The 72,089-nt window shown below is 41.4% G+C and overlaps 3 protein-coding genes and 1 pseudogene across 8 annotated transcripts in view; 2 read left to right on the forward strand and 2 right to left on the reverse strand.

Moving 5' to 3' along the window:
* The first annotated feature begins 3,706 nt into the window (after positions 1–3,706).
* On the forward strand, positions 3,707–18,651 carry map3k21 (mitogen-activated protein kinase kinase kinase 21). 6 transcript variants are annotated; one of them, XM_046357278.1, is made up of 12 exons: positions 3,707–4,119; positions 4,413–5,406; positions 11,098–11,278; positions 12,362–12,510; positions 12,850–13,025; positions 14,861–15,101; positions 15,579–15,695; positions 15,897–16,001; positions 16,562–16,712; positions 16,795–16,892; positions 16,997–17,761; positions 17,887–18,651. In XM_046357278.1, the coding sequence occupies exons 2-12, from the start codon at positions 4,632–4,634 to the stop codon at positions 18,264–18,266; spliced, it is 3,138 nt and encodes a 1,045-aa protein (XP_046213234.1). In that variant the 5' UTR covers positions 3,707–4,119; positions 4,413–4,631; the 3' UTR covers positions 18,267–18,651. The 6 variants fall into 6 exon arrangements, with proteins under 6 accessions (XP_046213234.1, XP_046213235.1, XP_046213233.1 ...); XM_046357279.1 differs by having other exon boundaries at positions 4,424–5,406; XM_046357277.1 differs by having other exon boundaries at positions 3,707–5,406.
* A 3,481-nt stretch (positions 18,652–22,132) lies between these two features.
* Positions 22,133–26,277, reverse strand: il22ra2 (interleukin 22 receptor, alpha 2). The gene is made up of 6 exons (XM_046357284.1): positions 25,748–26,277; positions 25,495–25,627; positions 24,852–25,030; positions 24,560–24,729; positions 23,906–24,082; positions 22,133–23,481 (listed from the first exon to the last, which is right to left on the reverse strand). The coding sequence occupies exons 1-5, from the start codon at positions 25,809–25,811 to the stop codon at positions 23,933–23,935; spliced, it is 696 nt and encodes a 231-aa protein (XP_046213240.1). The 5' UTR covers positions 25,812–26,277; the 3' UTR covers positions 22,133–23,481; positions 23,906–23,932.
* An 8,303-nt stretch (positions 26,278–34,580) lies between these two features.
* On the reverse strand, positions 34,581–42,133 carry LOC124039034 (annotated as a pseudogene).
* A 23,244-nt stretch (positions 42,134–65,377) lies between these two features.
* LOC124040270 (interferon gamma receptor 1-like) overlaps positions 65,378–72,089 on the forward strand; it is a 7,457-nt gene continuing 745 nt past the window's right edge. The window contains exons 1-7 of the mRNA XM_046357285.1: positions 65,378–65,726; positions 68,172–68,292; positions 68,569–68,741; positions 70,338–70,498; positions 70,736–70,904; positions 71,121–71,242; positions 71,515–72,089. The exon at positions 71,515–72,089 is cut by the window's right edge and continues 745 nt beyond it. Coding sequence (XP_046213241.1) covers positions 65,657–65,726; positions 68,172–68,292; positions 68,569–68,741; positions 70,338–70,498; positions 70,736–70,904; positions 71,121–71,242; positions 71,515–71,901 — 1,203 coding nt within the window. The 5' untranslated portion in view covers positions 65,378–65,656 and the 3' untranslated portion in view covers positions 71,902–72,089. The remainder of the gene's footprint in view (positions 65,727–68,171; positions 68,293–68,568; positions 68,742–70,337; positions 70,499–70,735; positions 70,905–71,120; positions 71,243–71,514) is intronic.

A 72,089-nucleotide genomic window follows, 5' to 3' on the forward strand; every position in this document is an offset into this window, starting at 1 on the left:
CTTCCGCTAAGGAGACGGCACAAATCATCATCGAGAATGTGTTCAGAATTCATGGCCTCCCGTTAGACGCCGTTTCAGACAGAGGTCCGCAATTCACGTCACAGTTTTGGAGGGAGTTCTGTCGTTTGATTGGTGCGTCCGTCAGTCTCTCTTCCGGGTTTCATCCCCAGTCTAACGGTCAAGCAGAGAGGGCCAATCAGACGATTGGTCGCATACTACGCAGCCTTTCTTTCAGAAACCCTGCGTCTTGGGCAGAACAGCTCCCCTGGGCAGAATATGCTCACAACTCGCTTCCTTCGTCTGCTACCGGGTTATCTCCGTTTCAGAGTAGTCTGGGTTACCAGCCTCCTCTGTTCTCATCCCAGCTTGCCGAGTCCAGCGTTCCCTCCGCTCAAGCGTTTGTCCAACGTTGTGAGCGCACCTGGAGGAGGGTGAGGTCTGCACTTTGCCGTTACAGGGCACAGACTGTGAGAGCCGCCAATAAACGTAGGATTAAGAGTCCAAGGTATTGTTGCGGCCAGAGAGTGTGGCTTTCCACTCGCAACCTTCCTCTTACGACAGCTTCTCGTAAGTTGACTCCGCAGTTCATTGGTCCGTTCCGTGTCTCCCAGGTCGTCAATCCTGTCGCTGTGCGACTGCTTCTTCCGCGACATCTTCGTCGCGTCCATCCTGTCTTCCATGTCTCCTGTGTCAAGCCCTTTCTTCGCACCCCCGTTCGTCTTCCCTCCCCCTCCCGTCCTTGTCGAGAGCGCACCTATTTACAAGGTACGTAGGATCATGGACATGCGTTCTCGGGGACGGGGTCACCAATACTTAGTGGATTGGGAGGGTTACGGTCCTGAGGAGAGGAGTTGGGTTCCGTCTCGGGACGTGCTGGACCGTTCACTGATTGATGATTTCCTCCGTTGCCGCCAGGATTCCTCCTCGAGTGCGCCAGGAGGCGCTCGGTGAGTGGGGGGTACTGTCATGTTTTGTCTTATATTGTCTTGTCATTTTGCTTTTCCTTCTGTTCGTTTTCCCCTGCTGGTCTTTTTAGGTTCGTTCCCCTTTTTCTCTCTCCCTTCTCTCTCTCTTCTCTCTATCGTTCCGTTCCTGCTCCCAGCTGTTCCTATTCCCCTAATCAATCATTTAGTCTTCCCACACCTGTTCCCTATCTTTTCCCCTGATTAGAGTCCCTATTTCTCCCCTTGTTTTCCGTTCCTGTCCTGTCGGATCCTTGTATATTGTTCACCGTGCTGTGTCTTTGTATCGCCCTGTCGTGTCGTGTTTCCCTCAGATGCTGCGTGGTGAGCAGGTGTCTGAGTCTGCTACGGTCAAGTGCCTTCCCGAGGCAACCTGCAGTTTGTTATCGAGTCTCCAGTCAGTTCTCGTGATTACGAGTGAAATTGTTTTTATGCTTTATTTACCGCTCCGATTTGTCTAGGAGTATTGCTATTTCCTTAAACTGGATTAAAGACTCTGTTTTCGCCAAGTCGCTTTTGGGTCCTCATTCACCTGCACAACATTTGCTTTCTAATAATCATAATCTTTTCCTCAAAGAAGTTCATGAATTTATCACTGCTAAAGTGAAAGTCATCCTCTCTTGGGGAATGCTGCTTTTTATTTAGCTTTGCGACAGTATCAAAAAGGAATTTCGGATTGTTCTTATTTTCCTCAATTAAGTTAGAAAAATAGGATGATCGAGCAGCAGTAAGGGCTCTTCGGTACTACACGGTACTGTCTTTCCAAGCTAGTCGGAAGACTTCCAGTTTGGTGTGGCGCCATTTCCGTTCCAATTTTCTGGAAGCTTGCTTCAGAGCTCGGGTATTTTCTGTGTACCAGGGAGCTAGTTTCTTATGAGAAATGTTTTTAGTTTTCAGGGGTGCAACTGCATCTAGGGTATTGCGCAAGGTTAAATTGAGTTCCTCAGTTTGGTGGTTAACTGATTTTTGTCCTCTGGCGTCCTTGGGTAGACAGAGGGAATCTGGAAGGACATCAAGGAATCTTTGTGTTGTCTGTGAATTTATAGCACAACTTTTGATGTTCCTTGGTTGGGGTCTGAGCAGATTATTTGTTGCAATTGCAAACGTAATAAAATAGTGGTCCGATAGTCCAGGATTATGAGGAAAAACATTAAGATCCACAACATTTATTCCATGGGACAAAACTAGGTCCAGCGTATGACTGTGACAGTGAGTGGGTCCAGAGACATGTTGGACAAAACCCACTGAGTCAATGATGGCTCCGAAAGCCTTTTGGAGTGGGTCTGTGGACTTTTCCATGTGAATATTAAAGTCACCAAAGATTAGAATATTATCTGCTATGACTACAAGGTCCGATAGGAATTCAGGGAACTCAGTGATGAACGCTGTATATGGCCCAGGAGGCCTGTAAACAGTAGCTATAAAAAGTGATTGAGTAGGCTGCATAGATTTCATGACTAGAAGCTCAAAAGACGAAAACGTCATTATTTTTTTTGTAAATTGAAATTTGCTATCGTAAATGTTAGCAACACCTCCGCCTTTGCGGGATGCACAGGGGATATGGTCACTAGTGTAGCCAGGAGGTGAGGCCAAATTTAACACAGTAAATTCATCAGGCTTAAGCCATGTTTCAGTCAGGCCAATCACATCAAGATTATGATCAGTGATTAGTTCATTGACTATAATTGCCTTTGAAGTAAGGGATCTAACATTAAGTAGCCCTATTTTGAGATGTGAGGTATCATGATCTCTTTCAATAATGACAGGAATGGAGGTGGTCTTTATCCTAGTGAGATTGCTAAGGCGAACACCGCCATGTTTAGTTTTGTCCAACCTAGGTCGAGGCACAGACACGGTCTCAATGGTGATAGCTGAGCTGACTACACTGACTGTGCTCGTATCAGACTCCACTATGCTGGCAGGCTGGCTAACAGCCTGCTGCCTGGCCTGCACCCTATTTCATTGTGGAGCTAGAGGAGTTAGAGCCCTGTCTATGTTGGTAGATAAGATGAGAGCACCCTTCACAAGTAATAGTTCAAAAAGATTGTCTTAAAAGGTTAATAAATAGGCCTTATGGAAAACTCGAGCCAAAGATTAGGCAGAGACAAATTTAAAATGATAATAGTGAATCTTTAATACATATGAGCAGCTGGAAGGTAGATCCCCCTCTGATCGCAGTCAGGGAAAGAGCTTGAAGAATAAATGGTTACATGTCCCTGAAATAGTGGAAGGTGATAATACTATCATATTGTTTACACAACAGTCCTTTTATACAAGCAACAGTTCAAGAACACAGTATTAGTGTTGGGGTGTAGGACTCTATGAAATGCATAACATCACAGTCCAACACAAAACAATAAGATAACCCTTGAGAAGTTACAACAGCTCCCCCCAATTCTGCCATAACATCCTAGACAGTATTTACAGTTAATTATATGCCTAGCTTATAGACAAACATGAATGTAGGCTAGTTTATGTATAATTAATCAACAGTTATATCTGTTTGGTTGAAGTTGTGATTGTCCTGTTGGTGGTCATGAGATAATGGTTTTACACATGGCAGCAATGTAATTCATTATTACTGCTGTCATCAATAATATGGCATAATATGCCATCACTGCGCGCACTCTTCTGCACACGGAGGCTCCTCCTCTTGTTTTCCTGTAGAGACACCCATGTCACGTGAGGGGAAATCCACCAATCTGCGTGTTCAAGAGCTAAACTGGAGCGAGCGAGAAAACTTTCCAACAGGACCAGCCCGCTGCTCAGGCAGCCCAGTGTGTGTGTAGTAAGAGCGATATCGGGGGCCGTGCAGATTGTTCTGAGGAAAGTTGATGGAACGTTTCGGATCCTAGCGAATCATTAAAACGCAACAAAACTTCGTATTGTTGGCTACACGAGGATTCATACTGACAAGACATTAGCTGCATTTATATTCAAACTTTTTAAAGTGTCAATGGGCTGACGACCTAAGCTAGCTAGCGTAACGAATGGGCTAGCTAACTAAAGGTTTGGAGAGCGATTAAACTAACGTTAGCTAAACTTGCCAGCTAAAAGTTAGATGAAAACGTAACTCGGCTACCAACAATGATATAGCTACTACTGTTGGCGTATGTTTCTGGTGTTAAACCCAAGTTTATTTCGACTGAATGTGCAGGTAACGTTACTATTTTGCCACTTAAACTTCATAGCCTGCTAGATAATTCAGGAGCTAACGTTAGCACAGCTACTGTAGGTATGTTTTTTTTTTAGTTACTAAACTAGCTAGCAGTAATTGGGGGTTATTTTTCACTGTCCGTAGTGGAACTGGGTCAACGTCCACGTACACCCTGATAAGTAGGTAGCTACATAAATGTGCCTTTTTCTTTAAAACTAGCGTAACTTTATAGGTGACTAGCTAGCTAGTCTTAACACTAACTAGGTAATGTTACTAGCTAACTTAATGAATAGTTACGTTTCAGAAGTTGATCCACAACTAAACTTGACCAGAGTGGCGACGTGGAGGAAAGTGGCAAACGTGTCTTACCAGGACATTGGAATACCATGTTGGGACCGTCTTGACCATTTGTGAAATCGTTCTGAACGATTCACGAGCATTCCAATGAGTGTAGAGGTCGTTTGATTTTGCAGCTGCTTTGCACCCTATGGTTCTGCTACAGACACCGAGAAATGGATGTTTCCAAGGCTGGTTTCCCAAACGATGAGGGGCGACCGAAAGACACTGGAGAGCATGACTGGACAGATTCCCCCAACGCAAGAGCTTGGGCTCATTCTGCTCCTCTTTCCCGGTCGCTGTGGACGGCTGTGTTTGACTATGGAAGTACTGGAGAAGACGAACTTAGTCTGCGGCGGGGGGACGTGGTTGAGGTCCTCTCGAAGGATGCTGCGATCTCGGGAGATGAAGGATGGTGGACGGGTAAAATTCACCACCGAGTTGGGATTTTCCCTGCGAATTATGTTACTTATCAACCTGCAATTTACAGACTTCCTGACGGTAGCACTGTAGGGGTGCGGGAGCGTCCGAGTACTCCCGTGCAAATAGATTTTAGTGAACTCGTTTTAGAGGAAATAATTGGTGTCGGGGGATTCGGTAAAGTTTACCGAGGGGCATGGAAGGACCAAGAGGTTGCTGTAAAGGCAGCCCGACAGGATCCTGACGAAGACATTACTGCAACTTCGGATGGTGTTAAACAAGAGGCCAAGCTCTTCTCCATGCTACAACATCCCAATATAATAAAACTTGAAGGTGTCTGTCTTGAGGAGCCAAACCTTTGCTTGGTGATGGAATATGCTCGTGGAGGGACTCTTAACCGGGCTTTGACAGGCCGGAGGATACCCCCACACATTCTTGTCAACTGGGCTGTTCAAATCGCCAGGGGCATGCACTACTTACACGAGGAGGCTGTTGTGCCCATTATTCACCGTGACCTGAAATCCTGTAACAGTAAGCAACATATCAATATTACCATCTGCTCAAAATAACCACCCATCACTTTTCAGAACAGATGAGAATCTGAGCATGGCCATAGGAATGGTCAACAATCTCCTCTACCAATTAAAACATTACCCTAAAGCTCTTGAATACACTTTTACTATCATTGTAAAACTGACAAACATATTTCCTAGCATCAAGAAATGTTGGGTTTTGCACATTGTCTGATTAGGAAAGCTGCCTGGAATGCTATTGTAATGTTAGCTCAGCTGCTGTACTTAAACTTCAGGTGACACTGCATGCAAGTTGTAGATAGGCCTGCAACTGAGAGTTGAGGGTTGGCATTTGAAGGAATGATTTGTGGAACCCAGAGCAAGGTCTTCTCCGCCATGACTTTCCCTGTTCAAACTATCACACAAATTCTCTGAAACCCTCTTATGCTAATCCCACATTAATGATATGCTAGAACATGATGAGGATGATGGTCATATTAATTCACTAATCAATCAAACACCTGGCCACAGTGGCATGTTGAAAGATAACTATTGTCATACTTGTTGACACACAGTGAGCTCAAAGTATTGGGGCAGTGAAACATGTTTTGCCTCTACTCCAGCACTTTAGATTTGAAATTATACAATTAGAATGATGTTGAAGTGCAGACAATCAGCTTCAATTTGAGGGTATTTTCATCCATATTGGGTGAACCGTTTATAAATTATAGCACTCCCCCTCCCCCCATTTTAGAGGACTAAAAGTATTGGGTCAAATTTACTTAAGTGTATTAAAGTAGTCAAAAGTTTAGTATTTGATACCACATTAATAGCAGGCAGTTATTGCATCAAGCTTGTGACTTGACAAACTGTTTGTGGTTGTTTCCGATTATTTTGTGCCCAATAGCAATGGATGGTAAGTAATGTATTGTAATTTTAGAGTCACTTTTATTGTAAATAAGAAAATAGTATATTTTTAAACACTACATTCATGTGTATGCTACCATGATTATGGATAGTCCTGAATGAATCGTGAATAATGAGCTTGAAATTTACACGTACAAATATCATACCCCCCCAAAAAAAATGCCTCCCCTGATATTTTAATGGTGAGACATTAGCATATTTTGAGTATGTATTATTATTCACGATTGATTCAGGACTATCCGTAATCATGGTAGATTCCATATGAATGTAGAGGTGTTCACCCAATATGGTTGTAAATACCCTAAAATTAAAGCTGACAATCTGCATGTTAACCTCCATTTCAAATCCCAAGAACAGAGTACGGAGCTGAAACAAAATGAGAGCCCCAAAAGTATTGATACAGTATCTGTCCCATATTGCGTGATATAATTGAACGGAAACTCTGACAATACATTAAGTTAAAGGTGCAAAATGCAGAAATCGCTCTGCCATTTCCGGGTTGCTAAAATTATAATAGTTTGCCTAATTTCAGTTTGTTACAAAACAAGCAAGTGTAGAGAATCATCTTACCTTCTAAACCGCTGTGCAATATCTTTTCACTAAACAAAACGATTGTATTTTCAGCTGGGAAGCTGGTGTACAAAACCAAAATTAAGACACAAATATGAAACTTAACTGGAAGCATAGAAATAGTGCACATAGAACAGATTTACCCCTTCTTAGACTTGCTTTCATTGCGAATGACAGATCTATAACACATGTCTATGCTAATTTGGTCAGGTTGCCCAAAAAGTTACATATTACAGATTTAATTTAAGTTGGCCAAAGCAGTAATGTTTTACATTCTGACCCAAATACGTCTGCCTTTGGGAAGTGCAGAATCATTGCTGCTATGAAATTGCACCATCTCCGCATTCCATTAATTTCCACAGGCAACTTTCCCTCTCCCAACTGTCCTTTTCGGTCACCCCTATGAACTTCAGAGGCCTGTACAAGCAGCTGAGAGCTCTCCATCTGCTTGTCGTTCTGTTCGGCATGTGGCTGATCCTCAGAAACCCAGATCCTCTTCAGTGCATGTGAGAACCAGGCAGGGCCCTAAAGAAGGATCTTTGTATGCAGGGGGGGACCCTTGAGAGGATGTGAAGTAAGATCAATGTTTGCTCAGCTGGGGTCCCTAACCCCAACACCCCAGAAATATTGTCTCAAATTAAGCCCCTGATTTACTAAACACTCAACTTCAAACCATGTCATCAGTGTATGTGCTCCTAAATTACATGAGTGCTGTTACAATGTTGGAGCTCACAACTAATGATAATATGGTCATTTTCCTAAGCCTCTCATATTAGGCTTATATGGCCCGTGTGAAAATCAAACCCACAATCCCAGTGTTGCAAGAACCAACCCAAACTGAGCCACTAGAAAACATGAACATTCTAGAACTGACCCTTGCTACAGTTGGGTTTTAGGCATGTTTTTCAGTTGGTGAGAATATTTAGACTCAAACCTTGGTGGGGCTTTTGAGGCCTCTTGAGTCGTCCCTCTAAATAATGCATTCACATTTTTGAGTTTACTATGACTGTGTCTATGTACTTCAGAGTGAGACATCACCACTGTGTTGTGTGAAATATGATTCTGGCACAGTGTCCGCTCTGCGGTATACCGATAGTGGCTTGTCTTATCAGGTTCAGATTTCTCAGAAGGTGAACCTTGTTCGTCAATTCATTTAGCTGTATTTTTGTTTTCACCGGGGAATCCTACACGTGTCTATATAGTACTGTCAGATGTGGGGGTGTGGGCAAACCCAACCTCTTCCATTGAACAGCTATTCGGGTAGCACATGTTAAATGGACAATAGACACTGGCTCACACCCCACCCCCAAGCAGCACTGCACTGCTAACACAAGTTAGTATGTGTATCTTTCCACATTATTGTGACAGACAGCACTGGTAGCTTGCTGAATTTAATTGGGGGGAAATGTGTTTGTTTAAGGGGCTCACTAAATTTACCCACTGGGAACTATATACTTTCTGTTTAAACCAGTTACTTAGGACACCGGCCACAAATAAGGGAGCCCAGAGGGCAATTCATCTGTGGGATATTGTTGTGAATGTTTGTCTTGAGCATGTGTTGTAAGATGAGGCAAAATGCAGTGCACAAACTTTCACGACCCAACTACCTTCACCTTCAGAACTGATCAACCCACAATTTACTTGGTGTAGTACTACACACTGATTTGATCAATGATTATTTTAAGGGATTATCAAAAAGTCAGTGAAATTGTGTGTCTTTGTGTGTCTTAATCTTTTAATACCTCGGTCGAAGGAGGAATGCCGCTAATGAGGGGCAAAAGCTTAACATAAGTTTGCACAATGGAGTGGTCAAGCACTAGTTGCTAGGTGACAGCAGCCACAAGAATGCCCAGACTCCTGGGTCTGAAAGGCTTAATTTCATTATATTTAATCTCCACAACAGCTGCAACTTTTAAATTCTTCAAAGAATTTTTTTTTACGAGAGGTTATTCCTTCTTGCTGATTGGAGCTGGAGAGCAGAGAGGTACTGTAGATGGACGCAATGTTCATTGGCAGGCAGTGCAGAGCACACTGAAACTTGGCCTCTTGCCAGCCCTCATAACACTTTAATTTTGTAGTTTCGGGCACAGAGATGCAAAGGTTAAAGAATGTCAAGAATCTCGCTCCAGAATGGAGGTAACAATAGTGCCCTGTTGGAGTGCACACAGTGTTATTTTGTGTATCCAAGTCATGGCTATTTTTGCATCTAGCGCTCAAGTTTACACCCTAACCTATACAATTGTTACTGTAAATGCCCTTACAGAGGAGGGTTTAAGTAAGCTAAGCATTACTATAGATTGCAAGGAAACTTTTTGTTTTACTTCCCTGCAATTAACCACAATAATGAGTAGTTCGCTTACTGTAGTTTTTTTTCTGAAAGTAGAACTGGAAAAGCTTTGAGTATTTTTTTTATTATTGCCACCAAAGAACTGCCTATTATCCGGCATCTTGAATAGCCCAACAGCTGGAGAAAACCTGACTGACTCAACCCAGTGATCTGTCTACAAATTATCACCTTCAGCTGGTACCTTTTTAAGGCTAACTCTTTTGTTTATATAGTGTGGTAGAAACACAAGGGAAATGGTCTGAAAAAGAACAGGGGGAAAGACATTTTTCTCAGTGCCACCCAGGCCTATGCCCAAATAGACCAACTATAGGTCTAGTCTATGTTAGAAATACTCAACAAATTGTTTTTTAAAGATGGTCTAGTCCTTTAGGCTGTGGTTTGCTCCCCTCCCTGCTACTGAATCATGTTAATTACTATGGCAGAGCTCAGGTTCCGACATCCACATCTGAGGAAACTCCTTTAAAGGCCTGAAATGTGCCATGGGCGTCTCACTGAAATACAGCCTATGTCAACCCGACTTGTATTCAGAGGTTTGGACCAGCATTCAGGGTAAGGTTAGCATTAGTATATCATGTCATCAGGGAGGCTGTTATCAATGAACATACCACTTTTCTGTATCCTGTTCGGGAAAAATATAGAGTTATGTCGGGTAACTAGCCTAATCAGAATTTATAGAATCATGAACAATGAGATGAAACCGCTTAATTTTATTGGCTCTCATTAAGCCAGAAAAACCTGTTTTGAAATGGAATGCCAAATGTCACATTTAGGAATAGGCCTAGTTTCTTCCTATAAGCCTACTTGAATATTGTACCACTCTAAGGAACATATTTAAATCTAAAATGAAGGCTGTTGCTATGTCAGTTACAGTATATTTATCTTCTACAAATAACACACAAATAAGGACAAAAATAATCTTACACTGCCATAGCTCTCCACAATATTGTTGCTATCCTTGTCCACTGTGATTTTGTTACATTACCCTCCAGATGTAGCCTATGTTGTGTGCTTTGTCACCCTCTCATTTGGCAAGTCAGTGACTGTGAGCTGGCAGTAGAGTCAAGGTCTCTTCTGGCTGTCCTTATCTACTTTATGCTCTATTCTGGAGTAGATTATTATTAACATTCCGGGCATGGGAAAGTTAAAAGTGTTCCCTTGTAAAATTAAATATGTGTTGTAGTTTTTAGATAATGGTGTTTTGTTAGCTTGGCCAAGTTTGATATGGAGGAGTCAAGGACAGAATGAGCTGATATCTGACTTTCAGGCAACCACCCCCAGTCTTAGAGACTGTTACACATTCTAATAATATAAATAATTCTCTTTAATCAACAGGTGTCCGAACCTGGGGTGAATGCCAATGTTAATAGGTTCTTAATAAGTAGAAGGTGGCACACCTGCCAAAGTAAACAATGGCCTCCCTTCTTCAGCTAGGCCTATAGTCTTGGTACAGTATGTAATATCCATATTGTCTATATGTCCATGAGGAAGAATGTCTTCTAAAATAGAGGAGTATTAATCGGGTTTCACTGCATATTTATATTGTTTGAATCGCACAAAGTGCTTTATATTCTTCTTTAAATAAAGCAAAAATTGCAGTCCTCTGAGAACACTTCATACTGTTTCTAGCCTATTCATTCAGTTAAAGGGTGTTGTGTTCGGTTTTGCCTTACAGACAGGTTCTGTATGTATCAGTATAAAGAATGTTTAAGACCTGGGGACAGATCTATTATAATGCTGTCATCTTGAAAAAGCCGAACACACGCCCATGAAAAAGCAGATTTTTAAAAATGTGTTTTTACACCTAGAAGATATCCCATTGTGTGTCGCCAAACCAACCCTCTCCTCTGTCCTCTACTTTTTACCTAGTTTTGTTGCTTGAAAAAATTGAGAACGATGACATTGGAAGGAAGACTTTGAAGATCACAGACTTTGGCCTAGCCAGAGAGTGGCACAACACCACCAAGATGAGTGCTGCTGGCACGTACTCATGGATGGCCCCCGAAGTCATCAAGTCCTCCCTCTTCTCCAAAGGCAGCGATGTCTGGAGGTAAAAAAAATAACAGCACGCTCCTTCTACTCTCTGTTCCAAACACAGTCAGACTGGAATCAATAGGGTTTTGAGGAAATTATGATTTGGAAAGGTGGCACCATGATACTCCTTTAATTTTAAGACATTTAGAAACATTTGTAACCGGCCTATTTCTGATAAGTGTTTTCCCGTGTTTCTACACCTGCATTGCTTTCTGTTTGGGGTTTTAGGCTGGGTTTCTGTACAGCACTTTGAGATATCAGCTGATGTAATATATATATATATATACACACATTTGTATATATATATATATATACACATTAATTTATATATAAATATATATACATTTGTATATATATATATCTATATACAAATATATATATATATATATATATACATTTGTATATATATATACATTTGTATGTATATATATATACATTTGTATATATATATAATGTATATATATATATATATATACATTTGTATATATATACATTTGTATATATATATATATATACATTTGTATATATATATAATTATATATATATATATATACATTTGTATGTATGTATGTATGTATGTATGTATGTATGTATGTATGTATGTATGTATGTATGTATGTATGTATGTATGTATGTATGTATGTATGTATGTATGTATGTATGTATGTATGTATGTATATACATACATATATATACATATATATACATTTGATTTGTTATTTTGTTTAAACCAAAACTGTTTTATCAGGTAACTTTCTGTACTACTACTATGTGCAGTATAGCCTACAGTGGCCCTGAACACCCTCCATTGGTAGCTACAATCTGATGCATCAGGAGCTAACATTAATTTCATGAAAGATGATTACTGTAGGCTTGGTGCTTAATCTCAACAGGATCATTTGTGTTTGCACTGTACAGGTAAAAAAAACATTTTACTGCCATTATTTAGTATTCAACATGTCCATTATTCAAGAACAAGTTCCTCTAAACAGCAGGTTTAAGCACAACAAGAAAGGTTTAGGCAATGTGAATTTGAGTGTTAAAATAGTGTTATAATATTAGGACATTGTGCTCACTGTATCTGTGTTCTCTCTACTAGTTATGGGGTCCTGTTATGGGAGTTGCTGACAGGAGAGGTACCTTACCGTGGGATTGATGGGCTGGCTGTGGCCTATGGTGTGGCTGTCAACAAGTTAACCCTCCCTATTCCATCCACCTGCCCAGAACCCTTCGCCAAGCTCATGGAAGGTGCTCTCACCAAGTCCGACCATCCATCTGTTCCCATTTTTTAAGAACTCATGTTGCCTGAAGTACATTCGTAGGATAATACATTCTCATTCCAGGACATTTGTGTGTGTATTTGGTCGCTGGTTAGGGCACTTAACCCTAATTTGCTCCAGGGTGCCGTACTACTATGTCTGACCCTGTAAAACAACCCATTTCACTGCACCTATATGGTGTATGTGACAATAAATCATATATACTTCAAAATAATTATAATAATTACATCACACAACTAGATATTGGTATTGATTTAGTTCCAGAACATTGATCCCAATCTTGGTTCCACATTGTTGTTTATCTCAGAGTGCTGGGAGCAGGACCCCCACATCCGGCCGTCGTTTGCCTCCATCCTGGAGCAGCTGACAGCCATAGAGGAGGCGGTGATGGCCACTATGCCCCAAGACTCCTTCCACTCCATGCAGGAGGACTGGAGGGTGGAGATCCAGGAGATGTTTGACGAGCTCAGGACAAAGGAGAAGGTACAGGTTTAGGAGCTTAATTTGATCACTCTTTTGTTACTGTGACAATGTAGGTCAAATTAAGACCATACATCTGTAATAACAGCAAGTGTCACATCCCTCCCCATATGCCTTCGTTCATTTGATCAGTGTAGGGTCATGTAATCTCAAACATAATGCCGTGATGTGAATCGTGAGAGGCACTATGTCAGCACTCGGGAAACAGTGCGAGATGTTGTGCAATGTATTTAGAATTTTCACTAAGTACATTTGTCCTGTTTTATAATTTACTCATCCTTTGTTGCTTCATTAAGTAGGTAAGGTGTATAGCTCAAGTATAAACTGAGAAGTATAAGGTTAGAAGCGGTTGGAAGGCAGCTGTGCAATAAACCTGTAGTTAAGGAAATGCTATAATTTGAATGGTTAATTTCTGGGAGCGAGCTAATCTTGTCTAACAAAATAAGGTATTAGTGTTAATGGTTTAAAGTATTTCCCCTTGTTATTATGACAAGCTGCTTCCTTTAGTCCCTCCTCTTATATCAAATGGGATTTGTAATTGCTGTATCAAATGCGCTTTCATGTAAATTCAGCTGAATTGTTAAGCAGCAAACTTGGAAAATTACGAAATATGTCAAACCTCTCCCAGGGATTGTCTAGCATGTCAATTCTTCATGTTATTTCCCCATACGACACCGGTTCATTTCATTACCTCCTAAAAGGTAACAGAAGCACATTGGAGAACAAGTTATTGTACTGAAACTTGACCACAAGAAATGTACAGAGGTACAATTGTGTGTGTGTTTGTGTGTTATTGTTCCTCCAGTGTGAGTTTCTACATTCCATTGTTAAAGGTTGCATATGATCTAAAACACTTATCCATCTATATTTCTGAGGGACCATAAGTCTAAACCTACTGTAGGTATAATGAGGTTCAGCTTTCTTCTAAAACTTCAGTGACGTTTTTTGCCGGACGTATATAGGGCTATTGTTTCAGTTATTGTTTCAGTTATTTTTAACACAAATTATTATGTAGTTTTTCAACATTACAAGTTGCAATGTTGTTACACAACATAAATCTAATTTTCACTTCAGTGAGTTTGTAAAGCTGCTTTGCAGAAGTAATTCATTAAGGATTATTCCGTTTTATGAGAGGAACCTAAACAAAATCAAGAACATGAAATGCAAATGCTGCCCTGTAGAGGAGATCAACTGATTTTGTTAACCCTAATCATTTGCAACCTAGTTGACAATCAAGCATTGGCAGCCTCTTAGCCAGGCAGTCCAATGCCTCTCTACCACTCTGTAGCTGTGCCTCAGCAACTGAGGGGCCCCCTTTAGCTTGTGGTCTTTGGCTATGTCATCGCTTCCCCACACACCACAAGGTCTCTGCAAAGCTCCATGAAGCCAGTTGGGATTTACAACCTGTGAGTGCTGGCCAGCCTCTCTTAAAAGAGCTCTCCTTCACTCAGGGCTCTGCTCCAGGGCACTGATCACTGCTATGCTGCAGATTTACCTTTGTTATTTGCAAAGGTAAATTTGTAAACAAGGAAGGTATTTGTGAATTATTTTTAGCAAAAATGATAGAAGGGATAAGGAAATAATGTCCTGTCTAGAACCTGTCGATGTGGAAAATTTTCCAGGGTTTCCCCTATCATTGTATTGCAGAGGTGGGCACGCCTGCCTATCGCTGTCCCTTCCTCCCTCCTCCTCCTTGGCTTCGTTTGGTCTCAATTTATAATTTTGTTACTTTGGGCGAGTCGTGCACCCCACCGAATGAAACATGTAGGGGGAAAAACTATATTATACAGAGTTGTCTGTCATGTGACCCTCCTACATGTGCTCCTTCCTTCCATTAGGAGCTGCGTTCGCGTGAGGAGGAGCTGACGCGTGCGGCGCTGCAGCAGAAGTCCCACGAGGAGCTGCTGAAGAGGAGGGAGCAGCAGCTGGCGGAGCGGGAGATCAACGTGCTGGAGAGGGAACTCAACATCCTCATCTTCCAGCTCAACAAGGACAAGCCCAACGTCAAGAAGAGGAAGGGCAAGTTCAAACGCAGCCGCCTCAAACTCAAGGACGGCAACCGCATCAGCCTGCCGTCAGGTGGGTCTTTCTGACTTGTCGAGATTGTCTGTCTTTAAGTCAATGTTATCTTCAAGTTGAGAAAAAAAGTTCAACAAATTTTACATCAATGGTAATCTCGGACACCCAGAACAAAAATGTTGCGTTATTTGTTCAAATGCTCAATTAGGTTCTGTCTTTCTCATAGATGTATGAGGTAAGATATTAACCAGACTAAAAAAGTCTCCACCCCCCTAAATGGAAACTCTCAGCCAAAAAAGTGTTCCACTTAAAATCAAAGCTGCAAATCCCGCCCCACCTCACCCAAATCATCTCAAAATTACCAGTGATGGAAAACCAAAGCACCGGAACTAGTGTTGTTCGTTAGTCATCGCATCCCAGTCTTTTGACAGACATTACGATACCATTTATGTTGCGTAGTCTGTCCACTAGAGATTACACGAATGGTAAAAGCTAAACAAGTGACCAACCACCCTTGCCTGTGTCTCTGTTTTCTAGATTTCCAGCACAAGATCACGGTTCAGGCGTCACCCTCCATGGACAAGAGGAGGAGTCTGAACAGCTCCAGCCCCCCCAGCAGCCCCACACTCATACCCCGCCTCCGGGCCATCCAGTGTAAGTGCACCTTAGACAATCAATCCACATACTGCATTAACACAGGAACACGACAGACCTGGGTTAAATGCATAACAAAACAATGTAACTATCAAATAAAGTATTTTTTTGTGTGCTTCATTGTGGCATAGCTGTTATGACTGGGTAAGCTTCCCTCTCCAAATGCTGATGTGGTTCTGCGTGAATGTTTTCTCCCTCTAGTGTGTGCCCGCATTGACAGTATTCGAAGGGGCAGTATGTATGTGTATCACCAGGATGTGGATATCACCAGTGAGTGCCAGCCCTCTACTGGGTTTAGGAAGAAAGGCAAGCAACTGTGGCATTGTTGGGATGTGGCCGCTGTCTGTGCACCGGCTAACGTGTTTCTCAACTGCTAAAGTTCTAACAACGGGCTACCAGCTGCTGCCTGTGTGCTTCTGGCTACTAAGACAACTTGATGGACTATCATCATCGCTGATTTTTCCTCTGAAAATCCCAGGGTGTTTCAGGGTTTTTACTACTACTACTAATAATATGGGTTTGCTTCGAAATGAAGAACACGTTGGGATGCGTCAGAGGCTGTTTGTAACCTGTAATGTTTATCACAGAAGGTGTTTTTTTTTGTTTGCAACCCAACCTGTTCTTGAAATATCGACATCAAAATACTGGGTCTTTTTGATTTCCTAACCAGTGTTCAGCTGCAGGGATTATATTTCTTATTGCGGTGGAGGTTGTCTTCTCAAATAATCCAGTCCTCTAATTGCTTAGCTACTCAGGTGTTTGAAGACTAATATATCTGCTGTTGGCCTGGACTCTCACAGAGATTTGTCACTGGGGCATTGGAGTACTCTGCCAGTTGTTGACTGATGTTCGCTCCTTCATCACAGTGACTCTGGACGAGAGCAACAGGACATGGGGACGAAGCCCCATCTACAAGCCGGAGGAGTTTGATGACGTCAAGAAGGGGATTAAGAAGAAGGGGCGAACGTGGGGACCGAGCTCCGTTCAGACCAAGGAGCGGGGAAACTGTGCTGAAAGGTACAGGACATTAGTGTTTCTTTCCATCTCCGTTCAGTATTTCTGGTGTGGGTTGTTTGATGAAACTGACTTGTCCTGGCAGAGTGAGGCCACTGTCTGATGGAAACAACCCCTGGTCCACCAGTCTGGTGAAGTCCCAGAAGTCCGTTCCATTGGCTGCATTGTTTGCAGAGCAGCAAGGTGAGAGAAATCTGTTTTCTAATATAATCAAATACAACAATACCATTTCTTAGTCCCTGTCAAAAGCTTATCAATGACTATTTGTCTCTGTCCTTCATGTTTAGGGACCAATAAAGATGAGATATGCTCACCAGATAGCTCGGACAACAGCAAACCAAAGCAACTGAAGTTCCCCAATCAGTTCTACATCGATCTACCTCTGTGGAAGGATGAGCAGCAGCAGGGGGGTGAGGGGACGGCAGGAGGCTGCCCTGGGGAAGGCCTGGAGGACCCCAGCACCACCTCAGCCAGCTCCACCAGCACCACCCCCCAGCACACCCCCACCAACAGTCTGAAGAGGGCCTCAGCTCGCCGCCGGACAGATACCGTGCTTTACGTCTGTGCCTCAATGCTGGCCTCGGTGGGGCTGGGCTTCGACCTGCGTGACACGCTCAAGGCCCCACCGGGAGACGACCCTGAGCCCCAGCCCAGCGTGGAGAAGAAGAAGAAAGAGGGTCTGTTTCAGCGCGCCACACGCTTCCGCCGCAGCACCAGCCCCCCTTGTGGCCGTTCCTCTCGCAAGGAGGAAGCAGCCTTATCCTTGTCGGCGGGCTCCCAAGGCCCTGTCAACCTCATCTCCATGTCCTCCATCTCAGAGTGCAACTCCACCAAGTGCCTCCTGCAGTCGGACGTGGAGGGGCCTGAGCCCATCCCTGTGAAGGAGGTAGACCCCAGAGCACAGCCCAACAGCGGCTCCCAGCCACAGGGTCCGGGCAGCAGGACTCAAGCTGAGGTCGAGCACCTCCCCCAGCCTGCAGCCCCAGAGCAGACTCCGCCTCAAAGCATGGGCTCCATCCTCCGAAGGAAGAACTCGTCTGTCGTTCAGGACAGTGAGTGAAAGTGACAGACAGGACTGTATAATGCAGTAATGTTGTTTAATGCTGTGAGGTGACACCACTGTACAACTGCGCCCAGAACTGTTGCAATGAAACTGACTGTTAATTTATTTCCACAGCTAATGGTACATCTGGCTGTCACACGACCTCGTCAGGACAATGTTCCACCACGACCTCTCGGGAGGAGACCCCTGAGAGAGCAGCCAGTGGGGAGACTGTTGCTTCCAGACCCCGGCCTTTGTCCCTCCGTGGCAAACCCCACTCCTGGGGTCTCTTGAGGGGCCAAAACAAGAGCTACTCCCTGGGCCACTACTCTGGTGAGAAGAGCGCCAGGAGCCTCAACATCGTCCTCTCTTCCGCTGAGGTCAAGATGGACTGCTCTCTGCTTGACATGGACACGGAGGGGCAGAAACGTGACTGCACCGTGCCCCTCTGCCGAATTCAGAGCAGCCCCAGCCGCCCCTCCGTCTTCGAACTAGAGAAAAAGTTCTTGTCATAGCAGATATAAGCTGCCTTATTACCAGGGTACCAGAGCAGAATCTTTAACGTTTGAGTTGGATCAACAACTCTTATTTGACATTCCAGGGCATTCCACTGCCCTCATGTTTTTTAACCTGAATGTGGGCCACTGCTGCTTGATGATACCTGTGCTTTTTGATTTATATCTGTAATATTTTGATAGGTAATTTAATATTGGGGGAAAAAACATATTTCAATAGCATCAGGTTGATTGAACACATTCCATTTTTTGTTGCAAAAATGGTGCCATTTCTGCACACACACTGGTTTGGAACGTGGCATCAAGTTAGAAAATGATGCGTACTTTAAAATGTCAAACAATGTTCATTTGCTTTTGTCTATAAATATATTTTTCTCCAATTTGATTTAATGCTGGTTATTATTTTGTTTTCTATTGATTTTGTTCATCGATTCTATTTTATAGATGCCACAGTGTTTATTTTAGGACAAGTTCTGTCCAATGTCAGAGGTAATATTGAATGTCTTTGGCTCATCTTTGACTTCTGTCTGGAAGTCAACATGTGGCTCAACTGACAGATGTAGAGTAACAGTGCAACCAACAACACTGGAGATCCTAGTCTCAACACTGAAACACTAAGCAAGGCCTGGTCAGCCACTACCTTACCACTATACGACTACACAAGCGTTACAAACAACTGAACCAGTACCACTACTGTACAGACTATTCAGCATTATTCGCTGCTATGTTTTTTGTGGAATATGACCATTTGGCTCGAAACCAATTCACATGGGGGCTTAGTCTACCTAGCTTCCTGTGCAAACACTATTTTGAATAACAAAGAAATTGTGATTGGATGGGGGGAAAGTATGAAGGTGTTTTATTTGGCTCATCATAAATGTATATTCTGTATGAATGGTTATTACAGTATTGATTATTTCACAACTTTGTTCCTAAAGATGGAATGACATTTTGAAAAAACATATTCCAATACTTGTTTGAGTATCAGATGCAGTATTCCTTAGCTTTTTGTTAATATGAAAATGATTGTTGACAGGAACCGCCTTTTTGATGCACCTAGACTATTCAAGTTGTTATCGTCTAAATATTTAGTCCCATGCAAGTCATCAGTACCGAGCAACATGTAAAACTGTCCTGTAAATATCCAACGTACAGTGTTTTTGTTTTTCCCATTTATACAGTTTATCTCCTTTTGTAGTACTGTTTTAAATCTTGAGTACTTCTCTTTATTTAAATCAACATTCCTAACAGTACATCCCAGTCAGCTGTTGAAGTCAGTACAACTGGAAGAATATCTTATTTTTTTTAAATGAAACACTGCCTTTGAGATCACATTGTCATAGCTAGATAATTTATGGGGTCCTTGCTATATCCTGACATGTTATGCCTGCCATTAATACAACAACTTTGATAAGGATTTCTTTTTCATACTTTTTATTAGCATCGTGTGTGCTGTGCTTGGGAGAAGAACAGTGCAAGAGAGAGACAGACATTTACAGATCTTTAGTTATTTATTTTTTTGAAACTTGTTTTATCACATTTTGTTCACACCGCAGAATCCCAGCGCTGTTTTATCCCCATATTAACAATCACAGGCTTTAAGTAATACATCAGTTGACCTCAACCTTCTTTTATACTTGAACCACTTCAAGAATGGCCGATTAGCATGATAGGTCTTTCAACCAGCATGAATCCTCAGAAACCCCCCACGTTCTTTCTGGAAATGTAAATCAACTCAAGACGACCATACTAAACCAATCTGAACGAATACCTTCAGAAAGTATTTACACCCCTTGACTTTTTCAAAAATGTTTAGTCAATTTAAAATGGGTTCAATTGAAATTGTGTCACTGGCCTTACACCCAATACCATGTTTTTTTAGAAATGTTTACAAATTAATTAAATATGAAAAGCTGAAATATCTTGATTCAACAACCCCTTTTATGGCAAGCCTAAATAAGTTGCATGTGTGCAATAGTATTTAACAAGATTTTTGAATGACTACCTCATCTCTGTACCCCATACATACAGATAATTGTAAGGTCCCTCAGTCGAGCAGTGAATTTCAAACACAGATTCAACCACAAAGACCAGAGGTTTTCCAATGCCTCGCAAAGGGCACTTCATGGTAGACGGGTAAAAACATTTATTCTTAAAAGCAGACATTGAATATCTGTTTGCACATTGGTGAAGTTATTAATTACACACAATCACTACAAAGATACAGGCGTCCTTCCTAACTCAAGTTGCTGGTGAGGAGAAAACTGAGGATGGATCAACATTGTAGTTAATCCACATTAGTAACCTACATGACAAAGTGAAAAGAAAGCCTGTACAGAAAAGAAAAGTAAAAACCAAAATATGCATCCTGTTTGCAATAAGGCACTAAAGTCAAACTGAAAAAAATGTGGCAATGGAATTAAACTTTGTCCTGAATACAAAGCATTATTTGGGGGGGAAAATCCAACAATCGCCGAGTACCACTCTTCATATTTTCAAACGGTGGTGGCTGCATCATGTTATGAGTATGCTTGGCAAAACTTGAACATGACCATCAAGCAATGATCAACAATCAACTTGACAAGAGCTTGAAGAATTGTTTTAATAATAATGTGCAAATATTGTACAATCCAGGTGTGAAAATCACTTATGGAGACTTACCCAGAAAGACTCACAGATGTAATCTCTGCCAAAGGTGATTCTAACATGCATTAAGTCAGGGGTGTGAATACTTATGTAAATCAGATATTTCTGTATAGGGTATTGTGTGTAGATGTGTGACTGTTATCAAAACGTCATGCCAGGGTAAGCCTACACAGCCCTTATTTGAAGTGTTTCTAAAATCCCCTATGGGAAAAATGAATGGTGGAAAAACGATTGAAACCATTTTCCTGTTTAACCGCTAGGTTCTATGGGTATCGATGACTCATACTGTGGTACTCTATAGCAGGGTTTCCCAAACTTGGTCCTGAGGATCAGCTGTGTAGTGCTGGGGGGGGGAACCCTGAGATAGACGTGAATGAGCTCTGCTGTTGATCTGCAGACTCTCTGTGTTGACGAGGGAGAAAACAACCCGTCTCCTATGTTCCCAACACTTTCACCAAAGCTCAAATTCACTCACATTCCATGAGACAGATTTTTGATACTGTATTTTTAATCAGCTGTTTGGTTTGTGAAATTATGTAAAAGTAAAATTGACAAATATATTTTATTAAAAAAGAAAGTTGATTTGTTATGTAGTATCCATGTACATACTTTTATTTGTGACCTAGTGTATGTATTCTAGTTATTTCCTGAATGAATCATCTGTATTGTGTTTATCCCAAGAAATTGAATACATTGTAATAGATTTTTTTCCTTCATAGATGAGGTTAAACCTGTAAAACATGAAAATGTATGATTTGTAAAAACAAAAAATCATATTATACATGTATTAAACACACATTTGATGGTTATATGGTTATCAAAAACCATAGTCTGAAAACATATTGCTATTCTGTTACAATTCAAAACAATCTAAGTCAGAGCATAATAGTGAGAGTAATTTTATTCAGGGTTAAAATTATTGCTGCATGCGTAAGACTGAATAATGAAATATATGATTCTGTCCCGTGTCATGCTCCATACAAGTTGGTGGAAACAGAACAAATCTATAGTGATATGATGTTAAAGATACAGTATGAGGTAGGATGCATTCATAAAGAGCGATCAAATGGACTGTCGATCTTACACAAAAGGATTTGTTGTACGATTTTAATTGTTGTCTGAGATGACTGTAGTATAAGATAACAAATATGAACAATAATTGTTTTTGAATTATTAGTGTCCCTTCTGTAAATCAACCTCAATAAAGATATCCGCAATGATATGTTTGTCAAAGCAAAATGAGTAGGTTTTATTTGCATTTGAATACAGACAGTGTAATGAGTAATTTAGCAGACACTTATCCAGAGCAACTTGAGAGTCAGTGCATTCAATTAAGGTAGGTAAGACAACCACATATCATTCATTGCAAATTTTAAAAAGCAGCTTTCTGCAAAACTGATTCATTATTTGAATTATTGATTCATTCATTGATTACATGTCAATGTAATCAGGACCCAGGAGACTAATTTACTGGGATTCTATGGCTGTGTTTAGAAAGGCAGCCAAATTCTGATCTTTGTTCCCCATTATTAGTCTTTTGACCAATCACATCAAGTATTTTTCGGAGCTGATCTGATTGGTCAAAAGACCAATTAGTGAAAAAAATATCAGAATTGGGCTGCCTGTGTAAAAGCAACCTTAGCAATTATATAGGAGACGGTAGGTTGTTTTGTCCCTCGTCAACATAGACTGCAGAGAACAGCAGAGCTCCTTCACATCTATCTTACAGTGCAACCCCACCCCAACTACACAAGCACCAACTACACAAGGATAGGAATGATTGTGCTTTATCAATATCTACCTATTAGCATAGTGAGGCGGCAAGTAGCCTCGCGGTTAAGAGCGTTGGGCCAGATTGCTGATTCAAATCCCAGTGCCAGCAAGGTGGACAAATCTGCCATTCTGCCCTTGAGCAAGGCAATTAACCCCCAACAACAACTGCTCCCGTGGAAATTGATTAAGGCAGCCCCCGCACCTCTCTGATTCAGAGGGGTTGGGTTAAATGCGTAAGACACATTTTTGGCAGAATGCATTCAGTTGTGCAACTGACTAGGTATCCCCCTTTCTATTTAATTTGCAACAGGCAGTCCAGTCCGCAAGTGGGATATTTTGTCCTCCCAAAATTTTACGTTTTTGGTTAAAAAAATAATACTTTCAAATCACCAAGAATTCATCTAAAAATGATTTTGATTTAGAAAATCTCATTTTTGGCTTAGTTGTGGTCAATCTGCAGTGCACAAATTATTATAATTGTGTTCCAACCCCCCCAACCAACCACACATCAGCACGTGGCTGAATCTAGTTACCTACCCCTGCTATGTGTGCTGTAATTTAATTATTGATGACATATCACAATGTTTAATTGTTTGGTGTCTACTCATTGTTTTACGTACAACATTAGTCAACAAAGTTATCGATGAAAGAAATGTGAAGGATCCTAAAAGTGCATCCCTGTGCAGTACCTGAGGTAATAGTGGACAAATCAGTGTATACTTCAAGTGAGGTTTGATTGTCACAGTATCATGTTGAGTTTCCGGTTTGGCAGAGAAATCCAGGGCTACATTTTCCCCTGCAGGGGGAAATAAAAAGAGGATAGAAACTTAAGTGTCTCAAAGCTAAAACCAAAAACAAATCTGGATGACTTTGCACATGTCAATAATCTAAAAATACAGAACAAGGAAGTGTTTTACTCAAAGGGAAGATTTGACAAAGCAAATGTAATCCCAAGGCACTACTCGCCCCATATGAATATCTCTCTAGGGAGATATTTCTCTCTCCCAGAAGACGGTAATACTTGTCCCCTCAATTTGTAATATTTTGTCCTGGCCGACAGCCTGTTTTGAACAGCCTTTCTCCCCTGACTCCCTGAAAGTGTACAACCGGTCTACACTTTAGTCTACCAACAAAGGCCAGACTCTGATGCTAGCCTCAGCTGGCTGTCTTAGGTGTTGCCTGCTCCCGAGGCGCAAAGTGCTGGGTAACGTAAGGCATACCTGGGGGAAGATATTAGATCCTGGCCCTCACAGTGTGGTGATGCAGGCCCTAGGGCTCCGGGTGCTTCTACGGCCCAGCAGGTGCAAGCGACTCTCGGCCGTCAGGCAGTAGGTGGTCCCGGGGCTCAGATCTGAGATCAGGAGCTGTTTGGCACAGCCCTCCATTTCAAATGTTTCCTTCACAAGGATTAGTCAGAGAATAGGCTTAGACAGAAGTGCTAGAGATATTTTGAGTTGTTAATCATAACTCTGAAGACTTCTGAATCACTTGGCAGCACTCATCAAGTAAAAAGCTTGAAGGATTCTGTGAACCTCAACTATTTCAGTAGTTTATAACTATTCTGTGACCATTTTGTCTCAAGTCTTAAGCTCCCTTTATACCTGATGTTAACATGCAACCTTTGTCTGTGTATGTAATTTGCATGCACAGAGTGACAAGGACATCTGGTTACAATGCAGACACAGTGGACAGATAAGACACCTTTTAATTACCAAGTGTAGATGCAACAAACCTTGATAAGAAGTGATTGGATCATCACAATCAGATCCCCAAAAACACGTTAGCGCAATGTATAAACGGGGCATTTGAGTTCAAGTTGGAAAATTCCATTGTTGAGGACAATTGACTAATTATAAAAAATAGAAGCTAGTTACCTCCTCAACATCACTCTGCATGAGGTGTATAGTAAATGACATTCTTTGCAGCCTCCTCACACTGATCCAGCTGCCATTAGGTCTCCTGTGGGGAGAGCGTGGAGGCTTGAGCCGGACCACAATGCCTTTCTCCGTCACATGAAGTTTCATAGTCGGTGGACTGACAGAGGCTGCAAGATACAGAGGCCAAACCACGCCGTCTAGTAACGACAGCTCTGAAATTGTAAATCTGTGTTTACATAAAACACTTCTGATTACCCATTTACCATGGATAGTAATGAGAAGCACTTACTCTCCCACTTAGGGTTGAATCTGGCGGATATGACCCATGGTGATTGGGTCCCTGAGTGGGCTGCATGGACCCTGGCGTAGTACCATTCTCTGGAGTCGGATGTCTCCTTGCTCAGGTCACAGAGCAGCCGGCTGATGCCATGACACTCCTTTGCATTGGTCCACTGCTTCTCCCCATATCTGAGGTGGGGAGAAATTTAAGGAATAATCTGAGCCTGTATTCATAAAGCGTCTCAGAGTAGCAACCCCCCGGTCTATATAATCTTATTCGTCATGATCCATAAAACAAAACGTATCCTAGATCAGCACCCCTACTCTGACACGCTTTACGAATACAGGCCCAGAAATATAAATTGAAACGAAGTAGGAGAGGTGCATGTCACGTCTTGATACATGTACATTTTTTCACCTGTGTTTCACTTGTTGTAAAATGTACAGTTTTTATAAGAAAACATACTGAAAAGCATTTCTCATTTGTTTGAACAGAAAATTAAACAACAACTCCTGAATTGCAATCAGCACATGCCTAGCTCATTGTCCTACATGATTTTGAGCTATAGGACGATATAGTAAACATATGTGTGTTCATATAGTAGCCTATGAAAGATTCACAAAGCTTTGACTCAAACAGTTTTGATACTCACACTTTCCACTGGACAAAGTATTGTTGGTTGTTGGTAGAGTTGGCATGTTGCTTCCAATGCAAGACATTTCTGTAGTCTAGGGAGTGGAATTTCACCTCCTGTGGGGCGAAGACATCTAGAGGATATTCTTTGCCTGAAATGGAGACCAGTGTCATAAAGCAAGACATTTTCCCCTAAACTGGAAGAGAGATACACATTGCAGGCATTCGATATTATAACCATGCACCATGTTGAATATTAAGACGGGACTTACTCTCTGAGCAGCGACTGAGCGAGCTGTAGCACAGCAGTAGAGTGGGGATCAGGAGGGATGCCATGTTAGCTGTAGCGCGGTATTATGACATACAGACCTGGTTCAGCTCTGTGCCCTTTTAAACCAACCATAGTTCCCTTTTTTAACTTCCATGAGAGGCATAGTTATCTTGTTTGTGACGTTTTCTCTGTAATATAGATGATATGAAGATATTATGACAGATTTAGCTCAACTCAGTGCCACTTAACTATGGAAGTCAAAAGAGGGAACAAAAGGTTTGTGACGACACGGCACATATGGTAATATAGATAAACAAGCAGAAAATTGTAAAGGCAACAAACGTACATTTACTTTGTAGATAATATTTTGGTTTAACCCTTGTGAAGATGGATAGAGAAAAAACTTAGTGCCAATATGTGCGATATTAACATCTGTACCGGCTACTGCACTATATATACAGTGGGGCAAATCAAGTATTTAGTCAACCACCAATTGTGCAAGTTCTCCCACTTAAAAAGATGAGAGAGGCCTGTAATTTTCATCATATGTACACTTCAACTATGACAGACAAAATGAGAAAAAAAATCCAGAAAAATCACATTGTAGGATTTTTTATGAATTTATTTGCAAATTATTGTGGAAAATAAATATTTGGTCACCTACAAACAAGCAAGATTTCTGGCTCTCACAGACCTGTAACTTCTTCTTTAAGAGGCTCCTCTGTCCTCCACTCATTACCTGTATTAATGGCACCTGTTTGAACTTGTTATCAGTATAAAAGACACCTGTCCACAACCCCAAACAGTCACACTCCGAACTCCACTATGGCCTGCACTATGGCTGAGACCAAAGAGCTGTTAAATGACACCAGAAACAACATTGTAGACCTGCACCAGGCTGGGAAGACTGAATCTGCAATAGGTAAGCAGTTTGGTTTGAAGAAATCAACTGTGGGAGCAATTATTAGGAAATGGAAGACATACAAGACCACTGATAATCTCCCTCGATCTGGGGCTCCATGCAAGATCTCACCCCATGGGGTCAAAATGATCACAAGAACGGTAAGCAAAAATCCCAGAACCACATGGGGGACGTAGTGAATGACCTGCAGAGAGCTGGGACCAAAGTAACAAAGCCTACCATCAGTAACACACTACGCCGCGAGGGACTCAAATCCTGTAGTGCCAGAACTCCATGTAAGCCAGTACATGTCTAGGCCCGTCTGAAGTTTGCTAGAGAGCATTTGGATGATCCAGAAGAAGATTGGGAGAATGCTGAGTTGCATCCAAAGAACGCCATACCTACTGTGAAGCATGGGGGTGGAAACATCATGCTTTGGGGCTTTTTTCTGCAAAGGGACCAGGACGACTGATCCATGTAAAGGAAAGAATGAATGGGGCCATGTATCGTGAGATTTTGAGTGAAAACCTCCTTCCATCAGCAAGGGCATTGAAGATGAAACGTGGCTGGGTCTTTCAGCATGACAATGATCCCAAACACACCGCCCAGGCAACGAAGGAGTGGCTTTCTAAGAAGCATTTCAAGGTCCTGGAGTGGCCTAGCCAGTCTCCAGATCTCAACCCCATAGAAAATCTTTGGAGGGAGTTGAAGCCCACCAACAGTCCGTGTAGCCCACCAACAGCCCAAAACATCACTGCTCTAGAGGAGATCTGAATGGAGGAATGGGCCAAAATACCAGCAACAGTGTGTGAAAACCTTGTGAAGACTTACAGAAAACAAAGCCTACCAGACCTCTGTCATTGCCAACAAAGGGTATATAACAAAGTATTGAGAAACTTTTGTTATTGACCAAATACTTATTTTCCACCATAATTTGCAAATAAATTCCTAAAAAAATCCTACAATGTGATTTTTTTCTTCTCATTTTGTCTGTCATAATTGAAGTGTACCTATAATGAAAATTACAGGCCTCTCATCTTTTTAAGTTGGAGAACTTGCACAATTGGTGGCTGACTAAATACTTTTTTGCCCCACTGTATGTATACATATATATATTATATATATTATATATATATATTATATATATATATTATATATATTATATATATATATATATATATATACATATATATATACATACATATAATAATATATAATAATATATATTTAGCAGACGCTTTTATCCAAATACTTACAATCATGTGTGCATACATTCTATATGGGTGGTCCCGGGAATCGAACCCACTACCCTGGCGTTACAAGCGCCATGCTCTACCAACTGAGCTACAGAGGACCATATATATATACATATTATATATACATACATATATTATATATATATACATATATTATATATATATATAATATGTATATATATAATATATACATATATATATTATATATATATTATATATATATTATATATATACATATTATATATACATACATATATTATATATATACATACATATATTATATACATACATACATATATTATATACATATATTATATATATATTATATATATACACACACACACACAGTCTGATAAATTAATTGAATTATGCAACTGGTGCCATAAAGTTGTGTGAAGTTTGTTAGAATATTTTTTAGGATCAATGTGTGTGGGCAAATCACACCTTCACACGAAAACAAGATAATATTATGCTGGCATGAATACTAACGTGCTAGTGTAGAGGCGTAATGCAGTGTCATGGGTTCAGATGTGTGGGTGGATGTTGGCTTGATGTGTGTGTGGGTGTTGTATGAATAGGCATCTGGAACACAGGGGCTGGAACAGATAAAAAGCTGACCTTTACCATACTTCCTCAATTCAAACTTACTTCAACTTTGTAGTAATTGCCATTTATGGCAATTTGTCCATACCTGTGACAAAGCATAAATGAATAAACCCCAATGACCTCGAGTCAAATTAGGCTTTGCAGTTGATCAAAACGTACTACCTATTGCATTTAGAAAGTGCATTATCGTAAGAAAAACAAATGATCCTATGATTCACTTTATATAAATAAAAGTATATTCTGTGTCATTTTATTCTATACTAAACAAAAATCAGACAGTTTGTGTAAAAATTATTTGGCTGTGCAAACCCAGCTTCATCAGCTGTCCTGGAGGTTGGTCTCAGACAATCCCGCAGGTGAAGAAGTCGGATGTGGATGTCCTGGGCTGGCGTAGTTACATATGGTCTGCAGTTGTCAGGCCGGTTGGACATAGTGCCAAATTCTCTAAAATGACAGCGGCTTATGGTAGAGAAATGGAGATTCAATATTCTAGCAAGAGCTTGGTGGACATTCCTGCAGTCAGCATGCCAATTGCATGCCCCCTCAAACTTGAGACATCAGTGGCATTGTATTGTGTGACAAAACTACACATTTTAGAGTGACCTTTTATTGTCTCCAGTACAAGGTGCACCTGTGTAATGACCATGCAATTTAATCAGCTTCTTGATAAGCCACACAGATGGATGGATTATGTTGGCAAAGGAGAAATGCTCACTAACAGGGATGTAAACAGATTTGTGCACAACATATGGAACATTTCTGGGATATTTTATTTAAGCTCATGAAACCAACACTTTACATTTATATTTTATGAATATCCTTGTGTGACAACAACGGTAATTTAGAAGTTTTCTCAAGAAGAAGCAAATCATGTGCAGGCATACAAAGAGTTAAGAAGAGTGTTTTTGTGAAAGTATCCTGACAACCTTTGACGTGGTTGCCTTGGAGCCATTTTGGGGCATCCCCAGCTGTTCTATCCCATCACTGTTTCACTGCGGCCCTCCTTTCTCCTCCTGTTGATTTACACCTGCTCCCCGTGAGAGCCAGGCTTTTGTAATGGCCCTGAGTCTCCCACATACATTCTCAGAACTAGAACAATGGGAATATCTGATTTACTTTTCACTGGTAGTAATTAAAGGCAGAGGAATTGTCTCCTCTTACTGGAAACTAGTCTAGGGGCCTCTTCCTGATGCACAGTCTGACCATGCCATTTAGAGGAACGAGCAGGTAGTGATTACTTAAAATGTCAAATGAAAGCAAACAGACATCCGGCGTTTCTTCCTTATTTAGTAGTAGTAGTAGTAGTACCTTTGTGAGGTAGAATTTCAATAAAAGCAGTTGAGGTCTTTCCTGTTAAGATCTGCTCCACTCTTCATTCAATACTATTTGTTTGGCTTTGCTGAAATACCTACTTCCCTTCCTCTATGATAGAATTTCATTGACATGAAAATGTCCTTCAGACATCCCTGAAAGCATAACGATTTTGTTTGCCCTTTCAAATCTGTATTTAATATCATAGTAATTACAATAATCAATTTAATTTGCTTATATTAGATACACATAGTATACAGTGCATTCAGAAACTATTCAGACCCCTTCAATTTTCTCCACATTTTGTTACGGTACAGCCTTTTTCTGAAATGGATTCAATTATTTTCTCCCCTCATCAATCTACACACAATACCCTATAATGATTGTGTTGAGGCACAGATCTGGGGAAGGGTACAAAAAAAAATTCTGTAGCATTGAAGATCCAAGAACACAATGGCTTCCATCATTCTTAAATGGAAGAAGTTTGGAACCACCAAAGACTCTTCCTAGAGCTGGCCGCCTGGCCAAACTGAGTAACTGGGGAAGAAGGGCCTTGGTCAGGGAGGTGACCAAGAACCCAATGGTCACTCTGACAGAGCTTCAGAGTTCCTCTGTGGAGACAAGAGAACCTTCCAGAAGGACAACCATCTCTGAAGCACTCCCCCAATCAGGCCTTTATGGTAGAGTGGCCAGACAGAAGCTTCTCCTCAGTAAAAGGCACATGACAGCCCGCTTGGATTTTGCCAAAAGGCACCTAAAGTAATATCAGACCATGAGAAACAACTCTGCTCTGATGAAACCCAGATTGAACTCTTTGGCCTGAATGCCAAGCGTCACATCTGGAGGAAACCTGGCACCATCCCTACGGTGAAGCATGGTGGTGGCAGCATCATACCGTGGGGATGTTTTTCAGCAGCAGGGACTGGGAAACTAGTCAGGATCAAAGGGAAGATGAACGGAGCAAAGTACATGGAGATCCTTGAGGAAAACCTGCTCCAGAGCACTCAGGACCTCAGACTGGGGAGAAGGTTTACCTTCCAACAGGACAACGACCATAAGCACAGTCAACACAGGAATGGATTAGGGACAAGTCTTTGAATGCCAGAGCCCAAACTTGAACCCCAGCAAACATCACCATTGAGACCTGAAAATAGCGGCAGCAACGCTCCCCATACAACCTGACAGAGCTTGGGAGGATCTGCAAAGAAAAAAGGGAGAAACTCCCCAAATACAGGTGTTCCAAGCTTGTAGCGTCATACCCAAGAAGACTCAAGGCTGTAATTGCTGCCAAAGGTGCTTCAACAAAGTACCGAGTACTTATGCAAATGTGTTACTTCATTATTTTATTTTGAATAAAAGTGCAAAAATGTCTAAAACTTGTTTTTCCTTGGTCATTATGGGGTATTGTGTGTAGATTGATGAGGGGGGGGGGACTATTTAATCCATTTTAGAGTAAGGCTGTAACGTAACAAAATAATGTGGGGAAAAAAATAAAGTGTGGTCCTTCTGTAGCTCAGTTGGTAGAGCATGGCGCTTGTAACGCCAGGGTAGTGGGTTCGATCCCCGGGACCACCCATACGTAGAATGTATGCACACATGACTGTAAGTAGCTTTGGATAAAAGCGTCTGCTAAATAGCATATATTATTATTATTTATTATTATTATATTAAGTGGTCTGAATACTTTCCGAATGCACTGTATATTTATTGTTAACTCAGCAAAAAAAAAGAAACATCCTCTCACTGTCAACTGCGTTTATTTTCAGCAAATATGCTTAACTATTTGTATGAACATAACAAGAGTCAACAACTGAGACAAAAACTGAACAAGTTCCACAGACATGTGACTAACAGATATGGAATAATGTGTCCCTGAACAAAGGTCAAAGGGAGGGGGGGGGGGGGGTCAAAATCAAAAGTAACAGTATCTGGGGTGGCCGCCAGCTGCATTAAGTACTGCAGTGCATCTCCTCCTCATGGAATACACCAGATTTGCCAGTTCCAGCTATGAGATGTTACCCCACTCTTCCACTAAGGCACCTGGACATTTGGGGTGGAATGGTCCTAGCCCTCACCCTCCGATCCAACAGGTCCCAGACCTGAGATCCAGGCTCTTCGCTGGCCATGGCAGAACACTGACATTCCTGTCTTGCGGGAAATCACACATAGAACAAGCAGTATGGCTGGTGGTAAATCCAAATCGATCCCCAGAGTACAGGCCTCAGTGTAATGCTCATTCCTTCAATGATAAATGTGAAACCGACCATCACCCCTGGTGAGACAAAACCGCAGCTCGTCAGTGAAGAGCACTTTTTGCCAGTCCTGTCTGGTCCAGTGATGGTAGGTTTGTGCCCATTGGCAACGTTGTTGCCGGTGATGTCTGGCGAGTACCTGCCTTACAAAAAGCACTCAGTCTAGCCTCACTCAGCTTATTGCAGACAGTCTGAGCACTTATGGAGGGATTGTGCGTTCCTGGTGTAGCTCGGGCAGTTGTTGTTGCCATCCTGTACCTGTCCCACAGGTGTGATGTTCATATGTACTGATCCTGAGCAGTTGTTACACGCGGTCTGCCACTGCGAGGACGATCAGCTGTCCATCCCGGCCCCCGGTAGCGCAGTCTTAGGCATGTCACAGTACGAACTAGAGGTCGACCGATAATGATTAAAAAAGCCGATACAGATTAATCAGACAATTATTTTTTACATTTATTTATTTGTAATAATGACAATTACAACAATACTGAATGAACACTTATTTTAACTTAATACATTAAAATCTATTTAGCCTCAAATAATTAATGAAACCTGTTCAATTTGGTTTAAATAAGGCAAAAACAAAGTGTTGGAGAAGAAAGTAAAAGTGCAATATGTGCCATGTAAAAAAGCTTGCGTTTAAGTTCCTTGCTCAGAACATGAGAACATATGAAAGCTGGTGGTTCCTTTTAACATGAGTCCTAAAACTACTTACCTGGGAATATTGAAGTTGTAGTTATTATTGGACTATTTCTCTCTATACCATTTGTATTTCATATACCTTTGACTATTGGATGTTCTTATAGGCACTATAGTATTGCCATTGTAACAGTATAGATCGCGGGAGTTGATAGGCTTGAAGTCATAAACAGCTCAATGCTTGAAGCACAGTGAAGAGCTGCTGGTAAATGCACGAAAGTGATGTTTGAATGAATGCTTACGAGCATGCTGCTGCCTACCACCGCTCAGTCAGACTGCTCTATTAAATCATAGACTTAATTATAACATAACACACAGAAATACAAGCCTTATGTCATTAATATGGTTAAATACGGAAACGATCATTTCAAAAACAAAAAGTTGATTCTTTCAGTGAAATACAGAACTGCTCCGTATTTTATCTAACGTGTGGCATCCCTAAGTCTAAATATTGCTGTTACATTGCACAACCTTCAATGTTATGTCATAATTATGTACAATTCTGGCAAATTAATTACGGCCTTTTTTTAGAAAGAAATTGTCTTCACACAGTTCGCAACAAGCCAGGCGGCCCAAACCGCTGCATATACCCCGACTGCTTGCACGGAACGCAAGAGAAGTGACACAATTTCCCTAGTTAAAATAAATTAATGTTAGCAGGTGTCATGCCCTGGTCGAAGTATAGTATGTTTGTCTTCATTTATTTGGTCAGGCCAGGGTGTGACATGGGTTTTTGTGGTGCGTTTTTGTCTTGGGGTTTTGTGGGGTGTCTAGCATAGTCTATGGCTGCCTGAGGTGGTTCTCAATCAGAGTCAGGTGATTATCGTTGTCTCTGATTGGGAACCATATTTAGGCAGCCATATTCTTTGAGTATTTTGTGGGTGATTGTTCCTGTCTCTGTGTTAGTCGTCACCAGATAGGCTGTATAGGTTCACATTCCGTTTGTTGTTTTTGTATTGTTCTTCTTGTTTTTTTCTTCATTAAAGATGTATCGAACTAACCACGCTGCATTTTGGTCCGACTCTCCTTCGACAGAAGAAAACCGTAACAGCAGGCAATATTAACTAAATATGCAGGTTTAAAAATATATACTTGTGTATCAATTTTACAGAAAGGCATTGATGTTTATGGTTAGGTTCACATTAGTGCAATGACAGTGCTTTTTTCGCGAATGTGCTTGTTAAATCAGCCGTTTGGCGAAGCAGGCTGTGATCTGATGATAAATTAACAGGCACCCCATCGATTATATACAACGCAGGACAAGCTAGATAAACTAGTAATATCATCAACCATGTGTAGTTAACTAGTGATTACGTTAAGATTGATAGTTCTTTTATAAGATAAGCTTAATGCTAGCTAGCAACTTACCGTGGCTTCTTGCTGCACTCACGTAACAGGTAGTAAGCCTGCCATGCAGTCTCCTCGTGGGGTGCAATGTAATCAGCCACAATCGGTGTCCAAAAACAACGTTTACCGATTGTTATGAAAACTTGAAAATCGGCCCGAATTAAAATCAGCCATAATTAAAATCAGCCATTCTGATTAAAATCGGTCGACCTCTAGTACAGACATTGCAATTTATTGCCCTGGTCACATCTGCAGTGCTCATGCCTCCTTGCAGCATGCCTAAGGCACGTTCACGCAAATGAGCAGGGACCCTGGGCATCTTTCTTTTGTTGTTTTTCAGAGTCAGTAGAAAGGCCACTTTAGTGTCGGAAGTTTTCATAACTGTGACCTTAATTGCCTTCAGTCTAAGTTGTTATTGTCTTAACGACCGTTCCACAGGTGCATGTTCATCAATTGTTTATGGTTCATTGAACAAGCATGGGAAACCGTGTTTAAACCCTCTACAATTAAGATCTGTGAAGTTTTTGGGATTTTTACAAAATATCTTTGAAAGACAGGGTCCTGAAAAAGGGACGTTTATTTTTTTGCCGAGTTGATTTATTGTATATTGGGAAATGATAGGGGAAAATAATATTTTAAAAACAGCCTTATTTATAAAAAAAAGATAATTGCAGCTAAAAATACAATATACAGATGTGCACAATAAAAACCAAAATGATTAGGTATGAGGTAACCTAAAGACCGCAGATGGCGATATTGAGTTAATCTTACCGTCCAAATGCAGCTGGCAATATACTTGTATCCCCCGTGGACAGGTTCGTACCTAAAACATTCTCCATTCAGGCTGCAAAGGCTTCAATTTCCTCTTTAATTTATTGGCGAGAAGGCAGATAAAAACAGGAAAACTATGCATGTTTTCCTCATGAAACAATTTTCCACCACCATGATAGTGGCTAAATGTTAGTCCCGGATGTTGCGTATCACGTTCAGCCAATCAGGTTGCAGCAGTCTGTTGTTTACCCTAGGCTGAACGCGGGGTGCAACATCAGGAAGTAGCATTCCTAGGCATTTGCCACTCGATCATGGAGGTGGAAAATGGTGTTTCATGAAGAAAGTATGCATATTGTCCACGTTTTCTTCAGCTTTCTCGTCGTTAAATGGGATACAAATGTAGAGGGGAGGGGATACCTAGTCAATAGTACAACTGAATGCATTCATCTGAAATGTGTCTAAAGCATTTAACCCAAACCCTCTGAATCAGGGAGGTGCAGAGGACTGCCATAATCGACATCCATGTCTTCGGCACCCGGGGAAAGGTGGGTTAACTGCCTTACTCGGGCAGAACGACAGATTTTTCATCTTGTCAGCTCGGATATTCGATCCAGTAACCTTTCGATTACCAGCCCAACACTCTAACCATGGCTGCATACAATGCATTTGGTTAGTAAGATGAATTCAATATCGTAATCTAAGCAAGGCATCAGAAATTACAGCAACAACAGAAATCATCACCACCATAGCAATCCCCTTGCATTGGTATAACGTGTTCATCGGAATATAGTAGGACATGTTCCTAATAATATTTTAGAACATTGTACATGCATGAGAGCCATGTAAAAGTGCAAATAGAACAAATATACACAGCACAAGACAAAAAAAGACAAATAACCTAATGAATATTAATTCTACTCTCCCAACCCTTATATTCCCTTGCTACCTTAGAAAACATTAATGGCACAGTAAAATAATATCTGGATAAAAGGAACTTGCTTTTTTGTACAAAGATGCTATAGGAACTGTCTTAAATTTGGCCTAATGAAATTCAACATGACAATAGGGCATGCAGGTCAGGAATGAGGACATAAAAAAAAAAAAACTTGTTCTGAGCATGCAATACCACTATATACCACTTGGGTTTCACATGGTCTATCCCTGGCTCCCGATTAGGCAACATTCCCAAGTGATGAAATGGAAAAACCATAATGAAGGCCATCCCTTTGATTACCCTCTTTATCGCCACCATAGACTACCTAAATAGTGAGAGGAACAGGGAAATGATTGGTAGCTGAGCATGTGCAAAGAAAAATGTGTTTGTTTTTCATGATTGTGTTTTGTATGTTACTGCCCTTGTAAAATGGCACAATGGTCTCAAATGGGATTTCCCTGTTTAAATACATTTATAAAATATTATCATACTTTTTCTTGAGAAACTCAGATTTTGTATCCTGTAACATTGTCCCCAGGACTCATCTCCTCTATCACAGGAATAATCACAGGTCTATGGGGGCAGTCATAGTCCGACAGCTCAGATAAGTCACTCTTCACCTCCAGTCCCAACTCTCTCATTACCTGCAGTGAAGAGCCTGACCCCTCGTTAGGCAACATGACCTCCCCACCGCTCCACTCCTGGTCCTTCAGTCCAATGGGGAGGCGGAGGACATCTTCCTGGGGGGTACTGATGACTATGAGGGTCTCATCTGGCAAAGATTCCATGGGGGTCTGCAGCAGGGGGAAGCCACCTGTTTGTACCTCACTCAGGATGGCTCCTCTCAGGGAGCATAAGTGACCTAACTGAACCCATATGTGACAGTATGGAAGCCTACCAGAGGAGAATAGACATTATTCAGTCAAACATTCTGTGGGTGAAATATGTTTTTAATGTGCTATTGTTGAGACAGTGTTTGCAGGAAGTAGCATATCAATAGTTTGATAACTCCAACAGGAACATGACACACAGTTTCAGGAGAGCACATGTTGGTACCTTGTAGAAATTCTCTGTATTACTATAGTCTACAGTCATGGCCAAAAGTTGATTAATACATATTAATACATTTTCACAGTCTGCTGCCTTTAGTTTGTATGATGGCAATTTGCATATACTCCAGAATGTTATGAAGAGTGATCAGATAAAATGCAATTAATTGCAAAGTCCCTCTGCCATGCAAATGAACTGAATCCGCAAAACTTTGACTGCATTTCCGCCCTGCCACAAAAGGACCAGCTGACATCATATCAGTGATTCTCTCGTTAACACAGGTGTGAGTGTTGACGAGGACAATGCTGGGAATCACTCTGTCATGCCGATTGAGTTCGAATAACAGACTGGAAGCTTCAAAAGGAGAGTGGTGCTCAGAATCATTGTTCATCCTCTGTCAAACATGGTTACTTGCAAGGAAACAAGTGCCATTATTGCTTTGCACAATAAGGGCTTCACAGGCAAGGATATTGCTGCCATTAAGATTGCACCTAAATCAACCATTTATCGGATCATCAAGAACTTCAAGGAGAGTGGTTCAATTGTTGTGAAGAAGGCTTCAGGGCACCCAAGAAAGTCTAGCAAGCGCCAGGACCGTCTCCTAAATTTGATTCAGCTGTGGGATCGGGGCACCACCAGTACAGAGCTTGATCAGGAATGGCAGCAGGCAGGTGTGAGTCCATCTGTACGCACAGTGAGGCGAAGACTTGAGGATGGTCTGGTGTCAAGAAGGGCAGCAAAGAAGCCATTTCTCTCCAGGAAAAACATCAGGGACAGACTGATATTCTGCAAAGGTACAGGGATTGGATCGCTGAGGACTGGGGTAAAGTTATTTTCTCGGATGAATCCCCTTTCCAATTGTTTGGGGCATCTGGAAAAAAGCTTGTCCGGAGAAGACAAGGTGAGCGCTACCATCAGTCCTGAGTCATGCCAACAGTAAAGCATCCTGAGACCATCCTGTGTAGGTTGCTTCTCAGCCAAGGGAGTGGGCTCACTCACAATTTTGCCTAAGAACACAGCCATGAATAAAGAATGGTACCAACACATCCTCCTAGAGCAACTTCTCCCAACCATCCAGGAACAGTTTGGTGACAAACAATGCCTTTTCCAGCATGATGGAGCACCTTGACATAAGGCAAGTAATAACTATGTGGCTCGGGGAACAAAACATTGATATTTTGGGTTCATGGACAGGAAAATACCCAGACCTTAATCCCATTGAGAACTTGTGGTCAATCCTCAAGAGGCGGTGGACAAACAAAAACCCACAAATTCTGAAACTCCAAGCATTGATTATGCAAGAATGGGCTGCCATCAGTCAGGATGTGGCCCAGAAGTTAATTGACAGCATGCCAGGGCGGATTGCAGAGGTTTTGAAAAAGAAGGGTCAACACTGCAACTATTGACTCTTTGCATCAACTTCATGTAATAGTCAATAAAAGCCTTTGACACTTATGAAATGCTTGTAATTATACTTCAGTATTCCATAGTAACATCAGACAAAAATATCTACAGACACTGAAGCAGCAAACTTTGGAAATTAATATTTGTGTCATTCTCAAATTTTGGCCAGGACTGAATATGTAGTAGCTTTATGACTAAATACACTGCAGTGCAGGCCAAACAGTTGAAAGGCTGAACACACAAAAATCTTTGGTTGAGGGAATGAGCCGCTTGTCAGTTTACTTTCTATCAGCCACACGAACGCAATCACCACTATGGCAACGATGGGGATGACAATGTAGAGGGCTGTGTAGCTAGGACCTACAGGGAGTTAGCAGTCAAACTGTCAAACTGATTTCACATTCAAAACTGTACAGTGTTCTAATTGAGCATTTGCTGATAAAAATCAGCCATAATATGACAATACAGACAAATACAACTTTCAAAGGACGTATCAGATATTAGCAGATGTGGTTTAGAGCTAATATGACTTTGACGTATCCATCATGTGAGAAATGAAGAGTCTTACCGGAATCCCCATGCTTCCCCTCAATGCATATGTTCTGGTGAGCTGAGACATGAACATTGTTCATTTTTCCTTTCATCTTGATGCAGTGCCTATCCATCTTTCCATCGACTGGTATTTCAGCCTCACACACATGGTGTTGCTTGTAAGAGCAGGCAAAGCTGTGTTTCTGGGAAAAATAAAAAAGGAATATATTTAGGCTATACTACAACAATGTTAATTAAAATAAATATGCAAACGTTTATATTTGAAGGATATAAATATGTTTCCTTTAGAAAAATAAGGCTGCTTTGCTTGCAAGTGAAAACAATTCGCAGCAGGTAGATACAGTTGAAGTTTATGTCATGACTTGGCCTGGGGCTAAGTTTATGACAGTCATAAATACCTCTTCCCCCCTTTTTCCTCTCTCTACCCTACTGATGTTACATTTGCAAAACTCTTGGTTAACGTAGAGATTCTGGGAACATCAGAAGGTGGGGGGAAATGAACTATATTCTGGTAATCCGAACAATTGAACATATGCGGTGGTACTTAATGAATATGATGTCAGTTCGGGTGTCATCTGAGACGTTCTCATCAAAGATAAGATGACATACCTCTGTGTAGACTTTCCACTGTAGAGTTTATCAGATTCACATGGAATTGTTGTTCAATTTAAATGTTTGAAAATGAAATGATTTGTGATGGGATGAAATGTGATTTTAGCTTCTAAAATGTGAGATTTGGGTTTTCATAAGATAGGGCTCTGCTCAATCAGAGGCCCGCCCCTGTGAAAGGACATGGGCTATAAAACTTTTCAAACACGCCCTCCTCTCCCTTCCTATAGAAGCCCTTGACGACAATATAACCTCCTGTTCTGAGGACGACGGTCCGATGTCAGAATGGTTCAGATAATAACTACAGAACGAAGCCAACATCAGTGTGAGGTTTGGTTGCGAATTGGATGAACTTTGAACTCTTATTCACTACAGAAGTGATACCTCCTAGCCGTTGAGTTAGCAACAGCTGCTGCAAACGAGCATTAGGAAGGAACAGACAGAGTATCCCGTCTACCACACAATGACGTTACTACAACGTATTCAATATACCAGCAGAGACATTCTTCAAAGGACTCGATTGGGCAACACGGCCTTCCATCTACCACCAACCTACCGAAGCGCAGCTCAGAGTCAATAATTATTGCATTTTCCAAATGGGCGGTAATTAAGAATGCATAAGATACTGTATTTACGATAGCACAGCTTCGCCCTTTGTTCCTCAGTCTTCCCGCTCTTTCACTCAAACCCAGACCCTTTTCTTTTGTGTAACAAGCTGTCATATCTGTTCCGCCAGCTAGGGACGTTTTCCTTTATGACATAATTTGTAATCAAGTTATGATTTAATTATGTGTATGTGTAATTAGTTAGGTATTTAGTAAATAAATAATTAAACCCAATTTTGTATTGCTGGTTCAACTTGTTAGCCAGGGTTCGTGCAGTTAACTAAGAATTTACAACTTTCAGATGAGACTGAATTAAGATGACGATTAATTTTGACTGCTATTGATGTAAAATATTACTAGGTCTTTAAGAGTTTATTCAGGAGATAACAGCTCTATAAATATTATTTTGTTGTGCCCGACTCTAGTTAATTACATTGACATGATTAACTCAATCAGGTAATATTAATTATGGAGAAATTATTTTATAGAATAGCATGTCATATCACTTAATCCGGCATAGCCAAAGACACGACATTTACATACACCTTAACCAAATACATTTAAACTCAGTTTCACAATTCCTGACATTTAATCCTAGTAAAAATTCCCTGTCATAGGGCAGGTAGGATCACCACCTATTTTAAGAATGTGAAATATCAGAATTATAGAGAATTATTTATTTCAGCTTTCATCACATTCCTAGTGGGTCAGAAGTTTATATACACTCAATTAGTATTTGGTAGCATTGCCTTTAAATTGTTTAACTTGGGTCAAACGTTTTGGGTAGCCTTCCACAATAAGTTGGGTGAATTTTGGCCCATTCCTACCGACAGAGCTGGTGTAACCGAGTCAGGTTTTTTTGAACTCCTTGCTCGCACACGCTTTTTCAGTTCTGCCCACACATTTTCTATAGGATTGAGGTCAGGGCGTTGTGATGGCCACTCCAATACCTTGACTTTGTTGTCCTTCAGCCATTTTTTCCACAACTTTGGAAGTATGCTTGGGATCATTGTCCATTTGGAAGACCCATTTGTGACCAAGCTTTAACTTCCTGACTGATGTCTTGAGCGGTTGCTTCAATATATCCACAATTTTCCTCCCTCATGATGCCATCTATTTTGTGAAGTGCACCAGTCCCTCCTGCAGCAAAGCACCCCCACAACATTATGCTGCCACCCCCCCATGCTTCATGGTTGGGATGGTGTTCTTCGGCTTGCAAGACTCCCCCTTTTTCCTCCAAACATAACGATGGTCACAATTGAAGCCAGTCCTCCATGAAAGCAATTTAGTTTGTCATGTTGCTAGGCTTTTTTGTGTGTCCAGGAAACAGCCTTGTGTGTGCTTTAATCTCTCCGAAAAGGTATGGATTAGTTAGACCATTTCTGGTGAACAAGCAAACCATTTGGCTACAGCAGATCCAAATGGTTCAATGTTATGGTCACTAAAGTTCTTCTATAGTAAAAGTCCCAAACACACACTATAGTGTTTTGCAATGGTAATAATGGTATTGGGTTTTATGGTAAATGTCACTAATCACAAAAATAAATGTTCTAATATTTGTATTAAAAAACACATGACTGCCATGCAGTGGTTTACAATTGTATTATTTTATTAGGGTTTTCACAACATTTTAGTCACTCGTCCATTTCTCCATCATAGTGTTGGGCAAAATCTTCATATGAGAATTGCACCATACAGCCCTCAGAGAGCTGCCATTTGTTGGGCTATTCAAAGTCAGTTGGGTTGAAGCATTAGGTCGCAAAGAGAAGGACGAACTGAATTCCTTTCATGAAGGACTGGCTTGAACACACAATTCACTTTCATCATGAGCAAAAGCTACTGGTTTTCTACCCAAAATTGCAAAGAAAATGTTGTGATTAATTGAATAAACCAGCTAAATGGATAAAAGCATGTGGTGGCAGAAAGGAACAGAAACATCTAGTAGGCAAAACCTGGTACTTTCACACAAATTTATTTCCAAAGTACTTAGATGGCTAATTTCACTAAAATGGGGGGGGGGGACAATCAACAGATTCACGGGGAATACATTGCAAATGGTGAAGAAGCAATACTCCAAGCTGCAGCTCCATACTACTTGTCAAACATAGAGAACTGATACTGTATACTGGTTGTTGGGTTGGGATTGGATTGAGGTGTGGAGGGTCCGTGAATGGGTTTTGACAATTTTGTTTGATTCCTTATGTCTTAGTCAATTGCAAGAATAAGTTTGGTCCAGATCGGATGTTGGGTACTATAAGTTGTTCAATATTATGTGAATCCTATCATTTAAAGTTGACAATTTGTATGCAATCAATTAGCTTAATTTCTCAGTGACCAAATTAAATTTCAACAAAACAATGTTTCTGGGATGCTAATCTTAGTGGTTTCTAACAGCAGAAACAATTTCAGAATCATTTGAAACGGGAAGTGTCATGGCTTGCTGAAATGACCCAGATGCCATGTTTTCTGGTGTTTTCCTGATTGTTTTGTCCTGAAGCAATGTATTTTGAGAGTTTGGCCCATAGAATTAGGCATTGAAATACAAGAATGGATATGAACCTTCTTATGATGGGATAAAGGTCAGCCATTTTGGGCAGGGAGTCAAACATGGTTTGCCAGTGCTGTGATAAGATAGTGTAAAATAAAGAATTTGAATCATTTATCTGCACTATGCTTGTTAGCTAGCCAGTTTTAGTTTTATTCCATTAATAATTTAGATGAACTGACAATTTGCCAACATTCCATTCAAACAATGTAATCAAGCCACACACTGGCTGAAATCAGTTGAAGATTAGACAAGTTGTAAATGCAACAAGTACTGATACTGTATCATATAATAGCATACATTTTTCCAAGGAAACAAAAACTACATTTATGGTCTGTTTACATTGCCTCAAATCTATTTGTACAGAAAATGTGTTTAAAACATGTATAAACTGTATTTATAATTATGACAACATTTATTTTCCTGCATAAGTCAAATCAGGATTAAGCCTCTACTGCCAGTCATTCAAATTTACCAAGCCCCACCCCAGAATATTGGGCAACCAATCGTAGTACTCCGTTGCTTAGCAACCATCTCTAACCAAGCTTGTGTCTGACGTCCTTGGATTTACATATTGGGATATTATGTTTGATAATATATCATATTGACAATATCATTTTGTGCTAGTTGGCTGTACCTGCACCAAAACGGCAGTATTTTCCCTTTAAAATGTTGTTCTCCATCTTTTTAAAAATGGGGAGCCAATTTGTTTTCAGAACTTTCATTTCCATGACTAATAAAAACTTGTTTTCAAATAGCTCTCGTTCCTCTGCAGCAGACATATTGTGTTGCACCCCACCTTTTGTCTTCAGAACAGCCTTATTTCATCAGGGCATGGACTCTACGAGGTTCCTCAGGGATGCTAGCCCATGTTGACTCCAATGCTTCTCACAGTTGAGATAAGTTGGCTGGATGTCCTTTGGGTGGTGGACCATACTTGATACACACAGGAAACTTGAGAGTAATAAACTCAGCAGCAGTGCAGCTGGTTTGTGTCAATACACCATTCAAAGGCACTTAAATATTTTGACTTGCCCATTCACCCTCTGAATGGCACAATTGTTTCAAGGCTTAAAAATCCTTCTTTAACCTGTCTCCTACCCTTCATCTACATTGATTGAAGTGGATTTAACAAGTGACATCAATAAGGGATCATAGATTTCATCTGGATTCACCTGGTCATTCTGTCTGTTTTGTATATTTAGTTTATACCTCCACAGTTTACTGGGCCTGTATATTGTATGTAAGGCTATAATCATGGTTGTTCTTAACTGACTTGCCTAGTTAAATAAAGGTTCAATTAAATATAAATAAAAACATCTCACTTGTAGTAAAAGCCTGGCACTATAAGCTAAAGAAGGGGAAAATATCAGCCCGTGAAGTCAGAAAGGAAATGACCTTAATGTCAAGGGAAATAATTGGAATTGGACATAAAGCCTGGATAATTTTTTTTAAAAGATTACAGAATAATTACTCATGTTCCAGTGGGCCATTGTGTATGGTATGTAGTGGACATACAGAGGTGTTATTACAAACGATTGGACATTTCTAGTGGTGGAAAAAGTACCCAATTGTCATACTTGAGTACAAGTAAAGATAACTTAATAGGAAATGACTCAAGGAAATGACTCAAGTAAAAGTCACCCAGTAAAACACTAATTCAGTAAAAGTATAAACTATTTGGTTTTAAATATACTAAAGTATCAAAAGTAAATAATATTATTTTAAGCAAACCAGATGGTACGATTGTTCATTTTTTTTTTTTTTACAGATAGCCAGAGGTACACTCCAACACTTAGAAACAAAGCATGTGTTTAGTGAGTCCGCCAGATCAGAGGCAGTAGAGATGACCAGGGATGTGCATGAATTGAACCATTTCTGTCCTGCTAAGTATTCAAAGTACTTTTGGGTGTCAGGGAAAATGTATGGCGTAAAAAGTACATCATTTTCTTTAGAAACGTAGTGAAGTAAAAGTAAAAGTTGTCAATAATAGAAATAGTAAAATACTTTGAAGTATTTTTACTTAAGTACTTTACACCACTAAACATTTCATCACACAGCATCTGCGCCGTTTTGGGGAAATACACTTCCGGATTTAGTTCCACAACATTAATGTTACTTTAGAGTGGGGGAAAGGCAATGTCCTCTGTTCTGTGGAGCACAAACACACTAGAATAGAGGTTGACCGATTAATTTGCATGGCCTATTAATTAGGGCAGATTTCAAGTTTTCATAATCAGTAATCTGCCTTTTTGGACGCAGATTACGTTGCAATCCACGAGGAGACTGTGTGGCAGGCTGACCACCAGTTACGCGAGTGCAGCATCAAAAAGGGACCTTGTGGCTGCAAGGAGCCACGGTAAAGTTGCTAGCTAGCATGAACTTTTTATGGCTGCAGGGGCAGTATTGAGTAGCTTGGATGAAAAGGTGCCCATTGTAAACAGCCAGCTCCTCAGTCTCAGTTGCTAATATATGCATATTATTATTAGTATTGGATAGAAAACACTAAAGTTTCCAAAACTGTCAAAATATTGTCTGTGAGTATAACAGAACTGATATTGCAGGCAAAACCCAGAGGAAAATCAAAACAGGAAGTGGCTTCTATTTTGAAAACTTCATGTTCCATAGCCTCCCTTCGCTGGGTTTAAAGGGATATGAACCAGATTTTTCTATCGCTTCCTCAAGGTGTCAGTCTTCAGACATAGTTTCAGGCTTTTATTTTTTTTAAGTGAGCCAGAACGATAACATTGCGTCAAGTGGTCACATAAGTTTTGCTCGCACAACTAAATTTGGATAGGTATTTTCCCTCTCCCACTGTGAAAGACGTTTGCGGTTTATATATTATTGATTATATATTTTAAAAACAACCTGAGGATTGATTATAAATAATTTGACATGTTTCTGTGGACATTATGGAAACTATTTGGAATTCTCGTCTGTGTTGTCGTGACCGCTCTTTCCTGTGGATTTCTGAACATAACGCGACAAACGGAGGTATTTTGGATATAAAAATCATATTTATGAAACATTTGTTGTGTAACTGGGAGTCTCGTGAGTGAAAACATCCAAAGATCAAAGGTAAATGATTAATTTCATAGCTTTTCTGATTTTCGTGACCAGGCTTCCTGATGCTAATGTACTTAATGTTTTGTAGTGGGATGGATAAATTTACACAAACGCTTGGATTGCTTTCGCTGAAAAGCATATTTTCAAAATCTGACACGACAGGTGGATTAACAAAAGGCTAAGCTGTGTTTTCCTATATTGCACTTGTGATTTCATGAATATAAATATTTGTATTAATATTTATTGAACGTAGTGCTATGCTATTCAGCGGTTGTTGATGACACTTATCCCGATATATCGGGATTGCAGCAATAACAAGTTAAACGTATCTTAAAAAAAAAAAAAAAAGTTTAAACCTTCCCATAATCACTAGTTAACCTCTCTAGGATAGGGGACGCTAGCGTCCCACTTGGCCCAAGGCCAGGGAAAATGCAGCGTGGCAAATTAAAATAAAATGATATAAAAATCAAACTCATTAAATCACATATGTAAGATACTAAATTAAAGCTACACTCATTGGCTGTATTCACAATGTCAGATTTTTAAAAGGCTTTTCGGCGAAAGTATAAGAAGCTATTATCTGATAATAGCACAACAGTAAACAAAGAGAGTAACATATTTCAACCATGCAGGCGCTACACAAAACGCAGAAATAAAATATAAATCATGCCTTGCCTTTGACGAGCTTCTTTTGTTGGCACTCCAATATGTCCCATAAACATCACAATTGGTCCTTTTGTTCGATTAATTCTGCCCATATATATCCAAAATGCCAATTTATTTGGCGCGTTTGATCCAGAAAAAAAAACAGCTTACAATTTGTGCAATGTCACTACAAAATATCTCAAAAGTTACCTGTAAACTTTGACAAAGCATTTCAAACTACTTTTGTAATACAACTTTAGGTGTTTTTAAATGTTATTAATCGATAAAATTGAAGACGGGTCTATCTGTTTTCAATACAGGAAGACAACAACCCAACGCTACTTTTCAAGTCTTGCGCAACTCTCAAAACTGTTACCCAGTTCCAAGATGGCCTTGCACAAAGGAATAACCACAACCAAATTCCAAAGACTGGTGACATCAAATGGAAGCGGTAGGAACTGCAAACAAGTGCCTAAGAAATATCGTTTCCCAATGAGAACTCACCGAACAGACAGACCTCGAAAACAAAACAAATCTGAATGGCTAGTCCTCTGGGGTTTTGCCTGCTACATATGTTCTGTTATACTCACAGACATGATTCAAACAGTTTTAGAAACTTCAGTGTTTTCTATCCAAATCAACTAATAATATGCATATCTTATATTCTTGGCATGAGTAGCAGGAAGTTGAAATTGGGCAAGCTATTTATCCAAAAGTAAAAATGCTGCCCCCTATACCTTAACTACACATGGACGATGATATTACTAGGTTAACTAGCTTGTTCTGCGTTGCCTGTTAATTTATCATCGAATCAGAGCCTACTTCAACTTCGCCAAATGATGATTTTTTTAAAGCGCATTTGCAAAAAACACAATCGTTGCAATAATGTACCTAACCATAAACATCAATGCCTTTCTTAAAATCAATACACAAGTATATCTTTTTTAAACTTGCATATGTAGTTAAAATAAATTCATGTTAGCAGGCAATACTATCTAGGGAAATTGTGTCACTTCTCGTGTTCCGTGCAAGCAGAGTCAGAGTATATGCAACAGTTTGGACCGCCTGGCTCGTTGCGAACTGTTGAAAGGCTATTTATTCCTAACAAAGACCGTAATTAATTTGACAGAATTAAACAATATTATGACATCATATTGAAAGATGTGCAATGTAACAGTAATATTTAGACTTAAGGTTGCAACCCGTTCTATAAAATAAAGAACGGTTCAGTATTTCACTGAAAGAATAAATGTTTTGTTTTCGAAATGATTGTTTCCAGATTTGACCATAGGCTCATATTTCTGTGTGTTTATTATAATTAAGTATATAGCTTGATATTTGATAGAGCAGCAGCTCTCAGCAATACTTTAAGCACAGCGCTGTTTATGACTTCAAGCCTATCAACTCCCAAGATTAGGCTGGCAATACTAAAGTGCCTATAAGAACATCCAATAGTCAAAGGTATATTCCTATAATAGCTACAACCTAAAACTTCTTAACTGGGAATATTGAAGGCTCGTGTTAAAAGGAACCACCAGCTTTCATATGCACTCATGTTCTGAGCAAGGAACTTAAACCTGAGCTTTTTTACATGGCACTTATACATTCAAATCTGTGTATATATATTATATATATATATACACACACAAATCTATAGCGAAATCAGGAGTTAGTCCTGACTCAAACCCGGGTCCAGCAACTGTCAACCAAACATCTCAGCCGTTACGCCAAGAGATCCAAACCTCTTCTTGAGGTCACTAGGTGTTGGATTATGGTTGCTACACTACCCCCATACTCCGGGAGAGCATGTCCCTTCTCTACACCAAGCCACATACATGTACAGCCAGTACTTAATCTGTAAATTGGGAGATGCAGAAACAAAAAGTGAGTGCAAGAGGGGGTGATAATCAAGCATTGCATGCATATCATCGCATTAGAGTGGCATAGAGCAGTAGAGTAGAGGCACATACAGAAGTTGCAAACAATAATAATATAATAATAATATATGCCATTTAGCAGACAAGGGGAGCATTTTTAGTAGCCAAGGGCCCTGGAAAATGTTGGCTTTATATAAACGCATGTCATGCAATTCTGTCATTTTACATGACTGCGGTATTCTTTTTTTTTATACCGCACAAATGAGCGAAATGGCAGGCTACTTTCACATTGACAAACTCAGAGATATCAATAAAAAGGACCTTGTCTTGAATCCATCAATATCCTAGCCCTAATGCTCACTGACAGGGATGTAAACACATTTTCCACATGCACAAAAAGCTTATTTCTCTCAAATTCTGTGCACAAATTTGTTTACATCCCTGTTAACGAGCATTTCTCCTTTGCCAAGATAATCAAGCCACCTGACAGGTGTGGCATATCAAGAAGCTGATTAAACAGAATAATCATCCACGTTGTTTTAGAGAATTTGGCAGTATGTCCAACCGGCCTCACAACCGGCAACCACATGTAACCACGCTAGCCCAGGACCCCCACATCCAGCGTATTCACCTGCTGATGAAACTGAGGAGTATTTCTGTCTGCATTAAAACCCTTTTGTGGGGAAAAACTCCTGATTGGCTGGGCCTGGCTCCTCGGTGGGTGGGCCTGGCTCACAAGTGGGTGGGCCTATGCCCTCCCAGGTTCACCCTGCCCAGTCATGTGAAATCCATAGATTAGGGCCTAATTAAATTATTGCAATTGACTGATTCCTTATATATGAACTGTATATCAGTAAAATTGTTGAAATTGTTGCAGTACATTTCAATTTATCAGGGGTGCTGCAGTTAATTTAGAATCCCTCACATGGCTATGATTTTATAGGAAATGAAAATGAAACACTGGAAAGATGAGAGTTGCAAGCTCATGTCTATCAGAGCAGATGTTGGTTCTCAAACATAGGTTACAATGTTGCGTAAACCATAAACCTGGGCAGGCCCAACCTAAATCAACTCTTATAATATTAGGTACAGTCTGAAAAACTACTTTTTCACATTAAGTTTTTTTGTGGGGGCAGGAAAATTAACAAAGAGGCAACACGAATGAACTTTGACCGCTTTTATATTGCAAAAACTGGAAGAAAAAAAATGTAACGCCAGGATCTCTGAACAAATAGGTTCGGGAAAGAAAACTTTCCAAAACTGAGAGGTTTCGGTGTTGTGCCCAATAATCTCCCCCCTGCTAGAATTCTCCCCCTTCGCGTTCTTCATTGCTACGACTTGCTTGCTAGTTCAAATTTCTGCTATTCACTCAGTTGTCAGTTTAGCCTACATTTCACTGATCTTAGTAGCAGAAAACATTTTTGTCTGCAATTTTCGGTTTGGCTATTTGTTTCAAGTGTATGTAACGGTTCTAGTTTATATGGCGCCCTGGGCGACGCCCCTTCAGCGCCCGCCCGCCAACCCCGGGGGCTGCCAAGATGCCGTCCGTACCTAAATCCCCTACTGATTTTTATTAGTCTATAAATACATCTTTGCCAAAATTCGTCATCTCTCCCAGGTCTTATTCGACTATTATTTTTTAGAGTGTAAGGATAATAATTCAGCCATAGTTGTTCTGAAATGTTTCTTGCTTGCCAAAATTGTACTCCCTCTGTTTAATATAACACACATACATGCATTATTAATTGAAGTCTGTTCTATAGAAAGTATTTGAATCAAAATTAAGGAAATTAGAAGAGGTGGGGGGAATTTTGGCTGGGGGAAGATTTTCGGCACACCTGTTTTTGTTAGGCAAGTCAGTTAAGAACAAATTCGTATTTACAATGACAGCCTACCAGAAGGCAAAATGCCTCCTGCGGGTACGGGGGCTAGGATAAAAAAGAAATACAATAAAAATATAGGACAAAACACACATCACGACAACAGACACCACAACACTACATAAAGAGAGACCGAAGACAACAACATATGGCAGTGACACATGAAAACACAGCATGGCAGCAACACAACATGACAACAACATTATGGCAGCAGCACAACATGGTAACGTTAAACATTATTGGCCACAGACAACAGCACAAAGGGCAAGAAGGTAGAGACAACAATACATCACGCGAAGCAGCCACAACTGTTAGGCCAAGAAATCTACAATATATTTATATATCGAGTATACTTTTGGAATAGCTATATCATTTCCAATAGCATTAGCATTTTGTACAGTGGCCTATAGCCTGCATTATGTTGTTGAAAGAATTAAGCAGGAATATTGTACTAAATACTTACAGTAACATCAGCTCCAATTGATTAATCAATGCGTCATTTAAAGCAAACTATTTTAGGGCAAAAATGACTTACCGTAAGAGATCTGTTGGCTTAAAACCAAGATCAGGGAAATGCGGACTATCCTTATCCAGGCCATTTTCAAATGTTGTTGTGTCTATGTAAAACTATATGACGTGTATCTGAATGTCCATATTAATAGGCTATACCTATTTGAGAGCCTTTTGTCTGTCTAACTAAAAAATACAGACAAAATGCATTTCCAGCACAGCCAAACCCCAGGATATTGATCAAAACGACAGGCTACACAGTTAACAAATTCCAATGAACTGTTCCTGTCGCAACTACCAGAACCCGCCTACTACACATTTTTACAGGAATAGGAAAAGTCACGTGCGGCGAAATGATGCTGCAGTGCGTCGTGATTAAGTTTCAAATAGCTACGCATCGAGGATCAAAGGTGAAATGTCAATCTTTGTGTAAGTACACATTTCGAATACAATCTTGGTACCAATAATTACTTATATTACACCAGATGTATGTCTCTGAACCGATTATTTTAAAATTGCACACAGTCAGGGATGGCCCAGCCTTTTGGGGGCCCTAAACATTTTAAAGCACGTTTTCTACAATTTTACATATTTTACCATGGGGAAGAAAGAACATTTTGCCATTTTACAGCACATTTTCTGCAAATCTATCCAATTTGCCATGGGGTGGCGAGAAAATGTTTGCAGTTTTTAAACAAATTTCCTGCAATTGTTAGCTGACATGGCTAATTGAGTGACTATCAGTGACTGAAATAACAGGAGGAAAACTGCTTATGCACAACCAAATTTCGAAATTGAACTTTGTGTATTCTACTATTCTAACAGTTGAAACCCCTACGGAGTCGTTGTCCCCCACTCCCCCATGAAAAAAGTGAGTTTTTGTCACTTATGCCCAGGGCCGGTCCTGGAAGGATAACTTTGTAGCTAATGACTGCCTGCAGTTACTTGTTCGGCCTTCAACTTGAGATGTTTAATAGAAGGGGCAGCATTTAGCTAACCTGCAAAGTCCATTTCCTGGAGTAGCTCAAATTGTGCATTTATGTCACATAAATCTCACAGAGGAACTTTTGTTCTCAACAGTACCTTGAAGGCAGCTAATCGTGGCACACCCTCTTCTGCTCTGAGCCAATTGTAAATGCTGTGCAGATTTCACCCCAATCAACAAGGCACATTTTCACATCTTGCTAGGCTTCATTTGACTAACAGATTTTCAATAGTATAACTTTTTTTTGTATTTATAGCTAGCATCTTAATTAAGGTAACTTTATACCTCCACCCTACCTGACACCCTAGACCCACTCCAATTTGCTTACCGCCCAAATAGGTCCACAGACGATCTCAACCACACTGCACACTACCCTAACCCATCTGGACAAGAGGAATACCTATGTGAGAATGCTGTTCATCGACTACAGCTCGGCATTTAACACCATAGTGCCCTCCAAGCTCGTCATCAAGCTCGAGACCCTGGGTCTCGACCCCGCCCTGTGCAACTGGGTACTGGACTTCCTGACGGGCCGTCCCCTGGTGGTGAGGGTAGGCAACAACATCTCCACCCCGCTGATCCTCAACACTGGGGCCCCACAAGGGTGCGTTCTGAGCCCTCTCCTGTACTCCCTGTTCACCCACGACTGCGTGGCCACGCACGCCTCCAACTCAATCATCAAGTTTGCGGACGACACAACAGTGGTAGGCTTGATTACCAACAACGACGAGACGGCCTACAGGGAGGAGGTGAGGGCCCTCGGAGTGTGGTGTCAGGAAAATAACCTCACACTCAACGTCAACAAAACTAAGGAGATGATTGTGGACTTCAGGAAACAGCAGAGGGAACACCCCCCTATCCACATTGATGGAAAAGTAGTGGAGAGGGTAGCAAGTTTTAAGTTCCTCGGCGTACACATCACAGACAAACTGAATTGGTCCACCCACACAGCCAGCATCGTGAAGAAGGCGCAGCAGCGCCTCTTCAACCTCAGGGGGCTGAAGAAATTCGGCTTGTCACCAAAAGCACTCACAAACTTCTACAGATGCACAATCGAGAGCATCCTGTCGGGCTGTATCACCGCCTGGTACGGCAACTGCTCCGCCCACAACCGTAAGGCTCTCCAGAGGGTAGTGAGGTCTGCACAATGCATCACCGGGGGCAAACTACCTGCCCTCCAGGACACCTACACCACCCGATGTCACAGGAAGGCCATAAAGATCAAGGACAACAACCACCCGAGCCACTGCCTGTTCACCCCGCTATCATCCAGAAGGCGAGGTCAGTACAGGTGCATCAAAGCTGGGACCGAGAGACTGAAAAACAGCTTCTATCTCAAGGCCATCAGACTGTTAAACAGCCACCACTAACATTGAGTGGCTGCTGCCAACACACTGACTCAACTCCAGCCTCTTTAATAATGGGAATTGATGGGAAATTATGTCAAATATATCACTAGCCACTTTAAACAATGCTACCTAATATAATGTTTACATACCCTACATTATTCATCTCATATGTATACCTATATACTGTACTCTATATCCTCTACTGCATCTTTATGTAATACATGTATCACTCGCCACTTTAACTATGCCACTTTGTTTACATACTCATATGTATATACTGTACTCAATACCATCTACTGTATCTTGCTTATGCTGCTCTGTACCATCACTCATTCATATATTTTTATGTACATATTCTTTATCCCCTTACACTTGTGTCTATAAGGTAGTAGTTTTGGAATTGTTAGCTAGATTACTTGTTGGTTATTACTGCATTGTCGGAACTAGAAGCACAAGCATTTCGCTACACTCGCATTAACATCTGCTAACCATGTGTATGTGACAAATAAAATTTGATTTGATTTGATTTACTGGTATAACACTGATATTATATCAGACTGGTTTGTTGTAGATTAGCAATATTTTTGTGTTTGTTAGATAGCTTGCTAGTCGGGCTAGCTAGTCTTGTGAGCTAGTTAACTAGGTGGCCCTTGATTATGACTCTTACTACCGTTACATTACACGTAAGAGTCATTGGACGAAGGCGTCTTCTGTAGGGGGGAAAATATATATTTTTGTTAAGAGTTGCAACACTCCATCTGAACATTAACATGCATCGCTTGTGGGTGGTTTTTGAAGTATAAGGACTGTATCTTTCATATCTGCGAGAATTTCTTATAAAAAAAACTAAAGGTTAAATTGATACACACTTTTCTAGGGTTAGGGATCACACAACCAGATGTCCATGTTACAGCGCTTGTTATGGAGGACAGTGGACTACCTGTGCTAATTAGTTATCTGTGTCTTCTAACACCTGTATGTAAATGCAAGACAGATGCAACAAACATGTTGTCATTGAAAAATACTGTGGGCTGCAACTGTTACAACCGGTTAAAATAGTGTAAAATAAGTATATATTTGTGAAATTATTTTGACGTGAGGGATTTATGTTTTTAGAACCGAACTGCAATTGAGAATCAATATACGTTTAGATGGAGTATTTGTCTTCCAATTTGCCCTTTAAACAGAAAATATAAGGTCATTGGACTAACATTATGCTCCTTTAGTCCAATATTGGGCTAGTTAGCTAGGTAGTGTTCTTAAAGACCTAGGTATCTATGCTGGTTGTTAGCTTTTGTGGACTATATATTTACAGTCAGTGAGATTAATTTCTGACAGAATTATCAAATTTGCTTTAAGCCTCACAGCTTGAGGCTGCCATGTAAAAAAGAAATTTGGGGATGGGGGCATGTCAGTTAAGAACAAATTCTTACTTTCAATGACGGCCTAGGAACAGTGGAACACTGCCTTGTTCAGGGGTAGAACAACATATTTTTACCTTGTCGACTCAGGGATTCGATCTTGCAACCTGTAGGTTACTAGTCCAACACTCTAACCACTAGGCTACCTGCCACCCCATGCTAATTAGGTATGCCTTATAGGCTGATACATAATATATTAAGTACTTTTTTTTTACAATATTGATAGATATATGAATATTGCTATTAGATATTACATTTTGATGAATGGATATAATATTTATAAAAAGGTATGCTATCAAAATGACTGATGCTGAATCGCTTCTCATCTTTTCAAGTTAACATGGAGGATTTTGGGGAAAACACTGAAGGACAACTTACAGAAAGAAAATGATCCACGCATGCAATTAAGTGTCGAAGTGAAGCTAGTGGATACACTATGTAACCAGGGTGCCTAACTGTTTCAGCATTTAATTATACCACTTAGCTACTTAATAATCTCCAGCTTTCTTTCATTCTCCTGTACTTAAACTGGAAACAAGTTATTTGATATATGGAAAACAATTAATTTGTACTTTGTAAGTATTTTTGTACTTGTTTTAATGAACCATACCATCAGATAGTAAATCAGTCTTACACACAAGATGAACCTAAAGAGACCCTCATTTCATTCATGATTATCATGCACTAAATATCTGCTCGGAGCACATGGATTATACCAGCCCTTTTAAATAAAACTCACCATTGTCTTTGGGACCAGATTCAGACAATTGTCAGTAATAAAAACATGGCGACGTCCTGCGCATGGGCTACACAAAAACAAACAGAATGTTATGTTAATGGACACCCCTCCCTAGATGTTTATACTTTCATACTATTGTTTGTACAGATGAACGTGGTACATTCAGGCATTTTGAAATTGCTCCAGACTTGTGGAGGTCTACAATTGTTTTGGCTGATTTCTTTTGATTTGCCCATGTTGTCAAGCAAAGAGGCACTCACTGAGTTTGAAGGTAGGCCTTGAAATACATCCACAGGTACACCTCTAATTGATTCAAATTATGTCAGCCCACCCAATTTACCTACCTCATCCCCATACTGTTTTTATTTATTTACTTTTCTGCTCTTTTGCACACCAGTATCTCTACCTGCACATGACCATCTGATCATTTATCACTCCAGTGTTAATCTGCTAAATTGTAATTATTCGCCTACCTCCTCATGCCTTTTGCACACAATGTATATAGACTCTTTTTTATATATATATAAAAAAAAAATTCTACTGTGTTATTGACTTGTTTATTGTTTACTCCATGTGTAACTCTGTGTTGCTGTCTGTTCACACTGCTATGCTTTATCTTGGCCAGGTCGCAGTTGTAAATGAGAACTTGTTCTCAACTAGCCTACTTGGTAAATAAAGGTGAAATAAAAATAAAATCAAATAAGCCTATCAGAAGCTTCTAAAGCCATGACATCATTTTCTGGAATTGTCCAAGCTGTTTAAAGGCAAAATCAACTTAGTGTATGTAAACTTCTGACCCACTGGAATTGTGATACAGTGAATTATAAACAATTGTAAACAATCTGTAAACAATTGTTGGATAAATTACTTGTGTAGATGTCCTAACCGACTTCCCAAAACTATAGTTTGTTAACAAGAAATTTGTGGAGTGGTTGAAAAACTGGTTGAAAAACTAGTTTTAATGACTCCAAACTAAGTGTATGTAAACTTCCCACTTCAACTGTATGTACATAAGTGGTGATTTATTTCATGCTTCAAGAAAGAGGTTTCTTCACCTCACAAAATTGTACATTTATCGTTGTCTTGTAATTGTTGTTATTGTCTTGTCTGTATTTCGTTCAATAACACTTTGTTTTATTATTACTTTCTTCTTCTTCTTTTTTTTTTTTTTACATTTGCCAGCCATGTTCACTTAAAAATAAAACTGCTCTGAACTGTGATGAATGGGAGGGGTATGATACACATATTACCACCACTAAAAATTGAATTATACACCTGTTACACTGTACATCTTCCCAGTATCAATCAATGTTATTACCCCCAAAAGTTGTTCAGTAGTGGTGTGTGCTGTACTCACTGGTTCCCTCACATATATTTTGTGTGTGTGTGTGTGTGTGTGTGTGTGTGTGTGTGTGTGTGTGTGTGTGTGTGTGTGTGTGTGTGTGTGTGTGTGTGTGTGTGTGTGTGTGTGTGTGTGTGTGTGTGTGTGTGTGTGTGTGTGTGTGTGTGTGTGTGTGTGAGAGAGAGAGAGACTCACTGATTCTCCACCTCCATCTCCACAGGCTGTTGGGCGTCCTTAGGTGGGATGCCTACTGCATCAGGCATCACGCCCATCCCTACATCACTACAGAGGGGACAGCAACCATTCTAAACCATCTATCACAGCACTAGCATTTATGAAAAATCATAAAACTGTTATGTTTACTTTTGTCACTAATCTCCATATGGTGCTAACCTCACCCCATGACCATAGGGTCTTAAACAGAGCTAAAGTTTGAGGGCCCACAGCCTCCTCTCTTCTCCTCAGGGGAGATGCCTGTGAAAGACAGGAAAACAACTTTACATTTACCATGTGGTAAACAATGACGATCACGTTCCACTGTGGCGTTAGTATTCTCTCTTAACCCTCAGGTTGAAGCTACCGGTAGTATCCATGTTTCTGTGTCCTCCTCTTCTCCCTCTGCCCTGTCGGACCTGGCCGTCAGAGTCTGCGTAATAGGCTGGCCTGGTGGCCTCCCGGGTGGTGCAGTGGTCTAAGGCACTGCACCGCAGTACTAGTTGTGCCACCAGAGATTCTGGGTTCGAGCCCAGACTCTGTCGCAGCTGGAGGTCCATGGGGCAACGCACATTTGTCCTGGTTAGGGAGGGTTTGGCCGGCTTGGATATCCTTGTCTCATCATGTACTAGCGACTCCTGTGGCGGGCTGGGCACAGTGCACACTGACCAAATCAAATTTTATTTGTCACATACACATGGTTAGCAGATGTTAATGCGAGTGTAGCGAAATGCATGCGCATCTAGTTCCGACGATGCAGTAATAACCAACGAGTAATCTAACCTAACAATTTCACAACAACTGCCTTACACACAAGTGTAAAGGAATGAAGAATATGTACATAAAAATATATGAATGAGTGATGGTACAGAACGGCATAGGCAAGATGCAGTAGATGGTATCGAGTACAGTATATACATATGAGATGAGTAATGTAGGGTATGTAAACATTATATAAAGTGGCATTGTTTAAAATGGCTAGTGATACATTTTTCATACATTTTTAGGTCGCCAGGTGTACGGTGTTTCCTCCGACACATTGGTGTGGCTGGCTTCCAGGTTGGATGTGCGTTGTGTCAAGAAGCAGTGTTTCTAGTTTGGGTTGTGTTTCAGAGGACGCATGGATCTCAACCTTTGCCTCTCCCGAGTCCGTACAGGAGTTGCAGCGATGAGACAAGACTGTAACTACTACCAATTGGATACCACAAAAAAGGGGTAAAAAAATAAATAAATATGCTGGCCTGGGGAGAACAGCAGTGAGGGAATACAGTTAATCAATAGAGTTAATAAAACATTTTCACAAGGCAATACACAATAAAACATTTGGTACGTACATACCACAACCAGAAGCCATGGATTACAGGCAACGGCACTCTAACCCGGAAGCTTATAAGAAATCCGGCTATGCCCGCCGATGAACATCAAACAGGCAAAGCGTCAATACAGGACTAAGATCGAATCATACTACACCGGCTCCGACGCTCATCAGATGTGGCAGGGCTTGCAAACTATTACAGACTACAAAGGGAAGCATAGTCGAGAGCTGCCGAGTGACACAAGCCTACCAGATGAGCTAAATAACCCATATGCTCGCTCCGAGGCAAGTAACACTGAAATATGCATGAGAGCATCAGGACGTGCATTCCAAGCACGCGCTGACCAACTGGCAAGTATCTTCACTGACATTTTGAAACCTCTCCCTGTCTGAGTCTGTAATACCAACATGTTTCAAGCAGACCACCATAGTCCCTGTGCCCAAGAACACTAAAATAACCTGCCTAAATGACTACCGACCCGTAGCACTCGCATCTGTAGCCATGAAATGCTTTGAAAGGCCGGTCATGGCTCGCATCAACACCATTATCCCAAAAACCCTAGACCCACTCCAATTTGCATACCGCACCAACAGATCCACAGATAATGCTATCTCTATTGCACTCCACACTGCCCTTTCCCACCTGGACAAAAGGAACACCAATGTGAAAATGCTATTCATTGACTACAGCTCAGCATTCAACAACATAGTGCCCTCAAAGCTGATCACTAAGCTAAGGATCCTGTGACTAAACACCTCCCTCTGCAACTAGATCCTGGACTTCCTGACGGGCCTCCCCCAGGTGATAAGGGCAGGTAACAACACATCCGGCACGCTGATAATCAACACGGTGGCCCCTCAGGTGTGTGTGCTCAGCCCCCTCCTGTTCTCCCTGTTCACTCATGACTGCACGGCCAGGCACGACTCCAATACCATCACTAAGTTTGCTGATGACACAACAGTGGTAGGCCTGATCACCGACAACGATGAGACAGCCTATAGGGAGGAGGTCAGAGACCTGACCGTGTGGTGCAAGGACAACAACCTCTCCCTCAATGTGATCAAGACAAAGGAGATGATTGTGGACTACAGGAAAAGGAGGACCAAGCACGCCCCATTCTCATCGACGGGGCTGTAGTGGAGCAGGTTGAGAGCTTCAAGTTCCTTGGTGTCCACATCACCAATAAACGAACATGGTCCAAACACACCAAGACAGTCGTGAAGAGTGCGTGGAAAAACCTATTCCCCCTCAGGAGACTGAAAAGATTTGGAATTGATCCTCAGATCCTCAAAAGATTTTACAGCTGCACCATTGAGGGCATCCTGATGGGTTGTATCACTGCCTGGTAAGGCAACTGCTCGGCCCCCAACCGCAAGGCACTACAGAGGGTAGTGCGTACGGTCCAGTCCATCACCGGGGCCAAGCATCCTGCCATCCAGAACCTCTATACACCTTCACCATAGACTGTTCTCTCTGCTGCTGCACGGCAAGCAGTAGCGGAGCACCAAGTATAGGTCCAAGAGGCTCCTAAATAGCTTCTACCCCCAAGCCATAAGACTAACCCCCCCCCCCCGCCCTCTGGAACGCTGCTACTACTCTCTGTTATTATCTAAGCATAGTCACTTGAATAATTGCCTCGACACCGGTACCCCCGCACATTGACATTGACTCTGTATCGGTACCCCCTGTATATAGCCCCGCTATTGTTATTTACTGCTGTTCTCTTATTTGTTATTCTGGTCACTTACTGTTTTTTTTGTTGGTATTTTCTTAAAACTGCATTGTTGGTTCAGGGGTTGAAAGTAAGCATTTCACTGTAAGGTCTACTACACCTTTTGTATTCGGCCCATGTGACAAATAAAATTATATTTGATTTTAAGTAAACTTGGAGTCATGCGATGAGATGTTGTGTGGTCCTCCCGCTATGACTTGTCGGGAAAGCATTACATTTTTTAGGCTACAGATTAAATCAATTATGATTAACTTCACAGGGAGGTGAAAGTGCAAGGTGATGAGCTTGCTGCTCCTTTCCAATACATATTGAGGGTCATATTCTGGTGACATGATGATCAATGCTTGGCTACCATTTGACAAATAAGAATAATCTCATTCTTTTCTCCATAATAATCTCATCATGTAGGCTATACCTGCGAGCTTGCTTTAGCGTAGCCTCTTCTGTAGCCTGTCAACTACGTGTCTGTCTATCCCTGTTCTCTCCTCTCTGCACAGACCATACAAACGCTCCACACCGCGTGGCCGCGGCCACCCTAATCTGGTGGTTCCAGCGCGCACGACCCACGTGGAGTTCCAGGTCTCCGGTAGCCTCTGGAACTGCCGATCTGCGGCCAACAAGGCAGAGTTCATCTCAGCCTATGCCTCCCTCCAATCCCTCGACTTCTTGGCACTGACGGAAACATGGATCACCACAGACAACACTGCTACTCCTACTGCTCTCTCTTCGTCCGCCCACGTGTTCTCATACACACCGAGAGCTTCTGGTCAGCGGGGTGGTGGCACCGGGATCCTCATCTCTCCCAAGTGGTCATTCTCTCTTTCTCCCCTTACCCATCTGTCTATCGCCTCCTTTGAATTCCATGCTGTCACAGTTACCAGCCCTTTCAAGCTTAACATCCTTATCATTTATCGCCCTCCAGGTTCCCTCGGAGAGTTCATCAATGAGCTTGATGCCTTGATAAGCTCCTTTCCTGAGGACGGCTCACCTCTCACAGTTCTGGGCGACTTTAACCTCCCCACGTCTACCTTTGACTCATTCCTCTCTGCCTCCTTCTTTCCACTCCTCTCCTCTTTTGACCTCACCCTCTCACCTTCCCCCCCTACTCACAAGGCAGGCAATACGCTCGACCTCATCTTTACTAGATGCTGTTCTTCCACTAACCTCATTGCAACTCCCCTCCAAGTCTCTGACCACTACCTTGTATCCTTTTCCCTCTCGCTCTCATCCAACACCTCCCACACTGCCCCTACTCGGATGGTATCGCGCCGTCCCAACCTTCGCTCTCTCTCCCCGCTACTCTCTCCTCTTCCATCCTATCATCTCTTCCCTCTGCTCAAACCTTCTCCAACCTATCTCCTGATTCTGCCTCCTCAACCCTCCTCTCCTCCCTCTCTGCATCCTTTGACTCTCTATGTCCCCTATCCTCCAGGCCGGCTCGGTCCTCCCCTCCCCGCTCCGTGGCTCGATGACTCATTGCGAGCTCACAGAACAGGGCTCCGGGCAGCCGAGCGGAAATGGAGGAAAACTCGCCTCCCTGCGGACCTGGCATCCTTTCACTCCCTCCTCTCTACATTTTCCTCCTCTGTCTCTGCTGCTAAAGCCACTTTCTACCACTCTAAATTCCAAGCATCTGCCTCTAACCCTAGGAAGCTCTTTGCCACCTTCTCCTCCCTCCTGAATCCTCCCCCCTCCTCCCTCTCTGCAGATGACTTCGTCAACCATTTTGAAAAGAAGGTCGACGACATCCGATCCTCGTTTGCCAAGTCAAACGACACCGCTGGTTCTGCTCACACTGCCCTACCCTGTGCTCTGACCTCTTTCTCCCCTCTCTCTCCAGATGAAATCTCGCGTCTTGTGACGGCCGGCCGCCCAACAACCTGCCCGCTTGACCCTATCCCCTCCTCTCTTCTCCAGACCATTCTCCCTTACCTCACCTCGCTCATCAACTCATCCCTGACCGCTGGCTACGTCCCTTCCGTCTTCAAGAGAGCGAGAGTTGCACCCCTTCTGAAAAAACCTACACTCGATCCCTCCGATGTCAACAATTACAGACCAGTATCCCTTCTTTCTTTTCTCTCAAACTCTTGAACATGACGTCCTTGGCCAGCTCTCCCGCTATCTCTCTCTGAATGACCTTCTTGATCCAAATCAGTCAGGTTTCAAGACTAGTCATTCAACTGAGACTGCTCTGCTCTGTATCACGGAGGCGCTCCGCACTGCTAAAGCTAACTCTCTCTCCTCTGCTCTCATCCTTCTAGACCTATCGGCTGCCTTCGATACTGTGAACCATCAGATCCTCCTCTCCACCCTCTCCGAGTTGGGCATCTCCGGCGCGGCCCACGCTTGGATTGCGTCCTACCTGACAGGTCGCTCCTACCAGGTGGCGTGGCGAGAATCTGTCTCCTCACCACGCGCTCTCACCACTGGTGTCCCCCAGGGCTCCGTTCTAGGCCCTCTCCTATTCTCGCTATACACCAAGTCACTTGGCTCTGTCATAACCTCACATGGTCTCTCCTATCATTGCTATGCAGACGACACACAATTAATCTTCTCCTTTCCCCCTTCTGATGACCAGGTGGCGAATCGCATCTCTGCATGTCTGGCAGACATATCAGTGTGGATGACGGATCACCACCTCAAGCTGAACCTCGGCAAGACGGAGCTGCTCTTCCTCCCGGGGATGGACTGCCCGTTCCATGATCTCGCCATCACGGTTGACAACTCCATTGTGTCCTCCTCCCAGAGCGCTAAGAACCTTGGCGTGATCCTGGACAACACCCTGTCGTTCTCAACTAACATCAAGGCGGTGGCCCGTTCCTGTAGGTTCATGCTCTACAACATCCGCAGAGTACGACCCTGCCTCACACAGGAAGCGGCGCAGGTCCTAATCCAGGCACTTGTCATCTCCCGTCTGGATTACTGCAACTCGCTGTTGGCTGGGCTCCCTGCCTGTGCCATTAAACCCCTACAACTCATCCAGAACGCCGCAGCCCGTCTGGTGTTCAACCTTCCCAAGTTCTCTCACGTCACCCCGCTCCTCCGCTCTCTTCACTGGCTCCCAGTTGAAGCTCGCATCCGCTACAAGACCATGGTGCTTGCCTACGGAGCTGTGAGGGGAACGGCACCTCAGTACCTCCAGGCTCTGATCAGGCCCTACACCCAAACAAGGGCACTGCGTTCATCCACCTCTGGCCTGCTCGCCTCCCTACCACTGAGGAAGTACAGTTCCCGCTCAGCCCAGTCAAAACTGTTCGCTGCTCTGGCCCCCCAATGGTGGAACAAACTCCCTCACGACGCCAGGACAGCGGAGTCAATCACCACCTTCCGGAGACACCTGAAACCCCACCTCTTTAAGGAATACCTAGGATAGGATAAGTAATCCTTCTCACCCCCCCCCTTTAAGATTTAGATGCACTATTGTAAAGTGACTGTTCCACTGGATGTCATAAGGTGAATGCACCAATTTGTAAGTCGCTCTGGATAAGAGTGTCTGCTAAATGACTTAAATGTAAATGTCTATACCTTCCACCTTGTGGATTTACCTTTTTGTCTTGGAGGATTACCTTTGTTCTTGTGGAATTCCTTTTGAGGTTGTGGAGTTACATGTTTTCCTGAAGAACTTCACTTTTTACTTCATTAAATACACCGTCTCAAGTACTGCTGTGTCTGCCTCATCTTCTGGGTTCTGCCAACTATTCTGCTAACTACTCACTCCGGAGACCCGGGTTCGTAACCGGGTCCTGACACAATTAAAATATTCTGTACACAAGCCATATTTACCTCGATTTTTCTTCAACTTCTGGACATCACATCTGGAACAACTGTCCACTGCAGCCATGTGCTTCAGTGTCACAATGTTTCCATGGTAACTAAATCAACATTCTCTTGAAAAAACTTTATTAATGAGTAATTTGTCCTCAGTGGTGGAAAAGACACCACTCCCAAAGGACAGGTATATTGTGTGTAAAAAACAATGTAAAGGGAAATGTATGCTGATATAGATTTATTTCATTGACTTTTTCTGTAGTACATAACATTATATAATGTGCAATTATTAATGTTGTTTTCTCATAGAAAAACATAAAGCTTAAAAGTCTGGGTCAGGGACAAGGGAAAAATAGTGAAATTGAGTTGTAAAAAAAAGTAGCTAAAATACCCTATCAAGTATTTTAGCTACTTTTTTTTACAACTCAATTTCACTATTTTGTGTTTAAAAAAGTAGCTAGAATACTTGATAGGGAGGTGTTTTAAAAAGTAGCTAGAATACTTGATAGGGAGGTGTTTAAAAAAAGTATGGGGTGATTCCAGTGTGAACTTAACATACAAATATTTGTTTTATTTTTTATAAAATCCCCCAAATTGACCCGAGGACATGGAAGTGCCCGTAGTTGCAGAATCACCCTAATATCAAAGTCTCTGTAAGAGTGTCTGGTTTCATAGCGTAGCTTGCCACTGACAAAGAGAGGTAGCGGAGCAGAAGATCCGGGAGATGGGGTTCATCTAGCCACCCAACAACCCTAGTCAAGAAGGACGGCTCAAGGCACTTCTGTGACCACCCAGAAACAGTTTTGCATCTTTTTTGGCATTGTATGCATGTAGGAAAACTGTGGCAAGACATCAGTAGGTTTATAATTGAACACTTATGAAGATTTTACACTATTGTGGAGAGATGTACTGTTTGGATTCTTTACATACAATAGAAATAAGCGGAAATATTTCTATGTAATTAATTTAATTATTCTTTTGGCCAAATTTCATATACACAAATGTAAATTTACAAAAATAAATGTAACTGTATTTTAAGATGGTTAAATGCTCTAACAAAAAAGCTGTTAGAATTATAAGTATATGCATGTCCCTTAAGGTCCTTGTGTAATTGTAATGTGATATTGTACCCCCTAGCTCGATTGTCTATAATCTATGAATGCTTGTGTTCCTTCATATGCTTTATGTATTGATTTGTTGTGAATAAAAATAAATAAATAAAGGCACTTCTGTGCAGACTACAGGCAGCTGAACTATGTGACCATGAAGGAGTCCTCTCCCTCAAGTGCATAGATAATGCACTGGACTAGTAGAATACACAAGGCGCAATTTCGAAAATTGGCAATTACTCCTTTTGATGTGTCAGTCACTCAATTAGCCATGTCAACTAACAATTGAAGGAAATGTGGTTCAAAACAGCAAACATTTCTCTCCACCCCATGGCAAAATGTTTATAATTGCAGGAAGTGTTATAAACTTGCAAAATGTTCTCTCTGCCCAATGACAAAATGGTATAATAGTAGAAAACGTGCTTTAAAACGGCAACATTTCCTCTACGCCACATGGCAAAATGTGTAGAACTGCAGAAAATATACTTTGAACATTTTCTCTCCCGAGAGAGTAGTGCAACCAAATCACGCTGAGGGCCCCAAAAAATAGATTCAATAACATACATCTGGTGTAATAGAAGTAATTATTGGTGCCATGATTGTATTCGAAATGTGTAAGTATTTACACGAAAATTGACCACGAAGTTCGCCATTTCCCCTTCACCAAAATGGGGGATCCCGTTAACTGCAAACAATGCCTGTAGTACCGCGGGTCGGCCTGGAACTTCGTCTGCAATGAGAGGGTGCAGTCGTTCTGCGCTGGTTCCCTGAGTTAAGGTTAGGTTTCGGGGAGAAGAAGCTGATCCGAGATGTGGAAACTTCACTACAGCGCAAGGCGACATAGTATCACTGCACGGGAGTTTTCCTACTGCCAGTAAACGTTTGTAGCAGGCGGGTCTAATGGCTGTTACAGGAACATTTCATTGGAAGTTGTGTACGGTGTAGCCTGCCGATTGGAGCAACGTCCCGATGTTTGGCTGTACCGGAAATATCTCAATATATTTAGACAGACAAAAGGCTCTCAAGTCATCTAGAATAACAATAGCATATTCATATAGACATTCAAATACATTTCATATAGTTTTACATAGGCCTATAGACTCGACAAAATAAAACATGTTCGGGATAGGATTAGCCCACATTTCCCTGATATTCGTTTTATGTCAACGTCATGTCGACTCTTACGGTAAGTAATTCTTGCCCTAAAATAGTTGGCTATAAATGTTGCTTTGTGATTAATCACTTGGAGCTGATGTTACTGTAAGTATTTAGTACACTATTCCTGCTTAGTTTTTTCGACAACATAATGCAGGATATAGGCCACTGCACAATATGCTAATGTTCTTGGAATTTATATTGCTATTCCAAAAGTATACTTAGTATGAAAATATGTTCGAGGATCTCTTGGCGTAAGGTGTTGGGTTGACAGTCGCTGGACCTGTGCTCGAGTCCCGGTCGAACCTACCCCCTGAATTCGCTACAATATTGTCAGTCCATGTGTTTTCTTTTATTCGGGCAGTGGACTGATACACAAAGTTGTCCTTAAAGTAGTCAGTTGTTGCAATAAATAAGGTGCTAGTTCGCAATAACTGGTGAGCACTGTTTATTGTCAGTTTGTTTTGCATTCTGTTTGTATGCCAATAGCCTAAGTCAAGTTTTTTGTTCCTTCAACCTCAGTGGGAAATTCACTGTAGATTTCACACTTCCACCACAGAGAAAAACATACAGTTACAGTAGACCTCTCTGTGGTCTGACACCTCTGTGATCTGACACTTCTAACTTCATGTGTGGGTTATTTCTGTACCCTTCCGTGTTTTTTATGGAGTGGTCTAGTCTAGTGTGTTGTGCTCCACAGAACAGAGGATATTGCCTTTCTCCACTCTAAAGTAACATTTATGTTGTGAAACTAAATCCGGAAGTGTATTTCCCCAAAACAGCACAGATGCTATGTGAGGAAATGTTCAATCGTTTGTACGTGCACTACATACCATACATAATGGCCCACTGAAACATGAGTAATTCTTCTGTAATTAATGAATTAAAAACATTTTGTTATATCCAACATCCAATTATCCCCTGACAATGATACCAGTTCCTTTCTGACTTCATACAGGCTGATATTTTCACCTTCCTCAGCTAATAGTGCCAGGCTTCTACTGCAAGTGAGATGTTATCTTCCCTGCAATCCCTTACTATACCATATGTTGTGCTGGAGATTTATCAGGTTGTTTAACTTGCACACAATGCAGCCCATATCTTGAATATATCCCAGTGAACTTAAAGCTGCACATAGAAATGTGAGTTATAGAAAGCATATGGGGGCGGCAGGTAGCCTAGTGGTTAGAGCATTGGGCCAGTAACCTGAAAGGTTTCTAGTTTGAATCCTCGAGCTGACAAGGTAAAAATCTGTCGTTCTGCCCCTGAACAAGGCAGTTAATTAACCAACTGTTCCTAGGCTGTCATTATAAATAAGAATTTGTTCTTAACGGACTTTCCTAGTTAAATTAAGGTAAAATACATATCTAAAAAGTGGTAGATGTGCTCTATTTCTTTGTTTCCCGTTCTTACATTTATTTTTTACGTCTTTTTCTTCTGGTTTTGTACACAGTTTCAAACAGCTGAAAATACAATATTTTTGGTTATTGAAAATATATTTCACAGAAATTTAGATGGTACAATATTCTCTACACTATTCATTGCTTGTTTATTCACATAAACAGACATTCAAATCAAACTTTATTTGTCACATACACCGAATACAAGTGTAGACCTTATCGTGAAATGCTTACTTACAAGCCCTTAACCAACAGAAGAGTTAAGAAAATATTTACCAAATAAACTAAAGCAAAGAATTATAAAAAGTAACACAATAGCATAACAACAACGAGGCTATATACAGGGGATACCGGTACCGAGTCAGTGTGCGGAGGTACAGGTTAGAGGTCATTTGTACATGTAGCAGCAATATACAAAACAAATGGAAGGGGGGGGGGGTCAATGTAATAGTCCGGTGGCCATTTGATTAATTGTTCAACAGCCTTATGGCTTGGGGGTAGAAGCTGTTAAGGAGCCTTAGCAGTAAATGTCAGTTGGCTTTTCGTAGCCGATCACATTCAGAGTATCTCTACCGCTCCTGCTGTCTCTAGAGAGTTGACAGCAAGGAGTCATCAGGCCAGGTAGTCCTGAGGTATGGTCCTAGGGCTCAGGTCCAGAGAGGGAGACAGAGAATACTTAAATTCACACAGGACACCGGATAAGACAGGAGAAATACTCCAGATAGCCCCCCGACGCATAAATACTGGACGCTAAGACAGGAGGGATCGGGAAACACTGTGGCCCCATCCGACGATACCCCCGGACAGGGCCTAACAGGCAGGATATAACCCCAACCACTTTGCCAAAGCACAGCCCCCACACCACTAGAGGGATATCTTCAACCACCAACTTACCAGTATATGGCCAATATAGCAAGGCTAATGGCTGGATCCAGGCACTCCGTGATGCATCGTGCCTAAGAACAGCCCTTAGCAGTAGTATAATGGCCATATACCACACCCCCTTGTGCCTTATTGCTTAATTATAGCACCGTTTTAGAAACTGGTTCTGACTGACTTTCTATTTTATCTTACAGTTCCTCCTCCTGTCAACATGAGCCTCATCTGCCACAATTTTCACAATGTGATCTATTGGAACTACAGTGAACCATCTCTGCAGCCACAGTTCAATGTGGAAATGACAAGAAAATATTCTGGGTAGGTGCTGCAGCACCTAAGAGGTTTCTTAATCTCTCACCAAATTAGGCCTATGTTATCCAATGTAGGTTATATAGCTAGTGAATATTAATTAAGTCTTTCTTGCCACAATTTCAAGTAGAAATTGGAAAATTGACATGCACTGTCAGACCCATACAAATGTAAATCCTGTCAACAGTTCTTTGTCAGCTTCTCCATTGTAATTGTGAACTAATATTTTAGTCCAAATCAGAGGTTGCCACTAACCCACAACAATTGTTTTCCTCTATGTTTCAGTGCTGCCTTGGTTTGTTCAAACACTTCCCTCTACCACTGCGATGTCTCCTCATTTACCAAAGTAATAGAAGAGGGCTACCGTTTCATATTGACTGCTGTTGGACAGAATACCAATTACTCCGAAATTTCATTCACCTACGATGATACAGTGTATTCAGACGTGGTGGTACAGTGTAAGTTCTCACACTAATAGCCTCGGTTTTTCTAATGACTGCCTTGCCTGGTTCACCAACTACTTTGCAGACAGAGTTCAGTGTGTCAAATCGGAGGGCATGTTGTCCGGTCCTCTGGCAGTCTCTATGGGGGTGCCACAGGGTTAAATTCTCGGGCCGACTCTTTTCTCTGTATATATCAATGATGTTGCTCTTGCTGCGGGCGATTCTGTATACGTCTGGCCCTTCCTTGGACACTGTGCTATCTAACCTCCAAACGAGCTTCAATGCCATACAACACTCCTTCCGTGGCCTCCAACTGCTCTTAAACGCTAGTAAAATCAAATGCATGCTTTTCAACCGTTCGCTGCCTGCACCCACACGCCCGACTAGCATCACCACCCTGGATGGTTCCGACCTAGAATATGTGGACATCTATAAGTACCTAGGTGTCTGTCTAGACTGTAAACTCTCCTTCCAGACTCATATCAAACATCTCCAATCCAAAATCAAATCTAGAATCGGCTTTCTATTTCGCAACAAAGCCTCCTTCACTCACACCGCCAAACTTACCCTAGTAAAACTGACTATCCTACCGATCCTCGACTTCGGCGATGTAATCTACAAAATAGCTTCCAATACTCTACTCAGCAAACTGGATGCAGTTTATCACAGTGCTATCCGTTTTGTTACTAAAGCACCTTATACCACCCACCACTGCAACCTGTATGCTCTAGTCGGCTGGCCCTCGCTACATATTCGTCGCCAGACCCACTGGCTCCAGGTCATCTACAAGGCCATGCTAGGTAAAGCTCCGCCTTATCTCAGTTCACTGGTCACGATGGCAACACCCATCCGTAGCACGCGCTCCAGCAGTTGTATCTCACTGATCATCCCTAAAACCGTCACCTCATTTGGCCGCCTTTCCTTCCAGTTCTCTGCTGCCTGTGACTGGACCGAATTGCAAAAATCGCTGAAGTTGGAGACTTTTATCTCCCTCACCAACTTTAAACATCTGCTATCTGAGCAGCTAACCGATCGCTGCAGCTGTACATAGTCCATCGGTAAATAGCCCACCCAATTTACCTACCTCATCCCCATACTGTTTTTATTTATTTACTTTTCTGTTCTTTTGCACACTAGTATCTCTACCTGCACATGACCATCTGATCATTTGTCACTCCAGTGTTAATCTGCCTTTTGCACACAATCTATGTAAAATATTTTTTTTCTTTATTCTTTTTTTGTACTGTGTTATTGACTTGTTTGCTGTTTACTCCATGTGTAACTCTGTGTTGTTGTCTGTTCACACTGCTATGCTTTATCTTGGCCAGGTCGCAGTTGTAAATGAGAACTTGTTCTCAACTAGCCTACCTGGTTAAATAAAGGTGAAATAAATTAAAATAAAATAAACACTGAGCTAACCAAAAGGTGAATATACAGTATGTAGTGATTGAATTGTGGTAGTATCTTTTGTAAGTACACTGTATGCACTGCAGCACATGTAGCATTTCTTTGTTGATCTGACCACACAATGCTCCGAGCCGGGAGATTTTGAACATATTTTCTGACCTCGAGTTTTTTTCACAAAGTAATGGTCTTTTGTGTGTTTTTTAGGCTCATTGGATTTCCCACCTGTCAACATCTCTGCTGTATCTGATCAAATGATCAACGTTCAATTCTTTCACCCGTTTCACATCTACAAATATGCCATCATCAAAAATGAAAGACCGGATCATAAGGAATTTCATTATACGGTTGTCGCAGAAGATCCGTTGGTGAGAACTGCTGGAAAATCATGACTTAGGAATTACTATATGATGGTTTCTGGGAACCACCTTTGTAGAAATTTAGATTTTTCTCATGTGTATACCCGCTGCAAATAGTTTTCACTTGCAAGCAAATAAGTTTTATTTTTAAAAAGGGAACACATTTCCTATATTTTTATGAACATTATATAAAACAGTTTTTTTTGGAACATAGGCTAAATATATTCATTTTTTTTATTTCCCCAGAAAGAGCATCATTTTACCTGCTCCTACAAGCAACACCATGTGTGTGAGGCTGAAATACCAGTCGATGGAAAGATTGATAGGCACTGCATCAAGATGAAAGGAAAAATGAACAATGTTCATGTCTCAGCTCACCAGAACATATGCATTGAGGGGAAGCATGGGGATTCCGGTAAGACTCTTAATTTCTCACATGATGGATGCGTCAAAGTCATATTAGCTCTAAACCACATCTGCTAATATCTGATACGCCCTTTGAAAGTTGTATTTGTCTGTATTGTCATATTATGGCTGATTTTATCAGCAAATGCTCAATTAGAACACTGTACAGTTTTGAATGTGAAATCAGTTTGACTGTCAGTCTAACTGCTGGACTTGTTCCCTGTAGGTCCTAGCTACACTGCCCTCTACATTGTGATCCCTATCGTTGCCATAGTGGTGATTGCGTTCATCGTGTGGCTGATATACAGTAAACTGACAAGCGGCTCATTCCCTCAACCAAAGATTTTGGTGTGTTCAGCCTTTCAACTGTTTGGCCTGCACTGCAGTGGATTTAGTCATACATCTACTACATATAGACTAGATTATAGTCATGCAGAGATAGTTTCAGGAGAGCACTTGGTGGTACATTGTAGAAATGAGGATTGTCATGTTCCTATTGGTGTTATCAAACTATTGATATGCTACTACCTGTAAACACTGTCAAAACAATAGCAAATTTAAAAACATATTTCACCCACAGAATGTTTGACTGAATGTTGCATATTCTCCTTCTCTGGTAGGCTTCCGTGCTGTCACATATGAGTTCAGATGAGTCCCTTATGCACCCTGAAAGAGACATTCTGAGTGAGTTACAAACAGGTGGCTCCCCCCTGCTGCAGACCCCCATGGAATCTTTGCCAGATGAGACCCTCATAGTCATCAGTACCCCCCAGGAAGAGGTCCTCCGCCTCCCCATTGGACTGAAAGACCAGGAGTGGAGCGGTGGGGAGGTCATGTTGCCTAACGAGGGGTCAGGCTCTTCACTGCAGGTAATGAGAGAGTTGGGACTGGAGGTGAAGAGTGACTTATCTGAGCTTTCGGACTATGACTGCCCCCATAGACCTGTGATTATTCCTGTGATAGAGGAGATGAGTCCTGGGGACAATGTTACAGGGTACAAGATCTGAGTTTCTCTCAAGAGAAAGTATGGTGATTTATTTACATGCTCAGCTCGTGCATCTACTTAACCTCACCTGAATCTGTTTGGGGTAGAGCAGGGTATTCAGTTTAGTCTTTGATTGGTTGTTCTAGACCTACAGCCTGGAGTCCTACCAATACTTTTCCTGTTCCTTTAACTATTTAAATGGGCAGCCTA

Source organism: Oncorhynchus gorbuscha, linkage group LG07 (assembly GCF_021184085.1).
Source record: "Oncorhynchus gorbuscha isolate QuinsamMale2020 ecotype Even-year linkage group LG07, OgorEven_v1.0, whole genome shotgun sequence".
Lineage (NCBI taxonomy): Eukaryota > Metazoa > Chordata > Actinopteri > Salmoniformes > Salmonidae > Oncorhynchus > Oncorhynchus gorbuscha.

Bases quoted from the DNA above. Each gene is read 5' to 3' on its own strand.
- map3k21 (XM_046357277.1), top strand. From the start codon at position 4,632: ATGGATGTTTCCAAGGCTGGTTTCCCAAACGATGAGGGGCGACCGAAA. The intron at 13,026-14,860 runs GTACAGGTTTAG...TCCTTCCATTAG, and splicing joins AGCTCAGGACAAAGGAGAAG to GAGCTGCGTTCGCGTGAGGA. The intron at 16,002-16,561 runs GCAAGCAACTGT...CCTTCATCACAG, and splicing joins TACTGGGTTTAGGAAGAAAG to TGACTCTGGACGAGAGCAAC.
- il22ra2 (XM_046357284.1), bottom strand. From the start codon at position 25,811: ATGGCATCCCTCCTGATCCCCACTCTACTGCTGTGCTACAGCTCGCTC. The intron at 25,031-25,494 runs GTGAGTATCAAA...TCCCCACCTCAG, and splicing joins TACTTTGTCCAGTGGAAAGT to ATATGGGGAGAAGCAGTGGA. The intron at 24,730-24,851 runs GTAAGTGCTTCT...TGTATCTTGCAG, and splicing joins ATTCAACCCTAAGTGGGAGA to CCTCTGTCAGTCCACCGACT.